The sequence below is a fragment of the Haemaphysalis longicornis genome, unplaced genomic scaffold, assembly GCF_048455015.1.
Source record: "Haemaphysalis longicornis isolate Haplotype H1 unplaced genomic scaffold, Haemaphysalis longicornis Haplotype H1 scaffold_9, whole genome shotgun sequence".
Classification (NCBI taxonomy): domain Eukaryota; kingdom Metazoa; phylum Arthropoda; class Arachnida; order Ixodida; family Ixodidae; genus Haemaphysalis; species Haemaphysalis longicornis.
In genome coordinates, this window is record NW_027526460.1 from 82,024,212 (window position 1) to 82,096,300 (window position 72,089).

At 45.8% G+C, this 72,089-nt stretch overlaps 1 long non-coding RNA gene across 1 annotated transcript; it reads left to right on the forward strand.

Annotated features, from left to right (window-relative positions):
* The first annotated feature begins 576 nt into the window (after nucleotides 1–576).
* Nucleotides 577–59,415, forward strand: LOC144152159 (uncharacterized). Its single transcript, XR_013319077.1, has 5 exons — nucleotides 577–678; nucleotides 9,510–9,670; nucleotides 27,812–27,879; nucleotides 39,753–39,836; nucleotides 59,130–59,415. It is a non-coding gene; the product is annotated as an uncharacterized LOC144152159 (long non-coding RNA).
* The last annotated feature ends 12,674 nt before the right edge of the window (nucleotides 59,416–72,089 follow it).

The following is a 72,089-nucleotide window of genomic DNA, read 5'->3' on the forward strand; positions in this document are numbered from 1 at the left end:
TCTACCTTTCACCCCCTAAAGACTTTCGAGTTTTTTCTGTTTCTTGACCTTTCCGAGCACTTCATACTTTAATTTTTTTAAATCAAACGGGCATCCTCAAAAGAAAGCTGTATCTTGAGCTTAGAATTTGCGAGAAAGTTCCTGCCAAATGAACGCAAGTGTTTTATGCACCGGGTAAACTGTTCAATCTTGTAGAAGACTTGACTGAGTGATGCGTTCCTGGTATATTGGGCGCAGAACGTTCTTGATGGCTTTATAAGGCTGTGCTCTTACGGATTCGCATTACACCTATAGAAGAATGACTTCGACATTCAGAAGAAAATAAATACATAGCTCTAGGGCCGATATTTATTAAAGGCCATGTCTCACAGACATGCAGAAGATTGACGTGATGTGGAACCACTATGTTTGTTTCTCTGTGCGAGGCAAATATTTTGAAATAACATGTCGGCTCTTCCACAGAACTAAGCCCATGTCTAAAAATATCTATAGACAAGAGAACCAGAGCAAGGTACTCTCCTACCTGACCTTTAAAATAAGATATATACGAGGTGTTGTTTTGGAAGTGTTGTTTCAGCACCTTTACTCGCAAGTATGTGGACTGCGCTATTTGCCGGGGTTTTTGGAGCTGTGGTGGTCAGTACCGAGTATACACCAACTCCGACAGATCTATTCCAAGTAAGGAGTCATTGCGGCGCTTTCAAATCTTGATGTTCATATATTCACTGAGTTAGCTTTTATATGAGGACACGCATTTCCAAACTGAAGCCCGACCATGCGGTTTGTGGTGTAAGTGTAATAAATTAGAGATTAGAAGTGCATTGTGTTTCCAATCACTGGACCTACTTTGTATTTCACTACACTCAGAAACATTTGCAAGTTTCTGTAGAAATCGCTTGCCGGAAAGATTTTTGTACCCTCGAATATGCATGACCTTGGTCTTTGGAGTAGTCTTTGCCTGCCAAAACATGAGTTTTATATTTTAAAGTAAACCTTCTTCCTCTGGCAGCCAACGGTATCGTCGTGGCGTGCGCGACAAGAAATGCCCAAACAGGCTAAAAAAACTACTTGCACCGCAGGGGATCGACCATGGGCCCCAAGACAAGCGGAGCGAAAGCCCATCGTCTGAGCGACGAAGCTACGTCCGCACTTTGCATTGTTTTGTTTCCCAAATGATATTTATTGCACTAAACATCAATGTAGGAAGGGATATTTACAACCCATATTTCAATTATGTAGACATACAAATCAGTTGATTACAAGCTGAAAAACTACACTAAACACAGTGAACAATTATGTGCTCATAGTTAAAAACGGGGGCAACATTGAACAACTAACAAGGAGGAGATACCATCAGGGCGAGAATCATTTTGATCATAGACTACTTTAATATTAGTGATCATATCTCAGAGGTGTGCTCTAGAAGAAACCATAGGCACACCGTGCCTATCCAGCATCTGCATTTACTTAAATTATCCATAGTAATTAGGAAAAACAATAATGGCACATCACCATCTGTGGGGGATACAAGATACCGTGTACAATGCGGGGTAAATTCAAAGTCCTTAAGGGGAACTGAGACAAAAATTTTGCATCTTGGTTTTCTTATAGCAATAAGTAGCTAAAACCTACTGATCACGAGTAGAAACCCCATTTGCTTCAGGGTGAAACGGTTGTTTAATTGGAGACGTTTTTATTTCGGCTAGTCGTAGTTTCTGTTTTAGCGGATAATCGAAACGTGAAATTTTGTATAAACAAAGATATCCACGTCACCGTCCGACGGATATCACAGAGCAGAGTGCGTAGCACTGCCAAATCTGCGTTGCCGGAAGTTTCTGCGAATGCCCCACGTACTGATCTCCTGTCCCCCTTAATTAAAAAGTGACCCTGGATGCGACGCAGGCGCTGCGAGGGCAGATTGCTGCTGCGGATAGAGCTCGAGAAAGTGGGTGGGGAGACGCGCACTGGGAGCAGCCGGCCAGTCTGCCTACAGGTGCACCTACGGATGCGCTCGGCTTAACACGGCGCCGGATATTCGATAGCCACTCTCGTAAGCAGTACAGATCGAATATACACCCCCATCGCATCATTAACTCGTTTCTCATATGTGCTGCCATGTTGGGACTGGGGTCCAATTTCGTGCAGCGGAAACAAGCTATCGCTCGAACTACCTGCGCCGGTTTGCGCCACTTCGCGGCCGTGGCCGCCGCCTACGCAGTGACCGTGCGGCTAGCTGAGTGCACTTTTCGTGTCCCCTGTGCGCTCTCACGTCCAGTGTAAGGAAGCGCAATAAAAACAGAGTGTCAGCAATTGCTGTAGAAATAAAGTCGCGGCAAGCTACCCGATGAGCCAACGAAATTACCGCGCTTCCGCCGCCAGCGATTGCATCATTCGTTGCTCGAGGGCACTAGCTAAGACCTCCAATTGCAGCGGTCAGCCGACAAAAAATGCCAGCAGTACGTTATCGGCCAACACAACTTCGTGACGCGTGTGGATGTTAATAATTTACTGAAAACCTTAAAAACGTCGATAGTGCGAAGTCCTCCGCTGGCTGCTCGGTTGTGTTTTCCACACTTTTATATTGATTTTAAATGTGTTCTAGGCAGTATTTCCAGCTTATATTGTGAGGATGATGTATGTGTGTTCACATTATTCTCTCTCCGATGTTACATCACGTTCGAAATTCTTTGTCAGTACCCCTTTAGGAGTTCTTTGGACACATCCCAAAATAGTATGGCATCCTAACAATTTATGAAGCAGTGCTCAATATTTCCCGGTACATCGCACAGGAGACAGCTACTGTGTGAATCTTTGTGCCTTATAACACTAGTCGGGCTGAAAAAACCGTAAAACCAATGGGCAAGAATATACACCTAACCTCACGGCGGAAGTTTAATAGAAAAAAACGTTTATTATAGCGATTCTTTGCCATTTTAGCGAGCGAACAAAAAAGGAAAAAGCGTATAAAATATTGCACTTTAGCGCTAAGACGAAGCTTACGGCCACATCCTAGAATAGCTTATAAACAATGAAGAATTCATAGCGTTGACCACACCTCAGTATGCATAAGTTTCGCCTTAGGCATCGTTTCAGGCATCGAAACTAGCGGCCACTCTGTCGACTTTTTATTGTGGCTAAGCGAAGGAAACTTTCTGACATCATTATTTTGGGATGTTTGCAATCATTTCAGGGCCTTGACGGTGCAATCAACATAATCGTAACAACAGGGTTCGTAGCTCCCGGTGTCCAGCTCGTATTAAGGAATGATGATTAACCGGATTTCGGGTGTGAAAGATAAATTTTGCATTTTCTTCAATTACAACGGTTGTAGCAATCACCTAGCTTATCAGTCTCCAACAACAAACCGTAGCTGTTGCCATCATTTTACAAAAGCTTCAAAGCGACGCATTGCTCACGCGTATATACTTTGCTCCCTGCGTTATGATCGTATAGCCACAATAGAAATATACTACGAACAAAGCGCTTTTTTCAATTCCAAGCTAAGCGGGCACTTTCACTTATGCCTCAGTGCACCTTTTTTTTCTAATATCAAACCACAAAAGGCAAAGACGAGGCTGAAGAAACCCGGTGTCAACATATCCATGGTTATGCTGGGAACCAATATTTGTTGAAAGTAATAAAGAAACTACGTACGTTAATAAACTTCGCTTGGCTACACCAGTCGGAAATTTTGTTTTTGGAGTTATTCCATTTGAACTTCGATCCCTACACTACATAAAATGCAAACATTTGCTACATTACCAAAGGACGGACCACAAAACCGTTTTAACAGAAACGAATGGCAGGAAAAGTGCGATATTTCAGTAACACACTGGAGCCTTACACGTGAAATAGCGCATTTTCACCGAATGACAACGTATAAAGTATAAATTTAGTGTTAGAGACTATGTAGTAAACTTTCGCCCCTCCCTCAGGACGCAGCTTTTGCTAGCTGCTAACAAGGCTAAAATTTTCATTGCCGCTGGGAATAACACCATCTAGACTGGATTAAAGCACCATGCAATAGAATTATAGGTGTTCGCCGGCTCGCATCTAGGCGTAGTGATCGTTTTAAAGGGTATTTTCGTAGTACCCACATGCGTCTGTCTAACTGGTACTTCGACTCTCGTTACGTAGAAGAGATTTTATTCGGGTGCTGCTCTTTTGGAAAGCATTCCGCTTTTCTCTTTATCTAAAAAAAAAAAAATTCATGCTCTGAGTAGTCGGTTAGGACGTATAATATTTCTATTTTCCTCCCCAAAATTGTGGCAAAGACACTCATAACGAAGAAAAAATAGGGAAAGGGTTAGCACCTTAGCCCCTGGAACGCTAAATCTTTACTTACCAAGAATTTTGAATGTGATGGAAAGGACACGCAAGCAAATGCCAACGTCGGAATTCGAAACCAGCGGATAAAGAGTACCTTTCTACAAAGATCTCCTAAAACATTGGCATCTCATCCTGGAAAATCAGCAGGGCCTTCTACCCAGATTTCACCATTGTACCATTCTACTGCCTGTGCCACATGGCACCTAGCAACTGTCAAAAGGCTGGTTACTTACAAGTGTGCGCAAGAGACATTCAGTGCACAAAATATACGCAAAATTGAAGGACGGCTTTAAAATAGCATTCGCAATCCGCCATTTTTTGCTCTAGAACTGGAATTGCTTAGACTATCTCTGAGGTCATGGGCGCGCTAGCTTTCAACCTGGCAGCTAAAGACTACGCTGTCCTACAAGGACTAATGACCGCCCTGCCTTGCCGTTAGTCTCTCTCCTAAAATATCACGTCGTTTTCCGTGTCCTCCTCCCAACGCCAGAGAGTGATTTCGCAGCTGGGCGTTCATTACAGCTGTATCGAAGTCATAGTCTACGAGAAGGTTTCGCAGACCCTCTCAAGCCCGCATATAGTTAGGTGTTTGTAGCATTTAGAGTAGTCTGGTTATGTTGCAGGAAATCAGAGAACGCTTATTATATACTCGACCGATAAAACCACCGCTTCAAATATCTTCTGAATCGTGTGACGGTTGTTTTAAATGTCCTTATGCTCAGTATTGGCCTAGTGGTAACCGCAGCCTATAAACGTTTGTATGAATCAAAAACATTCAAGGGGGGCGAGTTGAGCGCCACCAGATTAGCTTGTCTTTTCGCGTGAAAACCGGTCGCATCCCTTCATGCCTCTTTGATAAAACACGTTCGTAGAGTGATTTCCCCTTGAGTTCTCACAAATCTTGAAGCACTAGCGATCTATGGGGTTGGAGCCTGCTGTTTAGCGGTGTCTTTTCCGTTGCCTTTGTTTCAAGGAACCCAGTTCACCCATCCGTTGTGTTCGCTGTAACTTTCACTTGTAAACCTCGGCCGGCACTTGCTCTTTGGCAGCAGACGAGTTGTCTATATTGTACCTCCCTTTTAGCTGCTTGTGCTAACATGAATGCGGTTTGCGTTGAGGAGCCCTTATATAGAGCACGCATTTATGCCCAGCCCTTAACAATTCACGATTATTTTCCCAGCTCAAGAATAACGAGTCGCCCTTCTAAATATTCATAGAGTGTACAGTATGGGTTCATGCCAGTGAAAATCAATAAACTGGCTCGCCCTCTCGCGGACAGCAATTGCATCGTATTCTCAATAACAAAATATATTCTGGGCCAAAGCCCACATTTTGTTTCCATACAATTAAATATTACACCGATCACACAACGGTAAGAGGGCCCCTCGATTGAAGTGGCACGCATTTCGACTAAGGTGAGAGGTCGTATGCCACCGAAAGTATCAGCGGAGGAATAGGACACCATTGGTGAACTGGAGGATCGGATTGGAGTAATTATATTTGCTAACTCTGGGCGACGGTCGTATGAGTCACTGAGGGCGACCGATTCGGTGGCTGTCGACGTCCTTATCTGGGTGTGCGGAAACATATATAGCTTTTCGTAAGGACAGGCATGCACGGTTGGGGAGCATTGGTCTGACGCAGTTGGGAGGCCGTGTCTTCGGGCTAAGTGTCTTCTCTGTCGTAGAGGTTGAGGTTCCGGTGCGTTTAGGGTGCTTTATAGAACCTATTGCGTGTGAGACAGCCTAATGAAATTACGTCGTTTACGTAGTGATATTATTAAGAGAAGGAAGCCACTCACGGTCAGTCAGTATTCAACTGACCGCAAGATTTATCATCCTCCATCGGAGGAGTCACAGCATGGCATGGTCCCGATTATAAAACCTTGGCTTTTGAGCATGTTACCACTCGCTGGGATAACTTAAAAACCCCGCATCACCGGAGGACACAAAGTCAGAACATTCGTGGTATTTCGCACATTTAGAGCCTGTTCCAAAGCTGTGGGTCATTCGCATTCCACTGCCTGGTTGCGTCTCGCGGTCCCCATGACCTCAACGTTTTCATACCACCAGCCGTCATTGCGAAAGAAATCGGAAACCATCGAGGACTGACTTGCAGGCGGTGGTAATTCCTCAGCTGCCTTTTGGACGAGTGTGACTTGTTTAAAAGCCTAAACAGACAGCTGGTAGGGCATGGAGGCACAGCACGTCCGCCATATATAGGCCCGCAAGAACACTGCTAGGGTCCAAGCGCCGACTGCCTTAAGTTCATGGCCTCAATCAAATTTGTCTGTTCCCACTTCACGCGCTCGCCTTCGCTGCCGTGATGCAATTTATTTCCCTTCGTTGGTCCGATGCCAGTGCTTGCAATACTTCTCCCTCGCAAAAAAGCGGTGCTTGCGTTTCTCGCCATTCTTTTATGTTGCAATAAGGGGCGAGGACAGTGCCGGTAACCTTCAAGTTGCGTTTTTTTTTCTGCTGGTGTCTTGCATCTATTTCTTTACACACGTCGGCTGTACCATTTAGGACATGTATGTAGTATGTAAACAAAGATGAATGCATAAATCACTGGCACATAGTTCACAGCTCAGAAATAAGAAGGAAACACAAAAATCAACATAAACGGACCAGGCGAAATGTGTTTCTTAAGTTGCGATTGTCAGTCAGACAAAGATACCTCAATGTATTATTTCTTACGCACTGACTAGCATTGTCTTAAGAAGTAAAAAACAAATGGTTGCTCTGCCCAATACTTTTATTGCCATAAACCTGATCGCAGACGGTCCTGCATTGCAGTATCGGTAGTGCGATTTTCTATTCGTTTTGCTTTCGCAAGGAAGAATTTAGGACGAACAATGGCTGAAAATAATTTGGTAGTATTTCGCGAATACCGAAGCCGAACGCATTTTACAATCATTTAATAAACACCTAGAATGTTCAAACACAGGATAAAATCTACTAGTGTTTTTGTCGAAAACCGGGGGCTGAAGACCAGGGGAACCAGTGGACGAATGGCGGTTAACATTGGTTTCACGTGGAGCGGAAATTTTTTCTCCAATTATCTAGACTGTCTTTATTATCATGGTTATCTGATTTTCTTACTGCAAAATACCCACTTCCGAGATAGATTCTGTGCTTGTGTAAAAGGCCATCTTTCAGTAATAGAGCACAAAATAGCGAATGTAGTTTTATAGCACGAATCATTGTTCACTTTTTTTATTTTAATGGGGAAACGAAACTTTCAATTCTCTGTCATCACCCTTTTACCGGCATGATAGTATTGCCACCCTCTGGTTAGGTTATATTGAAAAACAGATTTGTAAAAAATATAAGGCTTTGCCAAAACTTCGTTGTGAAAGGACGTGACACGACTTCGGTGTTCTACACATTTAATGGCGAAAGCTTAGTGGGTGATTCAGCGCGAAAGCTTGACTGTGGTGTTTAGAGCAGCAAAGCGCTTCCTAAATTGCAGACGGCGCAGAGAGAATAAAATTGATGAATTGAGTCCAAACGCAAATTCGGTGAATTGGGGTCTTTATTCAGAATTCAAGGCAGGCTTACGAAACATGAGTTGAGCACATATCCGTGACACCGGTTCGACCGTTTGACTGCAGCTTACTAAAAGAATACCTAGTGCTTGCGTTCTGGCATCCGAATTAGAACAAATCTCCGGCCGGTACCCGCAGCTCGATGGTATACAACTACTTTTTATTGTTATGAAACATCAGTAGGCTCCACAAGAAGTAATGCCACATTTGATTTAAATAAAGCATTAAACAGACACTGAACGCAATCTGCAAGTTGGTTTCAAACAAAAGCATCACCTTTCCATAGCCATTTTAGAGTTGATTTGGTGGCAGAATATGCCTACATTTCTGTGAAATCGCTTGTAAAACAATGCCTTTACCTTTCTAATTTTCTCGCCCAGCGACTCTGACGCCAACAGCGGCTGCAGCAGCCCCTGTTTGTGTCACAATAAAACGGAAGCAAGCAAAACACCAGTAATGTATAGAGGTATAGGAGCAACCCAATGCAACGCTACCACGTACCTGGCAGTGTGATCAGTTTCAGTCAAATTAGTTGTGCTTTCCCAAAATTCCACGTCCTTTGCAGCTCCTGACCACTAAGCAAAATGTTTCTTATTAAAGAGACCGGTGATCAGTACTTAACCGTTTGTTCAAGAAAAACAAATTGTCTTTTTTCAGCCGCGGGAATGTTGGCGTCAGACGAACAGCTCCTGCCTAGCTCGCACGCTACTTCGAAAACCGGTACCACCCCCTTAAGTGTGGGCAAGTTGCGCCATCCATCGTAAGCCACGGAAGACGTTGCGCGCGCCAAACGTTTGCCCACTTCCTGTGTTAGTTGAGCGCTATAGCCTAGCGGCGACACGTATCTTCACGTTTTCTCTATTTCCACCTTCTTTTAAAAAGCTACGGTTAAGAGCGGTATACTCCTGTCCTCGGTGAGAAAATCTATAGATCTAGATGAACTTGTTTCCACTTGCGTGTCCCTTTATAACACACTGAGTCAGGTGGATTGGCCAGTAACGATGACCGTGTTATCGGGAGCCAAACGTTTCACCTGTTTACATTAGGCTGAGATGTCAGCACACACACACTGACTGTTCTACATTTACACTAAAGGAACTGAGTAATTCCACGTCCTTTGTAGCTCCGGACAACTAAGCAAAATGTTTCTTATTAAAGAGACCGGTGATCAGTACTTGACCGTTTGTTCAAGAAAAACATATTGTTTTTTTTTTTTAGCCACGGGAATGTTGGCGTCAGACGAACAGCTCCTGCCTAGCTCGCACGCTACTTCTCTAAGGACCTCACAATTCGATTCCAAAATTTTTATTGTGTCGTGCCCTCAACATACGCAGTCGAATAAACACTCTCCGGCGTTATTTAATTTAACCGAGCTTTTTAATTCACATCTTCAAAATGTTAAGGCATCCTCGCAATTCTTTTACCCCGTCGACAATCATACTGTAAAGGAAAGCGATTGCGATTACTTGGCTACGGTTTTGCTTCTGAAACGTTGTAGCGCTAAAGAATGAAACTATTTAATTCTGTAAGACTGCGGTAGTCTGTTTTTAGGGCTGCTAAATGCCCACAATATTATACTTGTGCCTGCCTTCTACTGTTAGTAACAATAGTCATATGCTTCTCCTTTGTGCAGTTTATAAGCACCAACCAATCAATATGGGTTTACTTCCAAAATGACACAACCACCATAGAAACCGAGCCTAGAGAACCGTTCAAATGCTTGAGATACAGACAAACTTTTCTTACGGAAAGTCATTACGACTTCCTCCAATATTGGAAACAAGGAAGAGTAATGTAAGTATTTTCGCCACTTCTTTCGAAGGAAATTTCCCAGAAGCAACGCAAAATGCCTTTACGCCAAAATGCACAATGTCGTCATGACTAAAAACGCTTTTTATTAGGAAAAAAGACAAATATATGCAAGAAACTGTTAGAGATGTGCTAAATTTTCGTAGTTGAGATGTTGTAAGGAATGTCCGAAGCAATGACGGTCAAAAACAGCGACTTTACCATGTCCATGTTAAAATTACAATAGTAAATCAAATTTATTGTCGGAAAACCTATACCTTCGCTTTGAAATAAAATTACCTCAACTACTAATGGCCGTGCAAACTAACTATAAAAACTGGGAGAGCATATTCATATTTCATATGCCAAGTATTGTGATTTCATAGCTTGCTATTAGCGTAATTTGAAAAATTAGTAAAAAAGCATGCATCCTTCGCCTATAGTTTCATGCTTACGCATAGGAATACCACCTTAAATTTTCTAGCTCGGTATGAAAAGAACACACTTTGGATTTCTCTGAAACCGCTCCCGTAAAATTACCTCTGCTTTTTCAGTGGGATATAGTCCCAACTTTACAAAACGCAAATCATTTCAATGTCTCAAACAAAAAAAAACCCGCAGAACCCATATCTTCGCGCATCGACGACCCAAACAAAATGTAGATGTTACTTTCCCGTACTAACCTCCAAGCCTTTTATTTATTTATTTATTTATTTATTTATTTATTTATTTATTTATTTATTTATTTATTTATTTGGTTACCCTGAGGGCCCAAAGGGCGTTAAAGAGGGGACCGGGTTACATCTTGTGTAATATAAAAAAAAAGCAGCATCACAAACACAAGCTGAAACGAGCAACGTAAAGATACGAAATCACCACAACAGGTTGCTTACAGCAGATCTGAACGCAGTCTCATCTGTTATCGCAGCAACAAACGAAGGAAGGTGGTTCCAACTAACGCAAGTGCTGGGGATAAACGAATCATGAAAATGTTTTGTATGGCAGGATGGGACGTTAACTTTGCACAGATGATCAATGCGTGCGAAGTGTAAGATGGAGAAGATAGTAGCTGTTGTTTTAGAATGGGATTTTTTTTATATATTCTGTGAAAAAGACACAACCGAAATAATTTCCTCCGATGGTCGAGCAGTGGTAAAGAAATGCTTAATTTCATGGCCGTAACGGTCGATGTGCGGTGATAATCAGAAAGAATGAATCGCGACGCACGATTTTGGACTTTCTCTATTTCTGCAATAAGTGATTCTTGACCGGGGTCCCACACAGAAGCCGCATACTCTAATTTTGAACAAACGAGACATTTGTAAAGAAGTTTTTTAGGGAACTAGGAGCCATATAAAAATTTCGCCGGAGGTAGCCTAACATATGGGTAGCATTATTGACTACATAATCAATGTGAAGTTTCCACGACAGTTTAGATGTTAAGTGTACAACAAGGTATTTATAAGACTGGACAATTTGGAGAGGGACGTCGTTAAGAAACTAGTTAGGTGCAGCAGAGTTAGTTCGAGAAACGCGCATGCATGTGCATTTATTAATGTTAAGATTCATTTTCCACAACTCACACCATTCCATAACTTGGTTAATATCGGAATGTAAAGTGTTAATATCAGATGTATTAGTTATTTCCAGATAAATTACACAATCATCAGCAAAAAGGCGGACTGATGAACGGTTGTTAGTTGGCAAGTCATTAATGTAGATAAAAAAACTAAGGGCCCCAACACAGAGCCTTGAGGAACACCTGCGCGAACGGCAGATAAAGGAGAATCGGAGTTATTTACAGTAATAAATTGTGAACGGTTAGTTAGGAAGCAGCGTAACCATGCGAGCACGTTAGTATCCGAGTTAAGATTGTTAAGTTTGAAAAATAGAAGTTCATGTGACACAGTATCGAATGCCTTCGCAAAATCAAGAAATATGCAGTCCGTAACCGACTCGCGATCTAAAACGAAGTGAAGGTCATGAGTGAAACATAAAAGCTGCGTTTCACATCAGAATGATTTGGATTTTCTGAACCCGTGCTGTGAGTGACTCAAAAATGAATTGTCTTCTAAAAAATTGGCGACGCAAGAATAGATGAACTGTTCCTTGAGTTTGCATGAAATGGAACTTGATGACACTGGGCAAAAATTGTGCGGTGAATGTCTACCCCCAGACTTATGCAAGGGAACCATCCGCCCAATCTTCCAATCATCCGGAATACAGCCAGTTTCAAGTGATTGCGTGAACAATTTTGTCAAAAACATAGAACAATACAATTTTGTGTTGATAAAAAATTTGGAATTATGTTGTCTACTCCACATGATGACGCAACTTTTTGTTTTTCAATCAAACGCACAATGCCAGAGATGTCGAATATAATTGGTTCCATAGAAAGTACGGCAAGTGGTTGAAATACCGGATAAACGGTGACAGTAGAGGTGGAGAACGCAGAAGTGAACACATGATTAAATACCGCAGCACACTCATCACCACGAACCGTAGCTCCATCTGGGGTTTTAAAAGTAATCGTTGAGTTATCCTTATTTTGGTTTTGATATTCCAGAATTGCATGATTTAAAAACATCACAACAAAAAATCTACAACCCATCTGCCTCACGACAACAATTTGGAACGCGAACCCTCCTAGGATGAAAAATTAAGTAAAAACTGACTCCAAATCGAAGCCCAGTACTGATTCGAAATGATAGTCTGAAATCTCAGTCGAAATTTAAATAGCAATCTATTTAAAACCGAACGACAACTCAACAAAACAACACTGGACTCTTCCGAGCGAGCTGCAATAAACATGGCTCTGAGCGTGACTCATCTGGCCATCTTAACCATGCCTGCAAAGCTATGTCGGCCATGTGACGCCGGCACAGACGCAGGGGAGGCGCTCGTGTTCGTGTATATGTGTGGGTGCCGAGCCTAGAGTTTCTTAGTAAGTATACTAGAGAGGAAACTGCGCCTCGTAAGCCATGTCGACGTGGTGGTTCATAGGAAGACTCACTTTTTGGCTTGGGATTGGCATGACAATTGAATTCTTAAGCGGTTTTGGGGATTTACTTTTCACTATGCATTAATACGTTTACGAGCTACAAAGAAGCCGAAATCCTCCCTGTTCAGGGGTAGCCGTGTTCGGTGAAACAGCAGGCAGTGCGTGATCGCACCTGACGTTTCTCTTGCCGCCGTCGAAGGACGAATGACTGAGCGGGTAATATGCCGCCGCGAAATTTGTAGCCGACGAAAAGAAAAAACAAAACGTACTTCGACGAAGATAAGATACGACCATGGGAATACGACAGATACGGGCGCTTGTATGCGTCCTATCTTGTCATCGTGCACGACTGTTTAACGCACGTTTTCTTTTTTCTTGTTAAACTACTTGGCGCCCGGTGCACCGGTTCACCACGAAGGCAACTTTTTAACAGGCACGCTCAAAAAACTTTCCAAAGCCCTTCAAACAACTTATTATTTGCAATAATGCAAAAATAGTAAAATCAGAGTCTTTAATGAGCTTCCTCCCAAATATTCACATTGTTCGTGACTACAACCTTGGCCTGCGGAATAGCACGTACAACCATTCCCACAAAAATACTCTTTACTTCCTTTTTCTTTAGTTTTAAAACAGCCTGTATTTTCAACTTACATAATTGCACACTATTCTTCGCGTTTTTGTGGCACTTTCTTTAAATTTGCGCTCACTGAAACGTTTCAATCCAAGCCAATGATAAAACTAAGGCGAGCGCGATGTATATTGGCGGTCCATGACGACACAGACAGCCTTGAAGTGAGCCGCATAGACGCTACCGCCAGATTCCTCTCTAGTGTATATTTTAAGAAACTCTATGGTGCCGAGCACGCAGTAACCGTAGTTGCCAACTGCTTCAGGTAGCAGCGCTAACAATTATTTTCAGTGTTTTTGCAGCATTGCAACAAGGCAAACATGCGAGCCTGGGGAGGGCAACATATTGCCATGGGACACACCCTCTAACTTCTGAAATCTTAACTGCTCATGGGGGGTATTTCCCAAAGCCACCACCAGGTCGCAGCATCAGTATATTCAGTGATGCGTTCCCCAGTAGTGTACATTTGGCTTTCCTGCAGTTCGTTTGAACGTACGGATATCATCAGCTAGAAGATGAAAGCTTTTCTTCAAAAAAACAGAAAACGAGTTCTGGCTCAAACCTCGCCCTTGCGCCGGGGAGGCGTTCAGAGGGATTCTAGTGATGGGGACACGTTGCGTTTTCCACCATGCCATATTCGGGAACCGGCCCGAAGACATTGCTTGCCAGCGGCCACATCGCCGTCCGTGGTATCACTCAGCCGCGTCCGCGGGGAGTTATTACTGTTTTAGGACTAAGCGATAAATGTATCAAATGCAAATGTTCACCGTAGGTGTCGCCGCTATCGGCGTCAAAATGAATTGTACCAGAATGGCTGCCCGGTACATAAAAAATACAACAAAACCAATATCTGTTTTTGTGGGATTTGAACCCGGCTCACCACAGCAGCAGCCATATGTGCAGGCATCAGAGCTAACCCGGCACCATACCGGAAAGTAAGAACAAATAGGCTGATGCGTTCCCCGTGACAAGGGACGTGATAGAACACGAGTAGAAAAGGAGCACGCGGCGGAGAGGTATCATGTTGGGAGACGCCACGTGAATTGCTGCCGGTCGGCCTGCAGAATAATTCGTATCAAAAGACAAAGGAACAAAAGCCAAGAACGAGGCCTAAAGACGATTCAGCAGTAGAGAAGTCTTTGATAACGGCTGCCTTTCGCTTTAATATTATATAAAGAGACTCAAATGCCTGTGGATCTTTTTTTCTGTTTAAGTAGGCTTTACTGCGTGACCTACAATGTGGGATAGCGAGCTAAAAACACCCACATTACAGCGGTCTTTAACTTGGCTTTACTTGTAAACACCACATTTTTTCTAGGGGCAATATATGCCCTCTTACATGAATTTATAAAGGGCCGCAAGCCAACAAGAGGCCAAAGTGTGAGTGTGCGCCGAAGGTCGTAAGGGATTATCTTCTTCTCTCGTCGTACGAGATAGCCAAGACCGTAGACAGCTCCGGTGCAAAAACGGTCCCTCACATGCAATGCAACTTGTCGCCTATGTGCTTGCATGAATAATACTCGAATACGTTATCAAATTTGCCGCAGCCGTGAAGATCGTGCGGTGCTGAAAGTAGGTTCGTACTCGTAGTCGAACACACGGGTGTAGCTTATAGATATTTTCGTCTACCAAAATGCTTAATTACCAACTTACGGATACAGGATTCTGCAGTAGAAAATGTACGAACGCATCCAAGTGACGAAAACTACGTTGAGGACATTATTTGTAGTAGGAAAGCAACCAAACTCCGCGGAGGTAAAACTCCGTGAAAACCAGAACTACTGTTACTCACTCGTTTTTTTTTTTTACCGTTGGCGAATGAAAGACCCTTTGATTATATTTTCCCACCGCCAAAAGTTTCTTCTATGCCCTTCCATATACGTGTTCGTGCTCAAAATTCACAGTTTAAATTACCCGTCAGCGATTTCCTCAGCCCAGGAAGTTCGCGCTTGCATCGATCACTTTGGAGTCTATGTGATATGTATGTAGGCAAGCTTGATAGCAAGGCTATCGCCTAGCACAGTGACAGTTTACCCTAAAACAAAACAGGAAACACAGTGTGTACCAATGCCCGGTTTGCTTGCTACTTGCCTACTTGTGTGGTTTAATAAACTTGGTTACTTTTGCTTGTACCGCTTCGTCGGGTATTCGATTAAGAGTTGACAGCAAATTCTGCCTTTTTGCTCAGTCGTATCAGAGGTGAGATATCGCCCATTCACTCACTTGCGAAATTCGGCCTTGCGTCGATCTTGTAGCTATATCTGATCCTCTCTAAGCCCCTTAGCGCTTAGATTTCGGACGGACAGGCGCAGCTATGATTCGCTTCCTAATAAGAGTTGATTTGAAATCGCTTCTCTATTATAGCCGCGGGGCAACCGTAACTGTAGGTTTTTCCTATTTGCCAATATCGTCTAACAGAAAGGCTATGTTTGGTTGTTATGCGAAAGGTTCTTGGTTATAAATACCCATAAACACAATTGGTTAAACATTTCTTCACGAGCCTTTTCCTAACGAGGGTTTCAAACAGGGTTTAAACAAGTGGAAAACATAGCTTGCCCATAAATTTTATATACCAACAACTTGTATTGGTAAGCGGCATTGGTCAGGTGCGACAATATGCAATAAGTAGAAGGCATATTCATACCCAGCTTTCCCGCTCAACATTCTAACCTCGCAGGAACCTAGGAAAATTACTTCAGGAAAGTGATATTTGGCACAAAGCAAGACTTCAACGGGAAGATAGAAACACTAGAATAATTTTTCAGGATTCTGAATAGTTTATGTGTAATTCGCGATCAAATTGTACTCCCCATGCATTTCTATGGGATAGTTTCCATGGCTCAAGAAACTAGCCGCAAAACGTGCAAGACTTGAAACTGTGCGCAAAGCAAGTTTTCATCCCGAATATTAGCAGCGCGAAAGAACTTTACATTACGCTAAATAACTACAGATTAATCGCTGTTGAACGGACTGCCATGAGCGGGAAAGCTGCACATGTGAGTTTGGTGTTGCATTTTATATTCCGTTAGTTCACCTGGGAGTTGCATAGAGTAAAGACTTTCCGCCAGCTAACAGGTCGGCCCCGCCCGGAGGCGAGTGGTTATAGAAAACGGCTGAAACTTGTGTTTTATGGGAATCAACCGCACAGTAATAGGCAAAACTGTGGTGTGCCTAAAAGAGAAATAAAAAGCTTTATTCAGATAAGCTGGCGATCCTAGGCGTAGGCTAAAAGCTCTTGACCTGTAGAAGCGTCCTCGGCCACCTGCATAGCCCGATTTGATCCTTTGTGTCAGAGGTGACCAATACGATCGCTTATTGCTTTACCTCAGTGATTCTGCGACCTTATGTAGCAGCTGCGGGAAAGCCGATAGCATATGTGCTAGGATTTCCCCTGGCTACATTCCTGGCATTTGTCACAACATCGCACTGGGTAGCAGTAGCATACGTTAGCGCAAAAAAACTGCCTACCGACTGGAAGTGCTATTTAGCTATGTGTAAGGGATAACTGTTAGTCACAGTTCGATAACAAATTTCGTGGGCTTTTAAGAGAAGCGTGTGGTTCCAGAAAACGCGGTGCGTTGCATGAACAGTGTGCGTGCCAGCTATGACAACGGGACAAATTCGAAATTGATTGATCACACCTCCACTGTATTTAGGCTGTACACCGGTAATTAGTTTTTTTCCGTTCATTCAGTGACTTGGCCGCAATGTTTAGGCATGATAGTCCTCTTTGGCCTGCATAAACGCGAAGGAGTACCAAAAATTGCAAATAAATATACCTCATGAAACGGTATTTTGAATAAGAAATGCAGGAACGGACAAACACACTTTCTTCCTATCGCCGGGGTAGTTTTGAAAGAAGAGTAAAAAAGACCTGGGAAGTGGAAGGTAAAGACAGGAGGGAGATTTACGTGGCAGGGCGGCGATATTGTCTGCTTAGGAAGCATATACGTGACCGTTTGTCTTCACTTTATCACGTAGGCAGCATAAGTTAAAGCCTAATTCAGCTGTTTCGCCGTAATAATAACGTACTCCCTCAAGTTTCATTCTGTAGGCCTAGTATTTTGTCCTATGTCTGATATCGCAGCTTACCCATTTTGACACCGAATACGTTGTAATTTCGAAAATTCCGCTTCGCGTTCTACATGTTTGTTAGGACAATATTCTCAAATACGATTTTCGGAATTTCTATTGGTAACCCTTGTAAGCAATGACAGTTAAAGTTCAAACATATGGTGAGCACTTCTTGATAAACCCGCATAAACACGTAATTTATCCAAATTCCAATTTACTACTACTAGCTATTTGTTAGGCGAAACCAGTAAAGCAGAGTATTTACACATTCCAAGAAGTTACTTCATCAGCAAAATAATCTAGACATCGAACGGGTGCGCCGTTTACTGAGAAAATGAACAAAAATATTTGCCTTTTTTATTCTTTGGCGGGCACCAATTTTGGGTCATTTAGCGTGCAGTCAAAACTCGACTTAACGTAGCCCAATTTTACGACAGTCCCAATATAACGAAGATATACCAACCGTTTTCAGGCGCTTATACATCCCAATGCTTTGAGACTAAAACTGCACCCGGAGGTAGGATCATATTGACGTATTCAGTTCACATCCCCGTCTGTCACAAACCCCCGTGGCCCCCTCGCGCAAACAACGGAGGAGCGACAACAGTTATTTATATCTGCAGTGTAGCCGGCCCGTGCGAGTGCACGTGTGCCGAAGTTGCAGCAGTGAATGAGAGGGTCACACGGGTACACGAGTACGTTTTAAACTAAATATATTTTAGTGCATGAACAGATCAGATTACATCGGGACAGACAGCGCTTGACTAAAGAAAAAAGAAAAAAAAACACAAAGTGTTACATAGATATCGGTTTTGTGCGTACAGGCACGAAGCTGGGGGCGCTAAGGCATTACTACAGGCGCTAAGCGGGCACTGCGCACCGGCTAACGCACGGCGTTACCTAGACAAGTGGCGATCCCCCCCCACCCCCCCCAAAAAAAACATTACACAATGCCGGAATACGGAGACACCGAGGCTTACATCATACTACTATGCGACATCAACAACGACAAAAGAAACCTTGCAGGTACGAAAGCTCTACGCGATAGAGGCAAAATTAGGAGGAGACATACGTCTTCACCTTAGGCGTGGCTATGAGTAACCGCGAGCGGAAAGTCACCGCGGACGGAAATGACGCGAAGTCACGGCAAAGTCGGGTCAGCTTCGCTTAGCAGGCGCTTACGTTTTTCGGGGATCCGGGGTGCGGATTCAGGACGGCCTTGAGACCCGCGACGACGAGGCGAACTCGGTCCCGTAGATGTGGCCCTGGTCGTTCCCCGCGGGCCTACCAACGGACATCCGCTAATGCCGCGTCACTACCGGACCCTTCCCAGAGTATTGCACGTTCAAAAATTTCCAGCCGATTGCCCCATGGTGCCGCTCGCAGCCCCTTAAATAAACTTCGCCCGAACGCCCGACTACCCCGAACCTTTGTCCCCCTGTCCCGTCCCGCACCTTTGTTTCCGCGACCCCGCTCCTGCCCTCATCGCAGCAGCTACAACGAAAGGCAGAAGAAAGAAAAAAAAAATGCGGAAAAAGTGAAAGGGGTAATTCAGCTACCGAAGAGCGGCAAAAAATGGCCGTCCCCTCCTGGGGAAGCTGTCATGTCGGCCTCCTGAATGAAAAAAGTGACGGCCTGGCCGGCCGTTTGTGACACTGTTCCCCCTTAAGGAATATTCTACCAGAATATTCTACACTACACAAACTACAGGCCACAACACTCACACAGCGCTCTAAACAGGCGAACCACTGAACAGGTAATAAAAAAAGAAACAAAAAGTCCCTACCCGAGTCAGTGTTCCTGTGGTCGCACAGCTCCGATGCATCGTTGCAATGCGCACAAACGGACCCGACCACGGTCCCACCAGAGCACTTTTAGTCGGCTGTACTGGGCATATTCACGCACCATGCACCACCTCGCATACGGAACTGTTCCAGGTTTTCGCGCACCGTTGGTGCTCACCACTGACACACCCTAGGTCCACGTACGCGAAAGCACGCAAAACAAAAAAAGAAACCATCTCCCCACGAGGGGGACTCGAGTAAATGCGTCGCATAGGGGGTGGGTGTATTGCGTTAACGTTTAGTGTTTGGGGAGTAGTTGGTGGTAGTGAATGCGTTGTATCAGCAGCTTCTTGACGTAGTTTGAATGAGTCAAGGATATAAGGCGCGTTCGTAGCCTTCCATTCAGTGTCGGCTTTGTGGCGCAGTGGGAAGAGCACCATGTACCTCGCGTTCCGCCCACAGGTAGTGAATGCGTTGTATCAGCAGCTTCTTGACGTAGTTTGAATGCGTCAAGGATATAAGGCGCGTTCGTAGCCTTCCATTCAGTGTCGGCTTTGTGGCGCAGTGGGTAGAGCACCATGTACCTTGCGTTCCGCCCGCAGGGTCGTGGGATCGAAACCAGGCGCCGGTAAGTATTATTTTTTACATAGTGTAGGGGGAGGGTGCGGACCTGTTGTTGAGAGCGAGGAGGGTAGCGTGATGCGGGAGAGGAGGAGCGGGGGAGAGGGCGCACCTGCGAGCGATGCGGACTACTACGGACGCCTAGAACGGGCGACATCGTGAGTTAAAGAGATGCTCTGCATTTAAAACGTCGCACACTACATTCTCGGAAATATCCAGAAAAAAACGCATCCTTCCCTAAAGCACATTTCACGTGCTTAGAAGACACACGTGCGCTCCACCACTTACGAAAAGAATGGACGCGCACCAAACTCATAAAGTCATCCCCGTACACATCCACAAAAAATGGCCCTACGCTGAAACTCCTTTCGCGTGCTTTGAGGACACAAGCAGCATCACGCTGACAAGGAAAGGACTAAAGGACTAAGGGCCCAACCACACGCACGCGTAAAACCGACGTACTCGCGCAACGATATAAACCGGCGTAAGCGCGTAAGGAACCGGCGTACTCCGGCGTACGCCGAATGCATTGGTACGCGCTTGTTACGCCCAAATCAGAGCCCGCCAGACATCGACGCAAACTTTCGGGCGCACGGTGTTGACGTACACCTCTGGCGGTGATGTTATCGGCGGTCAGGTCGCATAACAAGACAGTGAATTGATAAATAAGCTAACTTCACTATTCATTATGCGTTAAAACGAAGTAATTTGTAAAATACGTTGACCAAACAACCGGATAAAACACGCGAAGCAACGAGCAACTATGGGAGCAAGGCAGTTTTACCAGTTTTACGCCAAATGTAGTGGAAGGGTTTTGTGCCTGCCAAGTATGCATACTAATCCTTAACGTTTTGTAATGTTGCCAGAACTGTTTTAGTTGTTTCCGTATTAAATATACGTAGTTTTGTGAAAATAGGCATTATTTGCTTTATTTGAGTTAAAATGTAGTTCAACTGGTCGCCAGAAAGCTGAGTACAAAGTCGTCGAGCCACACTGCGTGGCGCATTGGTTTGGGCGCGCGTTGCGGCGATATGTGGTTACTCGCCCTTTCCGACGTCGTCGGCCGGCGTAAAGGCAGCGGCGTATGCGTACGTCGTTGCGCGAGTACGTCGGTTTTACGCGTGCATGTGGTTGGGCCTTAAAGCATACCCAAACAGGCAAAATGTGTTCGACTATCGAAACCCTCAAGCTGCAGCGCGCTGTCTCTGCATGCTCGGTCATAGCACAATTCTCGGTCCACGGTTCGCGTGACCAGTCCCCCGAAGGGATACAAAGCCCAGATGACTCGTAAACAACGGCCTGCTTGCAGCGGTTCACGATATGGCGCCATGTAGCAGCGGGTAGGATGCAACCGTGCACTGGCAGTCGCCAACAAGCAGAAGGTGGCGGGTGTTCTCAGAGCGGAGCAAGCCAACTTTGTGCGGCTCCACGAGTCAGCAGTCGCGCCTCGGCTCCAGGAATCCCAAGGCGCCAGGTAGACCCCTCTTGAGCTTGGGTCCCGAAAACCCGACGCGCTTCGAGTCTTCACCTGGACATTGCACTCCTCGAACCTGCTCCATCCACTCCTCCCCGCAATCTTCTTTGTTCTCGCCTGGCCTCCCTAGCTCTTAGCTTGTGGGCAGCTCCCATTGGCCCACGTCAGCCCCACGTGTGGCTTGCCACTTGTTTGTTGTTTGTTTTTGGTTTTTCGGTGACACGTATATTGTCGCGACTACAACTTCTTCGTTAATGTAAAAGAACTGTATTTACATTTGATTACAGGCAGAACACAACCGGTCACCACCATTCTTACTCACGTCCTAATTTACCATTATCAGCACTAACTTTTCTGTCCTCTACAGAATAACGTTGTACTGTGTATGAGGCACATTTTTTTTTATTTTGCCAAATTAATTTCGTGAAAAATTTGTTTTTTTCTATTTTTATTGTTTTTTGCTTTTTCAACATCGAATCCGGCAAGTTGTCTGCATTTACGCTAATCAAACGATTAAAGGTGTAACTCTCGCAATAGGTGCATTTTTTCGGTAATTCAGGGCCCTACACGGTTCGCCATTTGCGTGATTGTGTTATTCGTATTTAAAAAATATTTTTGGCGGACTCATTTTGTTTCTCTTCGGTTTTAGCGGGAGGTGTATAAGATGCGGATTTTTTGTTTTACTTGATTGTTACTTTCTTTCTTATTTTTAGTTTTTCTTAACTCTGTCTAAGAAATTTTCTTCATTTACGCTACTATAACGATTACAGGTGGTTCTTCTCCAAATGTTCATTTTTGTAGTAATGCAGCGCGTTCAAGTTTCTCCATTTTTGCTATTTGTTATTGGAATCTTAAAAGTTTGTTTTCGCGTCTTTTCGGTTATTCTTCATTTTTTTTGGGATGGGGAACACGAATGAGGCTAATATTTTTCGTTTTTAGATCAATTCTGCAAAAATTTGATTCTTCCTTTTTTCACACTTGGTTTTTCGAAATTCTGTTCGACAAGTTATCTCCAGTCACGCTATTATAATGATTACAGGTGTTACGTCCGCCTAATGTGTATTTTTGTGAGAGTGCGGGGTACCCAAATGGCCATATTAGCGATTGCTTATTGGTATTTTGAATGGTGTTTTTTGCCGACTTTTTCGTTTTTTCTTAGGTTTCGCGGAGATTTATACGGTACTTATTTTGGATTTTGTCAGATCATTTTACTGAAAAAGTATTTCTTTTTTATTTTTGCTGTTTTAATAGTCTGTCAGACCAATTAGGTGTGTTTAAGCCACTATAAGGAATAAAGATGTTACTGCCGCAAAATCTGCATTTTTGTCAGAATACAGAGGGTTACACTTTCCTGGCTACGGTGCCACTTGGAAAAGAACGCTACGCAATAAAATAGAACAAGAAAAATCGCATATATCCAATGCAAACACTTGTCATCTCCTATGTCGAAGCAATGTGTCTGAGGGAATGCAATAAGTAGTGCACGGTGTACTGTGGCCTAATAAGGCGACTAAGTCCGCTGCCTTCGGAAGCGAACGTCCCGGTGGGGGCGCCATTAGAATACGGTCACCACCAAGTTATAGTGCTGTTCAGTTTCAGTTTCAGTGTTAGTTTACGGTTGCTGTAGAAATGTTAGAGCATTATATCTCAAGGAGGTCCCATATTGATGGACTGGGAAGGGTATTCCCAACCAACTATTAAGTTCGGGATCCTCATTTATTTAAAGAAAGCCGCCGGTGGCTCATGTATCGGCGTTGCATCCGCTTGTAGATGCTATGCTGTGTTCCTTTCATGCAGCCGCAGCGATGCGAAGTTCGGGGCCGCCGAGTGCATGCTGTGTCTTCCTTCCTTTTCTGTGCCGAAAGATGGGGGTGCTTAGCCCGACTACGTTTGTTGCATTGGTATGCGGGCAGCTCGACCGGGAGGTCTCAGTGAACAGCGGATGGGTGCGCAGCAGTGAACACAGTTTCGGCGCGGGGTTCCCTCGGACAGCGCGCATGCCGCTATTTTTCCTCGCCGAGATTAGCCCCGTTTACATTCACCCGACCAGGCCGCGTTGAGTTGAAATAAACAGGTTTTTTGGACTCGACGCACTCGTGTATAAGTGGACGCGGTGAGTCGAAAAGCCGTCGGGGCGAGTCCGTTCGACTCGCAGGCAGGGGGTGGATTGACGCGCTCGTCGGGCTGAGTCGGCGGGCGGTGCGGAGCTGAATACCGTATTTGCACAATTACAACGCGCCACCGATTGTACCGCGCGGGTAGGTTCGCGCAGGAAAACCCGCAAAAATATTTGGACGTCGGCTTTACCGCGCAGGTGTAAAATACATTACAATACTTACCTAGAAGGAGATTTTATTTTGCGCGTGCAACTGTGGCAGCCAAAAATAAATTGTGCTTCGTAAACTTGCTTATCCAGCTCCTGCAGTAAATAAAACTATAGCGGGGGACACTGAAGCTGTTTGCGATTTCAAGTGTCTTGAAGTTCATAATTCTACGTTTGACGGGCTAATTGCAGTAGTAGAAAAATGTTTAACAGCTGACCAAGATGTGTCTTTGAGGAATTAGTGCGCCGAAATGCAGTCACATGATATTGACGGATTTTTGTATTGGATTAAGTTGGAGTTTGGGAGGACCTCGTGCCTATGGCAACATTGCTGGCCGATTTAAAACCTTTTTCGGTTTTGAGCCCGATGGTAACACGCGCACAAACTTTAATGCTAGCTTTTATCAAAAGAAGGAGCACGCTAGAATCGTAAAAATACGGTAGCTCCTTCTCCGGCAATCTCCCGGCCCCCTCGCCTCGACTCTTCGAATGGAGCTCATGTATACGCGTGAGGGGTCAAGGTAGCTGAACCCGCCAGTCGACTCGACCCTCCCTCGTCGGGTCCATGTATCCGGGGTTATTGGGAAGTGGCTCGGTCGTTCGTCGTGACAAGCTGACGGGAAGGGAAAGGATGGTGTCTCTTTGTGTTGAAAAGGTGCGCGGTACAGTTTTTGAGGATTTGCGAAGCTGGCGTCGGTGCTGTTTGTTTATGGAGATTGGCCTCGGGAATACTCGCCTGGGGTTAAAGGAGCTCTTCCCGCGAGTCAGGCGGCGCTCAGCGGCGTCCCTTATGTGTGGGGAAACGATTACCTTACGACTCTGTTTGTGCCGGCCCGCGCGCGGAAAAATGCGAGTCGGCAAGGTGAGGACGCTGTAATATGTTAGCCGCGCGAAGACCGCTCTACGCATTCGGCTTTGGCTTTGAGCAAGCGCCGCCCGCTTAACGTAATGGTTCGAGCACTCCGCGCGGTCAGCGACATTGGGTTGCAGATGTCTCGTCTTTGCCTGTCCGTTGCAATAACGTACGCGGGAAACGTACTAGGAGTTGCATGAGAGAGAGTATTGGTTCATGTGACGGCAGGTGGGAACATGTTTAAGGTTGGTTGGTTCTTGTGGCCAATCTGTGCTTTATTTAAATTATGTTACAAAGGGTTTTCGCTTTCTTGAACGCCCCTTTTTGGAGGTGTGGTTTTTCGAATCAAAACCAGAGTGTTGGCAAGATGTAATTAAAAAATCCCACCCTCTCCACGAATTGATTGATGATGAGAGGGGCGAAGCAAAATGCTTATCGGTAAAATCGTAAAAATTTCGCCCGCACATCATATAAAGACTCAACACGTCAAGCTTACCAACGCTCAGTTGACAAGCCCGCCGACAACGTCGATGTTTGTGGTGATTATGTAGGGCTTGTTTGGGACGACGAGAATATCCATGGGTAAGTTGGCGAATTCGGTGTGTGACATTTTAGCCACCTTGGCCGTCGCCTTCTGCCGAGCGTCTTGTGTCGCGTACCCCCGGTACGCGTCTTGAGCTCGGAGGCGACGAATGACAACCTCTTCTTCTTCCCCTCCTCCTTGTTGGGTAGCAACGAACGCGTTGAACGTTTCGACTCCTCGGCCTATCTTTGGTTGGCCAATCCCTAGAGGAACCTGCCACAATCATCAATAATGTGCCGGATACAGCAGCAACGAGGGACGGGACAGGGCCCGAGCAAGAGGAGCTTCGCCCCTAAAAATGCGCATGTAGGGACGGGACAAGCGAAGGGAGACAACACACAGCGCATACTAACGACTGGGTTTATTTCCGCGCGCATATATACTTCATCTAACGGCATGTGGGAACAAACAGAAAAAAAAGAAAAAGGAACAAAGAAACAGAAAAATAAAGACAACAAAGTATCTAAAACCGACGAAACACATATTAACTTTACACGCAAGCAGCCACTGACCGGTCAATTGTCATGTAGAAATGCGATCTCTGTAGAAAATAAAGATATTGATGCAATGCTAATACACTCGTCACCCGCACGTGCAATTTCCCTTGCCTAGATTATTTCCAGGGTGAGGAGGTCATGGCTCCTATCAAGCAATTTCGTTTTTTTTTTAAAGGAAAAACATCCACAACCACGGCAAAGTATGTCAAGACGCCTCGAAGAATTAAGGACATTGTTCCTGTGCTCCCTATGCCTATAGTTAATACATCGGTCGGTCTCGCCGATGTACACTTTTTTGCACTTCAAAGGAATGTTATAAACCACTCCTTCTGTACAGGCAACGAACCTGTTCTGATGTTTGGTTTTTCACCCACTTTGTTTTTTGTTTTTGTGCCGTTGACCTGCCGACCGAGCTTGGATAGTTTATTAGGAGCGGAGAATGCAACATCGGCGCCTGCTCGATTGGCGATGTGATTTAAGTTACGGCTGCGCCGGTGAATGTACGGGATCACTGCAACTTTTTGGTTGCGAGTGGAATTCACCGCACCCGACAAGCTCACCGAACCTCGTGCTGACAGCTTATCCTCTTTCAGCACTTTTTAGGCAACCGATACAACAAGGTGTGAAGGGTATCCAGGCTTGGATAACCGCTCCGCCTGCTGCGTGAGGCTTGTTGTCATCGAGTGCGGGCAGGATTTCGCCAAGGCATTCTTAAAGCATAGCGAGGGAAGGACCCTCTTGACCAGCTTTGAGTGGGCGGACCCAAACGGCACAAGTAGTACGGTTGTCCCATTCTTACATGTGGATTTTTATTACATCAAGTCAACACAACAACTAGCCCCTCAGATCGCTTTGTCAAAGTATTGGGTTTTGTCTGGGGTCGGTTGGTCGAGAGGGATCTAGTTCTGTATAGACCTTTGCCGAACAGGATGCTGCCGGAAGAGTGGCAATGTAACCGTCGTTCTGTCCTGATGCAAATACTTGGAGTAATGTCAACATTGTACGTAAACCTAATATCCATCAAAAAAGGCCGTCCTCACGCCTCACCTGCTCCAAGTATCGCACATAGGTCTTCGTAGCGAGTAGAAATCGTCCTCTCGGCTCGAGCATCAAAAGAACCTCGTTATTTCGTCTTCGCCATTCACAAAGAAGATGGAGAGGCTAAATGTAACTCCAAAAAATACAAACAAAAAGTACACTCAATGTGATCACAGCAGTAATATTTGTAAAATATAGAAAAGAACATGTTCACACAAACCAGTTAAGTATAGTTAATCACAATCAAAATCATTACACAAAAAGGTGTATAAAGGGGTATTCACCTACATACCGCACATACACGTATATAAAACACTCATTATGCCAAAAATTGTACAGCGAAGCTGCTTCAGATTATTTAATGGTTGAGGGTATTGAATTTCAGAATGATGTCCCAAGAAATCCGCAGTTCGCCGTAGTCAGTCCTAGGTTTTGTAAAGGATAGTTATTGTAGTATGATAACCGAGGTGCAGGGAAATGCGTGGTTTGGTCTTTCGATAGTATCTAAATACGTGAATTCCTTGAAAGATTCTATATGACAGGACGCAAAGAGAATATTTATTTAATTCACCGTTTAACAAAATGTTACACCTGCGGAGTAACGTCAATGCGTTACACGAAAAATGGCTCTAAGTGATTAGTCTTAAAGATTGGTTTTGTGTATGCGGTAAATGTGTGAAGTGAGTTTTATATTTGTTGCCCGCCGAAGAAATGCATAGTTTTGATCTGAAGCATTTGGTATCCTCACTTAGGGATTATCGCGGACAACGCTGGAAAAAAATTTACTTGAACCTTTTAACTAAATTTTGTGTATCCTGTACATCTCGTGCTAGAAAAATAGCCTTTTATTGGCTGCCCCGACGATTGTATAATAATAAAGTAACCCCATTCAAATGAAATCATCCGAGGATCATTTTGTAGTGCATTACAAAATGTGGTGCGTACCTACCTTGCCGGGTCGTCGCCCTAGCAACAACTCAGTTTTTAAATATTTGTGACCACACAAACCCAAGGGCACAGATAGAGCGTTCAACTTGGAGCTAGTTTAAAAACTTTTATTTTCAATTCACCGCAATACGGAATAAGAAATATTTTTGTGCAGCGACTCCAGTTGCACTTACTTGGATAGTTCGTGGCAAGATGAGCACACACTACACAGCTGCTTTAAAAAATGGGTTTGCTACATTGTGTATGTTGTTTCGCCCGATTCATGCACATTTCCTCCTGTGTGTCATTTTAAAGACTTTAAAAAGTTTTGAAACTTTTTTCAGATACAAGGAGTACCTTTATGGAAAATTGCTGAGTTTTGATCCGGAAATTGTAGCCTCCAAAAAACCAGGTGAGAACAGCCTTTAATTGGCGTGTATCGCACTCAGTACCCATAACGACACCTTGTTTTTACATTACCCGCCTGCATACAAAAATACTGACAGCTTTGCTCGCGTATGAGCGCGTATTAGGTGGAAAATGTTTTTACTTTCCACGTATTGTTACACGGAGAACAGCTGTAACGCTAGCTGCATTTTTTTTCAAACTCTCTGGATCTAAACAGTTCGTGAAAAAAAAAGTGAAAAGAAGTGACCTAAACAGTTCGTGAAAAAAGAACCTCCCAATTTTCCAGAATTAATATTTCTATCAGAGAAAAATTCATAACGTATACCCAATGATTGCGAGGTACCCCATTTTCGGGGACATATCGCATACTTTTGCTATCCGTTCAATGACCATCTTTCAAATACGAAGTAAACGTTCCCATACACGCAGTGGTGTGTTGGCAAAAACGCTTCCGAGATTTCCCCACCCCCCGTTACGCGACCGTTTCGCGTAGGGCGATTTTAACGGGCATTCACAGGCATACGTAGGATGCGTTTGATATTGTTCATCAGGTCGATAGGCCCAAAACTAGCGGTATTTCCCTTTAAGCCAAACAAGGGCTATTGTATGCACGGGTACCACCAGTAACAATTGTAACGCGGGAGCTTCGGCGCAATCGTATCGCTGCCCCGCACAGCTGCACTGGCGGTAACTGAATGAATAAGAACACGCATGCGCGCATGCCATCGGCGACAGCATGTCTATACCTCTGAACCAACTTCTGTTAACCTGGCTACGGGCATTGCTTGCAGCATACTGGCCACACGCTTGACGCAGATAGAAGAGCCACTTGCAACAGCGGCTCTCTCAAGCATTTAGCGTCCGCGAGATGCCGGAGAAGCGGCGCTGTCACACGAATCTGAGGCAACCATTTCTCCATATTTTTTGTGTTTCTTACTGCAGTCAAAATAACAATAAGTGTAGGCATGGCCATATATGCGATGTTGTCGAATATTCGATCGCATTGCTGACTATTTGCTATTAGCTTTGATCCGAATCGGAGTATTCGATATTTTCGAATTATTCGACGCTCCCCAATAGGCAGCCAAAAAAGCCAAGCTTTTCAGTCAAGCCTTCCGAGATGTCATCCAATGTTAGCCACAACACCCCTCCAACGCAGAAATTCCCATCATCAGTTGCAAGTTCTTGCCTGGCCTAGATGTTCGACAAGCTCACAACTGTAATCACACTTTCTGTTCAAAGGGGGAACTGAAAACACCGCTGCGGTCATAGCACCTGAAATACGGTGTAGTTGTATTGTCGATTCGACGGAATTATCGGAACACTGTTCAAAAATCACAATGGTATCCTGTAGCTTGCGCTTTGGTTAGGGACGGCCGTTCATACTAGTGGCTAGCATGCCCTTCTTTTAGCGGACGTTCTAGGTGGCGCAAAGTATTCTGGAGGTAACTTCGTGTCAGTTTTGAATATGATTGGATATGTCTTCTAGTCTAAGTGGAACCATGATTTTCGTATTTACAAATGTTTCAGTATCTGCTTAGAATTTAACAAATGAGAATTTAGTAATTATGGCTACTGACATCATAGGCTGTGACATACAAATGACAGGCTACTTGAGCGATCCTGTATTGCCACAGTCTCAAAGCCCTCCGGAGTGGTAGTGGAACCATATCAGCCGACTATAGCTAACGCTCGGCAAGGTAGCACAGAAGAACCTTGAATTCCTGCCGCGCAAACACGTATTGAGGCCGTTCTCGGCAGCAGAAAATCTTGTCAGCAGCCGGCGGGAGCTGCTTCTCCTGGAGCTTGTGGAACAACTAATATTTTTACACGATAACTTCTGAAAACAGTAAAGTAAAGCTGTGCATGTAACTTCTGGATGAATACTCAACTGGTAATAGTTTCACAAAATGTTCTGCCTACGTGAGTTCTATTTCCTAGTCGGGTAACTATTTCCCCACTTTTCTTTGTAATTTGTGGTGTGTAACACTCTTCGAATATTTCGATTCAAAATCATACAATCAAATCACCATTCGCTTCGATTACGAATTGAACCTAAAATTCAATATTATCCCATCCCTAAATAAAAGTTTTTTAGAGCACGTCGAGGTCCATAAAGAAAGAGGGGGAGCAATACATATATTAGAAGGGAAGGCTGCAGGCACATATGGAGGTAGGGGTTGTAGTGTGAAAATTCGGTTCTCTGGGAGGGGGGTACAAAGAGAACAAGTTGTATTTATGTCTTCGAATATGTCGCCATAATGATTCAATATAAGTACAATCAGTTCAAAAAGAGAGGATCTCAACAGAAAACATTGGCCGGCGTTTGGAGCTGGCATGCACCTCCAGAATACTCATGCAAGCCCGGTGGTCAACCCGATTGGTGCAGAGTATGGAGGTGCGGGACTTTCAGTCTGAAGGATTATAAAATTGAGGCGTCGTTTGTAGAAGGTGTGAATATGTGATGATGTGTGAATTTGGAACCGCACCACATGAGGTGGTGAAGATCGAATCCCGCAGCGTTGAAACAGTCAGGCCATTTTGGTGTTTACAGGGTGGCGTGCGATCTTCTGAAAGTTGCAGGGTTTACGTGTATTGGTGCCATAATCATTGCTACATATTTCGGCATATTGGGGAGTTCGGGAAAAGACGCAAGGAATCAGTTTGCGGCAAGGTTTTCAAGGTAGTTCCTGTCCCGTTTGTATCTAATGATTTGAATTGCTGGTGACAAAAAGGCTACAGGGGGCGTAGCGTAAGAGCGTAGCGTACCGCAAATTTGTGTCCTCAAAATTTCCTGTTCATCGACGTGAGCTGCTTCACTACCCGTTCAGGACTCCCAATCGCCAGGCAACCAGTTGATTCGAATGCAACTATTGTTGCGACTCGAGTTGGTCATCTGGTAAAGTATTTTATGAATGAGTGGTTGGTGGTGGTCGGGGTTTTGACAATTTTGAGTTTGTTGAAACAGTCGGTAAGATTATGCATTCTGGGCCGGATCGTTAAGGAAGCCAACGGCATACATGGTGACGCAGAGTTCGGCTTCGAGAGGAGCAGCATGTGGCAAGTGCAGGGTGCGAAAGCAATGTATAGTGGGGGGTACGGGGTCGTTCACCACTAGACATTCACACGCACAGCGAAGGAGTTTGAATAGCAGGAGACAGAAGTAGACATGAGTGAAATAACTTAGTGAGTGAATGGTTTAGTTGATGTGCTCAGGATGATTGTCTGGCTCACTCTTAAGTAATAGCATCCACGGATAAGAGACAGAGACATTGGCGTCAAGTTCAACAAGTCGGAGTATTTGGGTAGCCCGCGAAAGGTCCGTTGAGTTGCTTGATGTAACCTATGAAGTGTGCGAAAATCTGTGCGGTAGCGTTTGCAGTATAGAGCACTGTAGGCAATGGTAATTATAAGATGGCGCGTGCCAACATTTGGATGCAATTTGAATGGCCGCAAAAACTTTTTCGGTGTGGCAGTGCAATAGACGTTGTGTCAGATTCCATTCATTTTTGAGCTGGTTAAACTAGAGTGCTGAGTATTTTTGTAGTGCCGTAATCGAAGGCTGAGAAGGTGATTATGGTCTATCCAGAGGGTGGTAGGAGTGCCATAAGAGAAATAAAGTAGAGAGTACATAATACTGTGGTGGTTTGAGGCCGAATACGGGAAGGAGTTTTGTTTCTCTTGGATAAATTACATGACCGCAGGAGGTTAGCTAGTCCTCTTAAAAAAATGTTAGTGGCTTATATTTTGGTTTGCATTGCATCGAGCCAAGGAAAGTAAATCGACTCGATTCATTATCGTGATCTCGTTGGCGTTAAAACACATGCGCATAGTTGCACAACAAGACTGACAACGCTTCTCACATCAGTGCCTGTCAGGTCACACAGGCATGATTGGAAATGTCACCTCAGATGCAGCTGCGCAACACGCAAACAGACTACGCGTGTATGTTGTAATTTATATTGAAGACAAGCCTGGAGCTCGGGTATTTCTGTTTTGGTGTGAATAATGCAGCTGTCATCTAGGGAGAACACTCGTATGCGACCCTTGCCTCTGCATCTGACTGACTTGTGCAAATTTCAGCTTTTTCGTAGCCTACCAAAACAAACTGAGGGTGTCCTTCACCGATTACACCTAAGCGTTGCCTTTAATTGCAGTATTGTTTAAGGCAGGTTGGTCGGACTTGCCTTATGTTCGATAGTCCTTGCAACTGAACATAAGATATCTCTTTTGCTAGTGCAAGAAGTATATAACAAAATGTGAAAATGATGAAAAGAACACTTATACGACAACGACTAGGAAACATTTTCGAACTGGGTAACTTCCTTTAACGTCTGCGTAATCACGATGACACGGCCTTGGGGACAGAGGCTTTGTTGAATTTTCTGACTCCGTAATGTCCGAGGTTCTCAACCCTTGCGGCCCAGGATTAGTGATTTTCGGCACGCCCCTCCAATTTTGTTTAAACTTGCCCTTCCCCTTAATAATTAGTTTCACATTATTTCACCTTTTCTTTTTTCGCCTCAGAGTATTCAGCCATGGCGTAAGTGGGGATTACCTCTTCAGTATTCGTTTAACCTAGCTACCTCTCGTTCTTTTTCTGTCTCTGTCCGTCCCTCTGTACGGGATTCCAGAAGTTGGAAATTGGTGGTTCGAGTGGCGGTGTGTCTGATAGGAAAATGATTTGTTGAAGGGGTCATTTAGCAGAGGAGCACAAAAGTAGGGCTAAATCATCGAATAATTATGGTAGTCCATATCGAATTAGATTATCTGCTATAAAGCTGTCCTGTTCAGTTTCATTACTGCCTATGGAGAGATACGTTTTTTTGGGATTGAAAGCGGTAGGAGGGGAAAACGCCCACTAATAGAGGTGTAGGTAAAGCCCTCAAGTTTGGGTTCAGGCAAGGAGGTGCCCATGTGAGAAAAGGCATAGTGTTTTGCTAAGCCTACTGAACGCCGACTCCTTTGTTTTGAACTGGTTGGAATAGGCTCGAGCGGAAATTATGAAAGTGAATGATATTGGCAATAGATGTGCATCCAGTTGTTGCTTTGGGGTTGAGGATTGGAGATGAGGATATTCAAATCGAATCCAGCAAGTATCGGGGTGTTCGGATGCCGGATGAAGACGACTAGAATATAAACGAAACAATCCTGTTGGATTGGCATTTAAGAAATGTGTAATAAGCACGCAAAATGATGTGTTCGTGGCCAGTTGTAAGGTGTGTGACAACAGCATCGACTTCGTTATTCAACTTCGTTACTAACACAGTTTCACAACTGTTGGCCGTTTACAGGGCTGAGAGAGCGAGCTGGAGGTGACGTATTTCAAGACAGGGGGAAATGCAAGGGTAGGAGAAACGAGTTTTATATTGTGGTAGGTCTTGTGTAAGCCTAAATGTCCGGCCATGGCGCCGTTATAAAAAACTTCCAAAATGTGCTGTTTAAGAAAATGCGAAACGCGATAAACCCACTGGCACCGGCAGCGCCGTGGTTTTAAAGGTATTGAACATCATCAAAAAGTCAAAACTTTTGCAGCAAGAGAGAGAAAACCTTTAATGAAAGCGGAAGAGATCAGCCCAACTAACGGTATAGCCTGCTACTCCAGATCGGGCTGTATACAGAGAAATGACCGGGGAAACTTGATAGGTAGAAAAAGAAAATAAAAAGGAGGGGAGGGTAGATGTACAGTTATATAGAATATATATGTGAAGTAGTTTTATAGGACCTCATTTAGCCCTGTTTGTGCAAGAAAAGTACGCAGAGATTTTGTTCCTAGCTCTCCTTTGTTATGATTTCGCCAGGGTCCCAGGATGTGTGAGAATTTTACAGCACCTTCACGTCGGAGTCGAACAAGTTCTTTCTATGATGTTGCCTGTTGAGTAGCATATCGCAGACAGTGGCTTAAATTGTGCCGAATGTTGTCAGTAGTAGAGCACACTGTACACAATGGCGACTCTACCCAGTCCAGCCTTAACAAGAAGCTTCGGGTGTATGCAACGTTAAGTCGCAACCGGTGAAGCACAACTTTACTGCGCTTGGCCAGACGCCATGGATGCCATAAATCGCAATTAGGGTGTATAACATGGAGAGACGCATGCTTCGCAGAGTATCCTGCCAAGCTGGCAGCTAAAGTTTCCATCCTAGGTAAAATGCACCTGCTTTGCTATCCTCGTCTGAAAACAGGACTACAGCGGTGTACTTCAGGTCGTAAGCTTCACTGCCGGGCCAATCAGAGGCGATGTTACCCGTTATACCAGAATGAACTGGTATCCACTGAAGGCAAATTTCGTGTCCTTCATGCACTCCACTTGGGTATATTTCCTTCATATCCCAGAAAAGTTGGTTGATACAATCTGGCCGCAAATTTATTGGTTGTAAGGCTGCCCAGGAATCGGAAAGAATTACCCACCACCGGGCAGGCCTTCCCCTTATCTAAAGGAGTGCTGCTCTGACAGCTGCTGTGTCAGTGGGGGCGGAGGGTGTTCTGTGGTTTAGCTTTTTTTAACGGGCCATCCCGCTTATAGACTCTATACGCCGATTGCCGAAGAGGCCGAAGTCACAGTTCTATCCGTGTACACTTGGATGTGGTCTGGATAACGGGTGTGGATATGATCCAGGACAAAATATGTGAATATGCTCTAGGAAAAACATGTCAAGACCGCTCCGGGCATAGACAACATTTTGTCTATCGAGGCACAGTGGTGCACACGGCCCAAGCTGCGTGCAACCACGGTGGAGCAGCAGGCAGCTTTGCTCGAAGGTAACTAGGCGGCAAGATGTGCTCCATACAAGATGCAGACACAGCAGCCAGTGGATGAGCAAAGCATCGGGAAGCATTTCGAAGGCCAGTACGGAGCAATTCTTGTGAACGGAGAGTGGTTGAAGAAAGGCACCTTGCCTCACATAAGGTTCCTATGGTGGGGGGGCATTGCGGAAGGCCCAGGCATGTTCAAAGTGTTTAAGCTTGCAAGCTTTTCAGAACCGTGAAGTCTGTCCAGGAAAGAGCGTGTGAAGAGGAAGGCTGTATTGAAAGAGTCCTACAAAGAGCGCTTTCTAGAGCCGCAAGAGTGTTGACACTGCCCTGACACAGGAGGTGCTTGCTGTTATCATCCGCAAAACATAATAGAACGAAAGGAATTGCTGTTTCAGTCGTCTTATTAAGGACCCCAGGTTAGCGAATGGTAAATCGTAATCCCTAAGAATTTGCGATTGCGGCATTTATTTCCAGTAGGTATCTAGATGCATCACGTTTGGTGAATGCCATGGCAGTGCACTTCTCAGAAGACAAAATCAGCGCGCAGTTACTGAAGTATTTTTCTATGCCACACAGAGCCTGCTGTACTTTTGCTCGTATCTTTATCCGGTTCTTACCTGAAGCCCTGATGCAGATATCGTCAGCTTCAGGTGTGTTTCATTCGGTAATTGTATGTCACGCTGAAATCTTGTATGTCACACTAAAATGGCAAAGTCCAGCGACGAAACCGTTCATTTAGGTTCTTGAGTGATGAGCGCCAGCAGAAGGCATGATGATCAGTGACCACCGTAAAGAGGCGTCCACACAGACATGGGAAAATGTCTGCACTGACCAGAGAACCGCAAACACTCTTGCATAGTTATTGACTAGTTTGGTTTCACAGGTGACAATGAACCACTTCCGTAAGCCGCAGCGTCTTCCAGAGAGTACTGTACTGTGACAGCACGGCACCAATACCTCGACGATTGGCGTCCGTGTGTAGCGTAGTGGCTGCCGTTTTGTGAAACGTTGAGTGCTGGCACAGATGTGAGGGTGTGCTTGAGCACTGGGAAGGCTGCTTCGCAATCCTCACAGCTTTTAAATGTGCAGCGGTGGGAAGATTTTGTGCTGGGCCGCAACAAGAACAGCAAAATTGTGAACAAAACCCCCGAAATAGGAAGCGAACCCGATAAGGCTGCCGAAGCCTAATACCGAGCTATTGGAGGAAAGCACTTTACAGCATTATTTTCTTGTATTGGTAAATTCTCTCTGTGCTTTAAATATGTCGAATCACCTTGATAGATTTTCACACGAATCAGAATTGTTATGGATCAGCGTTTTTTAGATGCGGAGCGTCTTATGCTCGGGGGTATGTCCCGCGGCGTCGGCGGTGGTCTGGCGTCCGCACACCACCGTTTCTTGACCTATCTCCCACGTCTTATACTCGGGGGTATGTTCCGCGGCGTGGGCGGTGGTCCGGCGTCCACACACACCGTTTCTTGGCCAATCCCCCACTTGGGTACGTGCCATAGAAGAGGAACTACAACAACAACAACAACTCCGGTTGTGCTTGCGCTTGACTCCGTGATTCTTCCGATGAAGTAGGATGGAAGCGACAGCCCCGTCAGTGAGTGTGCTGAGGCAATTAAGGGAGAGCATCAGCGCAAACACTAACAGCAATTACACCCAATTACAATCCACGGAACGTGTATCGATCTCGTCTTTACCAACTGCAACGGCGACGACTACATACAACCGCTGCTACGACATCCACTGGCTGTGCACTTCAGCGACCATATGGCCGTCATACTCAAAGTAAGAAGATGTGCAAACCTAAACAAAGATTTTTAGATACCACTTCAATCTCGTATCACTCGCGTATATACGCATACAATAAGAAAAATTACACCCATCTCCCTGAAGGGAACCATGAGTAGGATATATGAGCATTACGGGGTTCACTACATTTCCACCAAATTTGGCTAACAAACATAATGGAAACGCAAACGGAACTCCCATGACGCTCCGCATCGTACTCATGGTTCCCTTCGGGGAGATTGGTGTAATTTTTTTTTTACCATTATGCGTAAATTTGAGTGTCCTTCGGCGTGAATATTGCTATATTCACGCAGACGGACATGGAACGCAGGTGTTATGTTGACAGACTTTACTCGTGGTCTAATACGCCAGAAACAGTGAGGAAAAACGGTTCGCACCAGATGGGCACGAGCAGCGAGGGCCAGTAACTAGCGTGCAATTAGTTATGATGAAGACGATTATTTCGCTGTTTTGGGGATGAATTTCGGGATACGCTGATTTGTCGTTATCATCTTGGCGCCATGATCACAAGTCAAAACTTCATTCACTCGCTTGTCGTCGTTGTCAACAATATTCGTAAACAGCGGGTAAACAGAAAGGAGAGAGCTCAAGCCTGGAACCTCAACTTCAGGGCGCCAGACGCAGCAGCTCCTTATTGTGCCCCCCTAATTAGCTCATGATGATCATTAGGTGAGGAGTTGGTCAAAGATTTGTGTGATGTTGCCACCGAAGAGATTCGACCACATACATTTGTAGATAATTGTGTTGCTTTGTCCTCTACAGAGTTTACCACTCATTGACTTTAAGATTCCTAGTGGCCCGGGGAAGGAGCATGTTCCTAGGCATAGGGCGAGGAGGCGTTCTGAAAGTTTTTTTGGATGGAGATCCGTGCGGTAGCCCTAGCTGAGAGGAGCAGGGTACGTGAGTTCGGGTGCCTCTTGGTCGTTGTGTGGTTCCCTTCCAGGCCCTTCTGTTCGGACGTTCTAGTTAACCTTAACTTTCTTCGTTGTGGACGAAAGCACTTTACAGACTCGTGTAGGCATTCTCTGTGCAGCCAACAGCTTAATGCCCTTTGAGTGTCTGCACAGTAATTCCGTACACGCTATTTCCCGCTATTATCACTAATCGGATTGCCAGCAGGGGACTCACAATTCCACTTTTTCCATCCTGCATATGTTTAATATGCATTTATTTATTTGTTTTTCTTTTAAATACTTTACAAGACCCTATTGCAGGGCATGGAGTAAGGGTGGTAACATAGAGTAGGTGTCGAGACAGAATTGTCAGATAACATCAAATATTTAATGCACAAAAAGGGGACCAAGATGTAACGCGTTAAATGTCAGTAACGAGAAAAAGAAAATAACGTACCCAAAAGGAAAGTTGAAGTAGCAAATGGGAACATGGCAGGTGGTAACAAATACAGGTATACGGAATGTAACTCAGTATAAAACGTCTTGTACACACGCAGCCAAAATTAATCTATAGGAGAGCATACAAAGCAATTGTTCCCATTTCGAAAGCTCAGCCGACAAAAAATAGAGTGTAATTACGCACCTAGAAGGACGTTATACGGCACAAAAATGCAAGAGGTCACAATGTGTGAAGCTTTAAAAAAAGAGCGCGGTCTGCGTGACCAAACGACACATGACCCTAATGTGCAAGCGTAAGGAAATAGAATAATAACAAATGATTATAAACACTTTGGAACGGTACAGGAGGTGGCACAAAAAGTTGTAAAAAACCAGTCTTGAGTTTCTATGAAAAAAGAAACAGTGGAGAAGTTCTCAGACTTTTTCGGGGTCTGATTGAGATGCAATGTCATTCGGGAGGTCGTTCCACAAGCGTATGACACGAGGAAGATCCGATGAGTTGAAGGCGGCAGTTGACCTATATATAATCCCGTGAAAAATAAGTTATCACGGAGACTCCGAGATGTAACGGAAGGTATATCGAATTGAAGTGACAATTGTTTATTTGTGTAGGCATACTTATGGAAGAGCGATGCAGCGATGGCGTAGAGGTAGAACACGCGCCTCGCGTGCAGAAGGACCGTGGTTCGAATCCCAGTGCCGGACAATTCCCACCGGATTAAAAAAAAATCCGCGTATTGATGGAATTGCACAAATGGGCTTGGGGTGCGGCCTGACCCCGGCGACCATTGCCGGCAATGCACTCCCTCACCAGAGCAGGATTGGCCACCCTGGTGTAGTAACGGCCACAACCTCCCATGAATACGCCAATTAACCCTCGGCCCTCAGTCCCCAGCGGCTGAGAAGCAACTGACCACGGCGGCGGTCAGACCTGTGACGCAGCAGAGGGTGCTAAGAGTCAATCAGGGCACCGCTTTTTTATTTGGGTGCATAGCGCTGGCGTTGGCTTTGGACTTTGGCTGATTTGAAGTGGATTTTGTTTTCCGACTTGGGAATTGGCAATCTTGAACTTTAGCAGGGTGGTCGTGGACTCAGAGAGGTGTATGTGTACACATTCGTACTGCGCTTCTATTTTTAATGACGTTGTTTCTCTTGAAAAATTTGTACATTTTCGCTAACATAAATATTACCCACGTTAACGTCGCCAATTTTGAATTGGTAGGCGTATTCAGGGCATCACCCACTTGGTGCTAGCCTATATTCTTTCCTGTCGCTGATTGTTTTGTCAGGGTTATAAACTTGTTTTCTATTGTATGATGCCGGGATACTTTTCATATAATTACTTCATTTTCATCTCAAGTACATGTATGTGGGTGGTGTGATAGTTTTTACCGGTAATATTTATTACACTACCTTACGGGAAAAAATTGTACCTGCGCCAATTATCTATTTTCTAAGGTATACGATATTACATGCCTCGTGCTCTGGGAACTGCCCAAAGAATCCATTCGAAAATAAATAGAAAACTTTCTTGTATGATCCTAATGAGCAGTTACTATTGAAACTTATCGGTGCAGGCAATAAAGACCAAACCAGCTATCAACTGTGAACATAAGTTTACACATTTGTAAAAATATATGCCTCCTTAATTTTAAGCGTCTTTTAGACGCCACAGACTTTGTTTTGATAATAGCTAAACAATTTATTTGGAGTACTTAATGAACATTAGGATCACCTAGACAAACTCGCAAAAAAATACACAGGTAAGCATGCCATTGCTCCGGACCTATTTTCGTATTTCTTCTTCCCGCCTGCTGTCCAAGCCTTGGCTCTAAAAACTAACATTCGTGCAGCCTTCAAACCAAAAACTATCTGTAGCCTAAACATTTTTTCCTGAATGAAGAAAAGTTCTTATATGAGTGCTATAATTTTCGATGTACCGCTATTTTACAGCAAGTGCAGGCATCCACTATACTCTACTTTACTCGAACCAACATAGCGGCTGTGCTATTTTCGTTATTTCACCGCGAATGTCACGTAAGTACCAATTTTTATGCTTCCGCGCAGTTTCTGGGCTTAATTCTCCTGCAGATCCCTCAAAAAGACCAACTGTTTCATTCAGTATCATTGTATTGACGTCAACTTTCCAAGCAAACTATACTACTTCAAGTTATCTCCTAGTTTAGGAAAGAAGTTTTAAAAAGTCGATCTTCCCAACATTTGACTGTATATTTTGTGAGATTTTACAACCTTATGGGTGTTCTTCCGCTGAGTGTATACTGTTTATTGACATGGAACCTTCAATGATAAAATCAATGCGAATAGCGCCGCGGTGGCTCAGTGGCTACGCTGTTCTCCTGCTGAGACTAAGGGCACGATTTGGTACCGGCCAGGGTGGCTACTTCTCTTGTGAAGGCGCAAAACGAAAGCGCCCTTGTGTCGACATTTACACGCACGTTCAAAATCCGCTCGTAAAGATTAGTCCAGAGCCTTGTTAGGAATTTCATCGCACTAGAAAACATTAGCATGGCGCCAGAGATAACTAAGAAAAGAAACACCCGCTAAACGTTCAGCTCAGTGGATGTCACAGAAGCACCAAAGATGACTTTCTGCACTACCATGAAACATTGAAACACGAACAACGGAGCGCGTTGCTGTCAGTACATGCCGCGTATCTAGGCCATGGGCCGCGTATCAGCAGTAGAATCAGTTACGAGTGCGTGAGCGGGTGCCCGACGCGGCGAGAAGACAAACGAAACTGCTCGAATTAAAGTCTTCCTATACAAATGCTGGACACGAACTGTCGTAACTTGTTCGCACTGGGCATACCTGGCTCGTCTCCAGAGTGCGGGGAATGTAATCAAAGCCACGCGCCGCGTTGTTTGTATTTTAATGTATCACGGTAAGCCATGATGCATGAAAAAATACTCATAGAAAAAAAACAGTAAAAAGTCAATAAAACAGTGCCGCGAACGCCACACTTGCTCATAACAATACACGCCCAGCACACTGACGTTGCAAATGAGCACTTGTGACCTTTGCGGTACTGTTTTTCTTGTTTTTAACTTTGTTGTTACGATTATATTCTGGTGTATCATGTGCGTTTAGGCGTTTTTTGTGTTTCTGTGGCATAAACAGAGTCGTAGTTCACACCTGTGTTTTCTCTCTTCAGTAGCTCTCTCCCTGTGCTGATGTTCTATACTACGATGGATTTCATAGTGGCAAACCAACTAGCCGAAATTTGCTCTTTATTTGTCCAGATCCTCTTCGCACAGCGCACCTCATAGATAAAGTGTAGCTTCAATGTCCACAATCCACAATCCATCAACAATCAATGTGACAACCGAACATTCCGCCAAATACTTTAAAAATTTTTTTTGTAGTCGGAGTTCATTTGCGCAACATATTTTGTTTAACATGTTTTCGTCCAAAATGCGTATACGAATTTCTTTTGATTACATTATTTTGCAAAAAATAATTCATCATTATGACAAAATCCTCAGAAGGTGTGCCAGAATTCTTTTGATTGGACAAGGCATGATAAAGTAAACATTGGCAAAGAAAGAAAGTGCTGTGAAAAGAAGGGCAAGCGAGTAGAAAAACACTACATTCATTTCCAGCAGTTGTATCTGAAAATCTGAAAACTACACATACGTACACACACACACCAATATACAGTAGAATCTCGATAAACGGAAATCACTTAAACGAAATTGCCGCTTAAACGGAACAGTTGCCTGGAATTTGGTTGGTTTTGTATTCAGATAACGTAAAAAAATTCCCCGCATTTCCCCGAGGGGAAGAATGTGAAAGTGCGAATGCACGAGTTGAATTTGCGCGGTTCGTTAATGTTCGCGATCACACACACACACACAACTACAAAGAAAGAAAGATGCATTTATTCACAGACACCTATTTGTGTTGTCGTTGTACTTGATTGCTAGAGCGGATCTCAGCTTTGAAATTTCGTGTCAGTACTCCTTTAAGCGGGTGCATTAGCCCTTCTCACGCCCGATTCCTGGCCAATCCCCCACGTGGGTATGTGCCATGTCAGCGGCCAGGCAGCGCGCGCCCATCTCCCCCCGTTGCCAAGGAAGAAGAGGAGATTCCTGGCCAATCCCCCACGTGGGTATGTGCCATGTCAGCGGCCAGGCAGCGCGCGCCCATCTCCCCCCGTTGCCAAGGAAGACGAGGAGTGCGCGCACCCGCAGCTGTTGCTATGCGGACGGCGGCGGACGGTTCAGTCTCGCTTGAGAGGTGCAGTCGCACTTAAAAAACTCCCGGTAATCGGAACTAAAATTTCCGCATCACCGTGTAAACGGAACCAGAAATAGAACTTCTTGTGAAATCCACTGGCATGAGAATCAGCTTTTTACGGTTCCGGCTGTTTTCTTCTTGTTTTTTTTCTTCCTCCATGCTTTTTTAGCCTTGTTGGCCTCGTAAGCCTCGTCTCGTAAGTGGTTAGCCGTGTTAGCGCAACGAATGCAACATCGCAGTTCTTGTTCCAGTCGTTCGGTCTCGATTCTAGACGCCGAGGCTACAGGGCTTACCTTCTGTCGCCTTGTTCGTGCCATCGTTGTGGTATTCGTCCTTCATTACCACGTTGCCGTCTTCTAAATTCGGGGGCTCGTAAGCACTCGCGAAGTTGAGGCCTCTAGTCTCCGTGAAGATGCAGTTGCAAGGACTGAAACAAAAATGATTGACGCTTTTTGTAGTGCACAGCGACTCATTGTTGCCAAATCAACTTTGTGAATGCTGTGCCTACGCTTCTTGTAGTTTCTTGCTTTCTGAAAACTATCAGCTACAGTCTCTTTCTAGTGGTTAGGGTTCCATGAAATGCCCTTAGAAGTGTGTACGCACATAAATTCGCACTTTAGAACATCTCTCTCAGCAAAAGGAACTCCTGCTAAACGAAACTAATTTTTCCGGTCCCTTGAAGTTCCGTTTATCGAGAGTGTACGGTATATGTAAATATATATATAGGTAAGAGAAAAGGGTCCTGGCTGTGAGGTTAGCTGTAGGATAGAGAAGTCAAACTGAAAAACAGAACAACATTTATTCTAAGCTTTTGACCGGGGACGGGTCCTTTTCAAAGATACAAATAGTGCAGATCAGTTGGGTTGAAATACATGTCAGGTGTGGGCGGGGCAAGAAGATGTATCAAGCAAAACGTAGGCTCTACGCGACACAGAAATATGCGAAGCCCCAGAACGCAAGGCGGGGGGAAGCGTTGGAGTGGTGCCGGAGAACAAAGGGGAAATGGTGGCGTAATCAAGGCAGGCGAGGCTATAGGATAAGAGGAAGGCATTCCATGGCACTGGAGTCACCACGGCAAAGCAAGAAAGTGAGGGACTAAGGAGGGGCTCGTTTCCTGCCCGTTTCTTACGTGGAAAATGATGGGTAAGGAGAAAAGGGTGGGGGAGACCAGAGTAATTACGGACACCTAGTGAAAGCGTGAACACACACTCACAGGAGGAAGAGGAGGAGGAATAAACGTTTATTGATTCCTATAAAAGGAAGATTGAGAGCTGGATGATATTCAGTGTAGTAGCGTTGACCATCCATGGTGGGTGGCGTCCCTAGTCCAGGATGTCATGGCCCTCAGCTGCTTGTCTGGCCCGGATCACCAGGCCGCGCTGGTCATCCAGGACCTCGCTGGACAGCAGGGCCTCCCACTGCTCCGTCCATGGCGCCAGGACCTCTGGGAGCTCCTTCACACCCTTGAACTCCCACACCATGTGGTAGAGAGTGTTGGGGGTGCCGGAGAATTGGCAGTAGTAACTGTACAGGCTGGCATGAATATATGTGCAACTGTGAGGCGTGCGGGAAAGAGTTGGTTCGGAGTCTTCTTAACTGCGTCGCTTCTTCTTTGGTGAGTTGTGGATGAGGAGGTGGATGTTTGCGTCTGCTCTATCTGTAATGTTCCAATATGTCCCTGGTGCGTCGTGGGATAGGTGGGAACTTCGGCGGGGGAGTAGCTTGAGCTTCTGTGATGGGGGTTGTTGCCCGGTGGGAATGATCTCGGGCAGCGGCATCAGCCGCCATATTACCCTCTAGAAACTCGTGCCCCGGTGTCGACATGATGTATATGTCCGGTACATCATCTTCTTTTTGATGCTTTAGCTTCAGGAGTATATTAAGCGCTATAGTGTGGAGATGAGACACTTCTGAAAATTTCTGCAGGATGTATGGGAATCTGTGATTATGATCATCCGAGCTTGGCCTTGCTTGTTCGTCGTAGTAGCGAGAGCAATCGCTGCTTCTTCTGCGGAGTCAATGTTTTCAGTCGGGATAGTTGCCGAGCTTAGTTCCTTTCTTTTGTTGTCGGTCACGGTTATCGCGTGTGCTGCACTGTACAAACGGCTTTCTTGTGTATTCTTAACAATTTTTCTATATTGCTTTTCGTTGTACCCCAAACCAAATATGAGTACAATAGGCATGGTAAGAAAGGGAGTTATAAAGTAACAGTTTTATTTTTTGAGGTTAGATAAAATCTGAATTTTCACATGATACCTACTGCTTTAGACAGTTTGTTCAAAACAGCTTCTAGTTGATCATTCCAAGACATGTGCTTTTCTAGAAGTACCCCAAGACTTTTTGTTACCCAAACAAACTCAACCATTTTTGACCTAAGTCTCTGCTCGACATCTATCTCAGCAGGTTTTCTCATGGCACGGAACAGAACAGCCTTCGTTTTCTTTTCATTTATGGTCAAGGAATTGGCTTTACTCCAAGCATCCAATTTATTTAGCAGCGCATTACCGGTTTCTATAAGGTTGCAAAGGGGTTTTCCTGTAAGAAAGAGGCTTATGTCCGCATAAATGATAAATTTGGTTTTTACATCAGTAATAACAACATCGTTGATATAAAAATAAAAAGCAATGGACCCAATATACTGCCCTGCGGCACTGCTGTGTTTACAGGCGTTAATCCAGAAGCAACAACGTTATTGTCACCTGTTGACAGCGATGCGCAAAGTAAGATTCAATTAGTTTTTGAAATATTCCTCTGAAACCGTAGCACTCCAACTTTTCAAGTAAAACCGTGTGCTTAACGCAATCTAAAGCTTTACAATAGTAGACAAATACACCTAATGTGTAATATTCTTTTTCAAATGATTCCAAAATATAGTCTTTCTGAGTCAACAGTGCTGTCTCTGTTCAACATCCCTTTCTAAAACCAAATTGGCACTCTGTAATGAGGTTGTGTTTATCTGAAAAATTGGTGTTGCGGATGAGTATAAGCTTCTCAACACACTTAAAAAAAACGGTAGAATGGCAATAGGATGGTAGTTTGTGAAACTGTTAGTGTCGCCATCCTTAAATATTACGGCAACTTTGCCTAATTGCAGTTTCTTACGAAAACCGACTTCTGCAAAAATGCGGTTCGCTATAGGTTTAAGACTTGGAGAGATTATATTTATGACATATTTAACTGGCTGAATTTGTATGCCGCTAATGTCAGAACATTTGCCATTTTTAGTAGACATAAAAATCCTTCCATCTCCACGAGGTGAATGATGATGAGGGGGGCGAAGCTAAAATGCTTATCGGGGAAACCGTGAAACATTGTTATAGGTATCTTGACGGCGCGCACCATCTAAATGAGTGAAGGACATAAGGCGCTATCGTAGCCATGCTCGCGTCTCGGTTTTTAGCGCAGTGGGAAGAGCGCCACGTACCCCCTGTCACGGCCAGAGAGTCGTGGGATCGAAACAGGGCGCCGCCGCGTCAAGACCACCACTCATCACTCGCAAAGCTTGAGACTTCCCACTGCTCCGTTGACAAGCCCGTCCAGAGAGAGAGAGAGAACAAGACTTTATTGAGAATATCCGGCGTGCGGGTGCGGATCAGGCCACGCAGGGCTTCTCCGCACCCTATCTAGCTCGTGGCTATGTAGACCTCGAGGGTGGGCCTGCGTCGCGACGTCGGCTACTAGGTGAGTCCTCTCCCGCGGGAGGGTCCCCCGTTCGCTCTTGCCGGGCCAGGGCGTCCTCGAGCCGCTGGATGGCGAGCAGCTGCGCCGCAGAGTCGGGCGAGCTGATGTAGTCCACAATGTCTGGCGGTAGTGAGTCTGGCTCGGCACCGTCTTGCTGCACTTCACAGCCCCACATGATGTGGGCTAGAGTTGCTGGTTCACGCGCACAAACACTGCACTGCACTTGCACATAGTATCCGGGGCACACGTGTCGGGCGAGGGCCGGCGTGAGCACCGTGCGGGTCTGTAGTTGTCGGAGAAGGACGCCTTCGCGTCTGCCCAGCCTCGGGTGAGGCGGAGGCAGCGCTCGGCGCCCCTCTCGGTACCACGACAGGATGTCGCCGTATGCGGTCAGCGGTTCCGCTTGGAGGCCGACGTCTCCCGCGGTCGAGGCGCAGGGGGGCGCCGCACGGTGCGCGAGCTCGCGTGCGACGGCGTCTGCTGTCTCGTTGCGGTTGGCCGCTCCTCCGGCGATGGGTCCGACGTGTGCCGGGAACCATCTGATGTTGGTTGTGGTCGACTTGCGCGTGGGGAGCAGGCGGGCTGCCGTTTCCCCGATGCTGCTTCTGGCGAAGTTGGTGATGGCCGAGCGGGAGTCGCTCAGGATGGTTGTGGTGTCGGGGTCGCTTCGTAGCGCCAGTGCGATGGCAGCCTCTTCTGCTTGCTCGGCGCCGGGGGAGCGGAAGCTGCAGGCGTTCAGGATGCTTCCGTCCGTGGCGCGGATCACTACGGCCACGAAGGTGTGGGGTCTGTCCGGGAGTTGGGCGACGTCCACGTATACCGCCGTGTTGTCTGTAGCGTACGTCTCCGCGAGTGCGCGGGCTCTGGTTCGCCTTCGCTCCTTGTTGCGGTCCGGGTGGACGTTGCGCGGGAGCGGTGCGACGACCAGTTGTCTGGCAATGTCGTTGGGTATCTTCCTGTGTTCGTGGGTGTCTTCCGAGAGCGGCTCCGTCCGTAGCGGGCGGAGGCCGGCCCGTTGCAGGATCAGGCGACCCGTTTTGGTAGTACCGAGACGGGCGAGCTGCGCGGAGCGCTGGGCTTCGCACACCTCTTCCAGTGTGTTGTGTACGCCGAGGGACGCAAGGGCCCGGTTGCTTGTGCTGTGGAGAAGTCCCAGTGCCGTCTTGTGGGACTTGCGGATGGCTGCGTTGATCTTGTCCCGCTCGTGCTGCAGCCATCGGTGAAACGCGCCGACGTACGAGACGTGGCTCATCACGAAAGACTGCAGCAGTCGCAGGAGGTTGGGCTCTCGCATGCCATCGCGGCGTGTGGAAATCCTCCTGATGAGACGGGTCGCGATGCCCATCCTCGTGAGTAATTTGTCCAGGGCCGTGTGGTTGGTGTTGCCCGAGTCGATGTGGAGGCCGAGCACTCTGAGGCTGCGGACGTGCGGTATGGTCGTGCCGTTCTCGGTGCGGAGGGTGATGTTGCCGGCTTCGCGTTCGGCTTCCTTCCTGCGGTGGCCGGGGGGTGGCAGTATAAGCAGCTTCGACTTTTGCGGGGAGCACCGGAGGCCCGTGTTCTTCAGGCAGGCCTCGATTTCACAGATCGCCTCTTGCAGCGATTCCTCGATGTGGCCGTTGGTGCCGCGCGACACCCAGAGCGTGATGTCGTCGGCGTAGATCGTGTGGTGGACGTGCGGCAGGCGGGCGAGGCGCTCGGCCACCGGGATCATGACGATGTTGAACAGGAAGGGAGAGATTACGGACCCTTGCGGTGTGCCGACGCTGCCCAGCTCCCTTTCGTCTAGTTGTAGGTGACCGACGTGGATGCATGCCGTCCTGTGGGACAGGAACGCTCGAATGTAGTTGTACGTTCGTTCTCCCAGCCCCAGTCGGTTGACTTGTGCCAGGATGGCGGAGTGGAGCACGTTGTCAAATGCGCTCTTGAGGTCGAGGCCGAGCACTGCCCTGCAGTCGGTTCTGCTGGGGGACTCGACCACGACGTCGATGTTTGTGGTGATTATGTAGGGCTTGTCTGGGACGATGAGGATCTCCATGGGTAAGTTGGCGAATTCGGTGTGTGACATTTTAGCCACCTTGGCCGTCACCTTCTGCACAGCATCTTGTTTTGCGTACCCCCGGTACGTGTCTTGAGCTCGCAGGCGAAGAACAACAACCTCTTCTTCTTCCTCTCCTCCTTGTTGGGTAGCAACGAACGCGTTGAACGTATTCACCTCTTCGGCCATTTTTTGGTTGGCCAATCCCTAGGGGGATCCTGCCACAATCATCATCGTGGTGCAGTGTACACCAGCAACGAGGGATGGGACAGGGCCCGAGTAAGATGAGCTTCGCCCCTAATAATGCTTGATATTTCATGCGCAGAAGTGGGTGTTATCAATGGGTTTAAATACTCAGCAGACCTGGGGTTATAATTACTGTTTGCTACTGAAACAGAACACTACTGAAGGCATCAGCTAATTCTTTCCCTTCTAGGTCGACACCATTAGAAGTAATTACGGATACTGATTCATTAGGCGCCGTTCGGCCAAGTATAGCGTTTAACCTTTTCCATACGAGATCAGTCCTTTTCAGTACTTCAGAATTTAAGAGATCATACAGATATCGTTGTTCGGCATCACGAAGGATGCTATTTAACTTGTTTCGACGTTGTTTAAATCTCTGTAAATCGGGTGGATATTTTGTTTAAACAAATCTTTGAAAAAGTTTTTTTTTCAAATTTCTTTTCAACACTCTTTCCATTATTCATGGTTTTCGCGCTTTTCGATCTTGTTTTCTTACTTTTGGGGGGAAGCATTTAAGATACAGTCGAACACGGATATATCGAACTCCAAGGGGATCGCAAAATAGTTCGATATATGAAAAATTCGATATAAAAATATGGGCTCTGAGACCTCACCTATGGCGGACGATCACTTACCGATCGCCACATTCAAGAATAACAACTAATTCCGCACTCATGACGCAACAGGACGCTTTAATTCCGTGAAAAAAAAATCGCTTATCTTGGCCTGCTTCTTCGTCCTGGAAATGAAATTAAAGACGCTGGTCTCGATCTTCTCGAGGCTGCACAACTAGAAAATTCCAGCAGTACGCTGCGCCTTCGCCCACCATGCACAACACGCACGCAAAAGAAGAGCAGCGCGCACGTACCACAATAACTTTGAAGGTAACAATTCCAAGGCTCTCTGAACGGACTCCAACAAAGCGCTCGCGATGGTCATCTCCGAGAGAAACAGTGATCTCTGAAAGGTGCGGGGCAACTCGCCAAACAGCAGCAACAGCAGCAAAATGCAAAAGAAGGAGGAGCCCGTCAGCGCCTTCGTTCCCTCTTCCCTTTCCCGAGACGATATCGGGGGAGGACAGACCCAGAGAGAGAGAAAAAAAAAACTATTTTTTGGCAAGCCAGGGAACGTACGCAGCTGAAAAAAAAAGAACGTGCGCAGTCGGGGCATCCCTACCTCGCACTGTCACATTTTTCGAGCGTTCGGGATTGTGTGCCTAGAGAGATTTAGCATACCGGGCTCCGCCCGCTAACGCTACGGCGGCCGGTAGCGGGGCCCGACTGGGCAAGCGCAAATTCATTCCGGTAGGGGGGATTAGTTCCGCGAGCCAGTCTTCGCCATGCCCGCGCATTCCTCCACGTCCTCCTCAACCTCAATCGGGGGTGCAGCGACCGCCGAAGAGCACCTTCCAGCTCACGCGGCGTTCGATATACCCAATGTCGGAAAAAATACGGTTCGATATAAACGAACGAATTCCTATACTTTTACACAGAATTTTCAAGGGGATAATTTACGAGTTCGATATAGACAATAATTCGATATACCCGTGTTCTATATATCCGTGTTCGACTGTATATTGTTTTGAAGGTTTCTAGAAAACTGTTATAAGCCTCTTCTGTATTCAAGGCTCGGAAAACCTCTGTCCAATCAACTCGCATTAGTTCTGTGCTGAAACACTCTAGTGTAATAGGATTATTATCACGTGACGTTACATCTGGTGCAGGCTTCTTAAAAGAATAAGTGGGCTTTAGGTTATCTAGCACGAGGACGATAGGGAGGTGATCACTCACGTGGTAATCAATAACACCGGCACTATGTTTTCTCTTTCCGAATTCGTAATAAAGACATCGATTAAGGTCTCCGTTCTAGATGAAACACGTGTCGCTAGGTGAATTGCATTGATACAACTATTTGCCGCAATAATTCCATTAACTTCTGCTTGAACCGACGAGTACTTTAAGAAGTCAATGTTAAGGTTGCCCCGTAGGGTTACAGAGTAATTGTTTTCGTTTATCCAGTTCAAATATGTTTCGAAAAACGCAAGGAAGTCCGAAAGTGCCCCTTTAGGAGGGCGATACATCACACTAAAAATGTTAGTGTCGCTTTTCAGTGTTAAGATTTCGTAGTCGGGGGCTGATACTGAAAAGCTTGTGACTATGAAGCAAGAAAAAATGTCCTTCGTCAGCATTGCAACGCCACCTTCTTGTTTAGAGCTATGATTAAAAAAATAAGACGTATACGCTTTTAGGTTAAACAATTCTTGTTTGGTTCGCTACCATGTCTCCGTTAACATGATAGCATCAAACGTAGGTGTTATGCCAAGTAACAGCTTCAATTCTTCTTTATTTCTAGCCGACTGAGCATTTAGGTGAAGAAATGAAACAGATGGTTTTTTCTCATCTGCAAAACAAAAAAATTCTTCTATTGAAAAGTGGTGGTGGTTCATAGTATATTAGGGTCGAACTTTGGATAAGAGTTTACTCTCTTATCAAGGTCGTCGGGGGAACTGATCTGAAGAGCACGCGTCGATTCAGCCTCCCTTACAAAAATTTTTCCGTTTTTCGTCCAGCTGAAACGCCATTTATGTTCCTTTTTTTGCAATTCCGAGCTGTTTTATCAACGACCGGCGAAGATGCTCGTTTACATATATGGGCAGTGCAGTCACTTCTCCAACATCAGCAGTAGAAAGTCCCTTTTTCTTCGCCTTTTCTAGGAAGGCATCACGCTTAGAACGGGAAAGAAACAGCATGACAATGTTCTCACGTGAGCTTTCCTTCGTAGGTATGCGGTCATATGTCTCAAGGTCATCGTCTGTCACGTGCTCATTGATAACATTTCCAATGGTAGCAATGAGTTCTGACAACTTCTCTCCAGGGACAACAGGGACACCTTTGATTTCTATGTTCTTATTTCCGCTGTATTGTTCCAGCTGTATTATTCGGTGCTCATATTGAACAACTTGCTTTTTTAACATTCCGCACTCAGTTTCGAGGGAGCGGTTTGCTGCCTTTAGCTGTGCATTTTGATCTTCAGTTTCCTTGAACCGCTCTGTCTTTTCTTGGAATGACTTGTTTAAGCTATCCAGAGTTGTCTTTATTTTACGATTTTCTTTCCGAAGCTCCCTCTCAAGTGATTTGGGCATGTCAGTCATCTCTTGCTGAAATTATTTTAACAGCGTGTCTAGTTCACCGCGAAGCAAATCATGGTAGAAATGTGGCAGCACCAACAGCAGAACGGGAGTTCAAAAATACGTGCACAAGCCGCAAGTTCCGACAAAAATGCCAACCTGCGCAGAAGTAGCGAGCTCGTCAGTCAACCAGCATGCCTGCTGCCGCTGCTGCCAAGTGAGGATTGATGCTTCGATGCCTCGCTGATATAGGCTGATCCTGCTTTGGGGCGTCGTTCCTACGCCGGTGTGACGTAGGTGCTGCGTCAGTAGCTGGCCATCGGCTGGATCAGCGGCAATCGCAGACGGTTCCTTTTGCAGAGGGAAGCGATGAAATTTTACCTGCGAAGAAGTAGCGGAGCTCGTCAGTCAACCAGCACGCCTGCTGCCTGCTGCCGCTGCTGCCAATTTAGGTGGATTGTTAACAACTATGTACTGTACAGTGCACGACACGCATGTTTTGGGAACGCAGGAGTCGCGGACGAAAAGCTCATTGCTCCGTTCATATAGGGACCGGGCTTGTAGATTGATTGATTGTAGGGTTTAACGCGCCGATGCAACGCAGGCGATGAGGCGCGCCGTAGTGGAGGGCTCCGGATTAATTTTGACCACCTGGGGATCTTTATCGTGCGCCGAAATCTCGTACACACGGGCGTTTTCGCTTTTCGCCTCCATCAGAAAAGCGGCCGCCGCGGCCGGGAATCGAACCCGCGACCTCGTGCTCAGCAGCGCATCGCCTTAGCCACTGAGCCACCGCGGCGGGTGGCTTGTAGACGGGATGCCCCTCGGCGCTCCTCTAGCTACTGCCATGGGCCACCGCATCGTCAGAGTGTGCAGCATTACGTCGTTTTTGTCGTGTTTGCGTCGTCGCTCTGATGTTGGGGCGCTATTTGAAGTGGATAGTAACAGTGAAAGGCCATCTATGCAGATGTGTTGGGTTGTCGGATGCACTAACAGCTACAGAAACTCGTGGGAGGCTACTAAGGTCGGCGGCGCCAGCAGCATTGGTATGGGCAGTTCTTCCTTTTAGTGCCCTCTATGCATGGGTCCAGCCGCCCTGAGCACGAATATTTTATTATGAACATTTATTTCCACCGGTCCGAATCACGAAACGTTCGGCACAAGAGACCTAAATCCGTCCCAGCCAGAACAGTGCGATGCCTGGATATGGTTTGCTTAAAGAAAAGCGGCACTTACGTACGAGTTCGAGGCGAAAAGCAAAAACGCCCGTGTGTACCAGATTTCAGCACACGTTAAAAATCCCCAGTTGGTGAAACTTAATATGGGGCCCTCCACTACGGCGGGCCTCATCGCCTGCGTTGCGTCCGCGCGTAAAACCTCACAATCAATAAACGTACCAGTTCGATTACTTCCATGTGCATGCGAAAACGCTCTGGCGGTTTACAAGAAATGTAACGAAACGAAACACAATTTGACGATTTTGAATATTTATAGCCAAGTACGGCAACCATTCTTAGTTGCAAGAAATAAAAGTACGTATAAAAATGTTGAAACCTATATACCAAAATCAAAAAGTTATGCCTAATCATGCGTCTTCGTGCGTTGACAAAAACAAAAAGATAAGAACTCAGAATTAACCACGAGCGGCTTTACAGAGAGCGACCTGTCCATGCTCGGCAATTCCGCGTGCCGAATTTATTATTACTTGTTTGCATTTTTAGCTCTTTTAGACGTCAATGCACCGGCTTTTGTTACATTCGATCCCCAATTCTCATAGCCTTTCTTAGTACGTATACTAGGAAAGAAACTGCGCTTAGGAATCCATGTCGGAGGGGGGGGGGGGGGGGGGGTAGGGATATGAAACAATAGTGCTGCTGGTTACCCTGTCTATGGAATTCTTAAGCGTGTTATTGGGTCTGCTGTCTAAACTGTGCATTTCCTCGTCTACGAGGTAGCCAAAATGGTCGGATCCCGCTTTTCTTCGGTCGCTTTCCTTGGAAATTGGAAATTCGTTATATTCGTTTATGCTAGGACAGCCGGATTCAGTATAGTCAAGTGCAAGTTCTAGTGCCGGCGAGCGAGCATCGCTCGTATTTACATAAGCAGAAAACCAAAATGCAGGCACGCTACAGTTCGTGTTAAGGAAAGTTTGTTTCTTGGTGCTTTTTTGCGGTAGGAGTACGTATGTTAACAGCGCCCGGACATCTTCACTAAGCGGGTAGTTAGTCTCTGCGGAAATTGTAGTAGACAGACTGTACATCGTGTCGACGTGAAGGCGATATTTTTGCAGGTACGCGCATAAAACATTTCTCAGATTCACAAGCAATTTATTATTGAAATATTGGCAAAATGACAGTCTTTATTATTTCTAGCGAACTGTTACATTGTTGTTAACTACCTCCTTGGTCTCCCGCGTAGTAGGGACAATGGTTCCAGCAGACGCTCCGTAAAAGTAATGCGCTTTATAGTTTCAATTCCCACTCCCACTCTCCTTTGCGTTCTTTTGACACTGTATGTGAATTTACGGGCGCTAATTAAGATGCGTCAATCAAAACCAATGCTGGAACTACGGCAAGAATACGGTTATATGGCGGCTCATAACGACACAGAGAAGCTTGGTGTTAGACGCATGACACTAGCACCAGATTCCTCTCTAATTTATATGTAAGAAAGTCTATGTCATCACTCCGCTGCATATGCATTTGCTCGACACGCCGTTCTTATTTCATCTTTTTCTTGGTCTGTTTCCGATTCACCATAAGCTAAGTGCACACCTCTGGTTCGGTCGACGGAGTGCCTAAATAAGTGCGGTTTAACAGAACATTGTTGGTTGACTAGGTCGGTGAAAGCACTCCACCAGCTGTCCTCCAGCGAACTCGCAGCCATCCAGATATCGTTCACAAAAAGCGTTCAAAGATAATGACGCTTTGCTGACGCGACTCATAGCTCTCCCCGTGTTTCACAGTGTGCGTACATCTCATACAACAAAAGAGAAAAAAAACATTCAGCGTGTCTTGTTCCATAGCGGTAAACATGAAAATAAACACGGCGAAGCACTTTACGCCCAATGTTTCCTAAGGTGTAGAGAAAAAAAACGAAGAAACACTCGCGCCCGGTCGATTCCCATTCGTTAGGGTGCGCTGTATGTATCGTACGCGATGCCATTTGTTGCGTAGACATGAGCAATACCGGCCGCCGCACGGTACAGGCAATTTCTTTTCACTAGGTACTATCGCATCCATACACGGGCATTGGTTCAAAAACATATACCGATGATTACGGCAGTTTCCACCGCAGGCATTGACCGGGGGCCGCTGTCATAACCGACTTAGCAACTTGGGAATTGTAACTCTCTTAGAAGCGCTTTCAATCGTGGTTCCGCTAATGATGAAAACGCCGCAACATTGAAGAGGTTGTGTGGATTGGTGTTGCCTTTGCTGGAAAAAACATTGTTTCTCCAGGAAGAATTGCGGTACTCCAACACACAGAACGTTCCCATTTCATGGAGCTGCTTTATGCAAATTCCACCATTCCCTGTTACATTTTGCATTGGCATAGAAGATATTAACGCCACAAACACCTTTGCGACATAAATACAGTCTCTTGTGTCTCCAAATGTTGATTGAATGGAAATGCATAATAACAAAGAAGTCCAGTCGAGCAGGCAGATATGGTAGCCGTGTGGTATACTAGTGTACGTTGAAGTTTGCATAGCTATAAAGCGGATCTTAACTGAAGAGTAAATTTTTCATGCTGCCGGTATTCTAGGTACGTATCGGTACAATAGCTATTTATTTGAAAGACTGCCTCATTTATGCGAACAGTCGCAGGTCGAACTATGAGCGCAGCGAAGCTGGCGATGTTGGAGATTTTGCACAACCAGACAGAGTGCGTCTTCCATGCTACGTAATTTTTCGGCGCGCTTCCTTCCATTGTTGCCGGATGCGATGGCCGGCCAGCTCATTCTCCGACCTATACAGCCGGTGGTAGAATGAGCTGACGAAATTGCTAAGTCAAGAAATCAAGAAAGAAAACAATGAACGTCCCTGTTTGTGTTGACGTGTTTGATTTTACCAAGAAAACGCCACGTCAGTGAAATGCAGAAGCGCCGTAAGACGTTTTATGCATGAATTCACCATTCTCATACCTTCCGCTGCTTTTCTGTAATTTCGATCGCCCCGCTTAAACCGAGAATATGTAACACCGGTTTCTATGTAGTTCATGCGGCTCAGTGTGCTTTGTCAAACGTAGGTGGCAGAAATATTCAACAACAAAAAAAAAATAAACCGCGTCCACAGCATTCGTATGGGAAGTTAGAGGCATCTTTTTGGTATCCTTTGTCTCTCTACTCCTTTAGCCACGCATTACATTTTTGAGATAATAAACCAAATAGCCAGCAACCACTTATTACAGGCATCAGCAGTGATTTCCATTTGGAGCAATAAAGTTTTACAAGTCATTCGGCGTTTATTCCGCGAACGCATCGAGGTGGCTATTGAAAACGTACTGCCGTTTAATTTACTACGGTTTTAGAATAATTAGTAAGATTGGGCGCCATCGCTCCTTGAACACCACATTTTTCTTTTGTGGTAAATTTTAAAAGGCGCCCCTCAACTCTGTCTTTTCTACGTGGACGCCATGCCAGCGTCGCAGCATGCTGCAATCGGCCGTTTACGGCTGCTTTGCTGGAGCAATTTGGTTCAATATGTTCATTTATTTGCAAATCTGCACGCTTGGAACACTGCGGCATAAAAATTTGCTTTACATATTACAGCGGTTACTTGAACGGAATAGACTTGCACTTCCATCTCGACATTGTAGTTTGGCACATTGATCATCATCAACTGTTTGCATGCAGTATGTGCGCAACTCGTACACGGGGCATGCCTAGTAAAGGTCGTCTTTCCTTTCAATATTCCCCAAGCTCAAAAAGTCCTAGTGGTTATTTAAGCTTTGCAAGACGCACTTCAGAACGACTGAAAATCATGCACAAATACGCCGTGCTGGCCGCCACGGGTATACAACTGACGAGTTGCCCGCCATGGGCGGCGTAGTTTGATGAAGCGACGGTGGTGTTATAAAACGACTGCCTGGTTCCTATAGACCATTTTCCTACGCCTATTGGCGAATTCGCCAATGAGCATAGGCAAACAACACTGTGCTAACGTAAATTTAATGCCCCGCAATCAGTCCCGAATGAGCGGGCGACTACATTTCTAGAGGAAGTTAGCTTTTGAACAATAAATTCATGATGAACACGTGTTGCCAACTTACAGAGCAGCACATTTTCGACTTTTTCTAAAATGACTGCGGACGCAGCATCACCTATAAAACCACAATGAAGGGGAGGGAGCGTGTTCCTGTGCACGCGGGAGCGGTGCTCGAGATTATTCCAGCCCGGGAACGTCGCTCAATCACAACATGTATCCTGATTAGTAGATCAGCCTAACCGGCACCCGTAATAAAGAGCTTCGCTATCTAACCAAAACCACGGCCATCTTAACTTTTACGGATGTGCTGATGTGGAATTAACTAGAAAAATATTACGGTGTATGGATATTCTGTAGAAATTTCTCACAGTAGACTCCCGGTTCGTCCTGTTAAGTCGAACTCAAGGGGACAGTAAAAATTTGTTCGTATTATAAGTTCGTCTTAAGCACAGATGTGTTTTATTGCGGAAGTTGCAGGAGAACAAAAATTTTCTTAGTACAAACCATAGTTATCGCATTAATCGAGTTCTTCTTACCGGGAGTCCACTGTATATGCAATATATATCGACCGCGAATACGGTAAGATTGATAGTACATAGCTACTTCCGGTCGTCGTAAACAGGATGCCAAGATCCTACAACAGTGTGTGTTCGGGTGTAGGCCCGTTCGTCACATGGCGTTTCGTCATAGGCCGGTTCGTAATAGGCCGTTTGGTCACATAGGATCATTCGTCATAGGCCGGTTCGTAATAGGCCGTTTGGTCACATAGGATAATTCGTCATAGGCCAGTTTGTCACTTAGGAAGGTTTGTCACAGGAACGTAAAAACCAAATTCGTGGCGTTTTTTAGACGTAAGTGGTGATAAGGCATGATTATAACTTCTTTGCGCACCTTTTCGCAGTACCCGTATTCTTGGCGGCCGCCACGGCGATCCTAAATTGGCAGTAAGGCACGCCCAAAAAAATGTTTGGCTTTCGGGGAACTCGTGCACGAATTATCCTGGTCGTGCAGTTCATACCGCTCCAACCCGCCCCCCTTGCCTTTCACATGAATGTCACAGCAGCAGGCGCACGCTCGCGTTACTAATTTGCAGTGGCCGTAGCACTCCTTTTTCTTCACTTTTTGAAATTTTCGTTGCTCCCTCACTGGTAGCCAAGTGCTCACAGCGTGGTCATTTTTGCCCCTTTCCTTGGAAAGCCTTTTTTGTGTGCACATAAGAACTCAGTCGAACTGTCCGAAAAGGGGATATAAAAACGTGCAGGCCTTTAGGAGGCATATCCGCTCCCCAAGCAGCTAGCTGAGGGTGCGCCCTTTTGTTTATTTTGCCCGAGAGCTACTGCCAAGAATGGCGGACCGGCGCCCCACGCATGCGCAGATGGCTACTGGAGAAAGGTCCACCAAAAGCCCGTCTTCCAAGAACTTTGTTGGGCTACTTCCCTGTCTCACTTTTCTGTCTTGGGTTGTTGAACTCGTATCTATAATCTTGTCCGAATACGTCCCCCTATATATATATATACTTGCCCACTCTGCCTTGCATTTTTTCTTAAGCTTTGCTAGATGTACGGCCCAAAGTAAAAAAAAAAAAAACGAACTAAATCTGTGCCTCGCTTCTCGCTTTCGAGTCGAAAAAAAAAACAGGCGGACATTCATTTTGTGCACCTGTGACGAACTTTCCTAAGTGACAAACTGGCCTATGACGAATTATCCTATGTGACCAAACGGCCTATTACGAACCGGCCTATGACGAATGATCCTATGTGACCAAATGGCCTATTACGAACCGGCCTATGACGAAACGCCATGTGACGAACGGGCCGTATCCCGTGTGTTCATATATACCTGTGCATTTTTTGAACCAGCTACGCAATATTGATTACGCCGTATACAAGTAAGCAATCACCATTAATATATTTTATTCGACCGGCATTCGCATTTATAACTTTGAAAGGGGGAAAAGTGGTTTTTGAACTAGTAGGAGTTTTAAATACGTTTGTTGAACAATGTTTGTATGTGTCCCTTTTTTACAGTCGCCGAATTGTTAAATAACATCTCGGGAGTGTCGACCGGCGAGTGGGTCGGCGCCTTATCACGTCGAAAGCGGAGCGAGAGTAGTTCTCACGTGCAAAAATAACCCGCCACTCCCTCCGTCATCTCCTAAGCTGTGCGTGAAAAAACGATACAACTCCTTCCTTTTATAACCAGCCGGCTATGTTCATTTCTGGTCGATGGCAGCAATTTCCCATACACCTTGTTCACGGCAAACCGGCTGATAACCAGCGGAAAGGGCGTGTGTAGTGGTTTCGGGAACACCGCAGCAGGCGACGGTTGCACTGGATGGTTAGTTCTCCGCAAGCGAACTGTGCGAACTACCGTAGCTTGTTTCGCTGCAGTCTAGGTGTAGCCGCTTTCTACTGTGATAAGGTGCTAACCCAGTCGACGCTCCAGCGATATTATTAAACATTCGGCGGCGCTGCAACAGCTTTAACTGTAGTTTAGTGAGAAAACAAAAAAAAAAACTTCTGGGGACCATGTTAATTCGGGCTGAATTTTGTCATTTAACGTCACCGATAATCTAGCCCAGTAACAATTCGTTTCACTTAAGGCTACAGAAAAGAAGTTTATCCAGGAAATTTGAAGTTTTTATAAAATATCGAGAAACTGTGTCCTATCGAAATAAAGTAAAAAAGCAATAGTCTTTATTCACATAACTCATGTTTTTCTCTGGTCTGTAATGATATGGCAATTTATTTTGCATCTTTGATATTTTTCAGGTCATCGGATTTGTAGATTACACGTGTTGGACTCATACATCGAAGGCAATTTAAATAGTTGCAAGCTGCAATACAAACATTATTGTGGCCACAGCACGCACCGAATATATGGGCGGTCCTGCAAAATCAGGCGTCCTGAAAAGTGGACCGCAGGGCACAACAACTACTAGTTCTCGCTTAGCAGCGAGTGATGAGGTTGATACTAAAATTAGAAGAGTTAGAATTTGTTGAGAGAACTTTATGTAAATAAGGTTGGAAATAAAAATCAATATGGCAAAGCAACAAATTGTAGTTTAAATTATTTAGAAGCTCATTCTCGAACTGACACGCCTTTATTGTTAAAATATCTCAAGCTGTTTTTACCACGCTGGTCCTAGAAACATCAAGTCATTTCGCACCAAATTCTTTATGGAGCTTCTGAGTTTGATCAAGTTAATGCCAACCGGATAACCTGTCGACCTCACCATAGCGACAGTTGCAGAAAAGAAATAAATATTTCAGTAGTCACAAAATTACAATCCAAATAACTAAAGGAAAGGGCGGCACACTTCATTTGGTAGAAAGATTAAGATCCATTCGGCAGGCTACTTGTTATACCCGCTCTGCGAATTGTTCACCATTTATGTCTGTTTGGCTTCCGTTCGGTCCTCCATCCTGCTGACTCTGCCAAAAATTTTGGTACAGCGGGGCTCACCTCATCAAGCAGTTTTCCTGGTGCAGTGAGCAGACACTGGCACAGCGGGGTGCCGCCATCGTCTGCGCTCTATGGCGCTACAATGGAAAACCCTAACCGAAGCACCCCGCACCAGTCTCCAGCTGGTATGCCAGGCAACATTTCTGCCGGCCAATAGTGCCCGACAGCCACGAAAAAGCCATCGGAAAAAGACCAGGTACTATGCACTCCTGTCGCGTACAAAAACAACCAACCGTCAGAATGCCGGTGGTAATTTACCAAACAGTAGCACGATCCTCATTCTAGAGAGTTAACCCCAGCATTTTTGCTGCGCAAGTCGTGGGAACCGCACTTTAGGCCGTATAACGCATCGGCTTAACAAGGGCAGCAGTCTAATGTTCACCGCATCGTGTCTTTGTAGTGTGGGACGTATTCTCATGATCTCTAACCTCAGTCGTAAAAAACTCAAAGCTCGTTTACTCAACTAAAAACTGGCGGCTGGGAGGATCTAGGCCGTGCCTCTGGAGCACAAGAACGGGCTATTGGAAACTACCTGAGCAGTCAATGTAAAATACTTAAGGCAGATTTTCTACTTCCTGATGCCGATAGCGTCGTGAGTGAATCGTGCCGAAAATCGGTGGTCTTAGAGGTTTCGGCCCACCCCTGTGAGAGCGAGGTTCTCGGCTTCTGCAGTTTTCCGGCGGCGGAAAACATGGACCAGTGCATTATAAAATGTACGCTGGGGCTTATTCGAACACAATGATTGTAACTCTAGGACCCAGCCTCGATACCCGAACTGCAGAGGCCCGCATCTCGCATCGTCGGGAGCTTGCCCGAAGAAAAAGGCCGCTAAAGTTGCTCGCAGTGTCGCGAAAATACAGAGAAAAGCCCCAATCGACGTGAACCTCCGCCAAACCCTGAGATTTCGTTTACATTGGCGGCGTCCTCATTAAATGACCCTCCACTTAAAAATACACTACCATCGAACAAATTCCATGAGGGAGCAGTCCAAAAAGGGACGCAACCTAAAACGTTTCAAGTCAGGCGAGATGCTGGAATGATAACCGTGCGTGCGTGCGTGTGCGTGCGTGCGCGCGTTTGTGTGAGTGTGTATGTGCGTGTGCATGTGCGTGTGGGTGTGCGTGTGCATGCGCGTGCGTGTGTGCATGTGTGAATGCGTGCGTGCGTGCATGTGTGCGTGCGCGTGCGCGCACTTGTGTGTGTGTGTGTGTGCGTGTGCGTGCGTGTGCGTGTGTGCGTGGACACCACATGACCAGACATTTCCTTTCGGGACGACGAAAGTTGCGTCCACTTAAAAATTGATCCTGCGTGTGGCCGCTTTAATGCCTCCTTGGAAACGGGCCTACGCCGCGACTCGGGGAAGAGAGTGGACGCAGCAGACTCACCTCTGTCGTAGAATCAGAAAACATACGAGGAGTTTCAGTGTGTTTCAAGTACAGTGACGACCGAACGATGACCGGTCCGGACCGACCGGCAAGGAACGACCGCTGCTAGAACTGTTGTGCTGCACCGACGGGAGGTGCAGCGCGAGGTTGAGCAGGGGAATTCTATCCCATTGAACTGTTGTCTTATCACATCTCTCGTATTCAGTTGTCGCTCTCAAACCCAAGGGGGACCCGTTAATGTACAACGGCTTGCTCACTAGGAAGACCATCAACATACCATCACATCACCGCCCACTGCTCCGCGACTCCAAGCGCCATCCCTCAGGCAACGACGTCCCCTTGTGCTGCGGGTGGTGGCCGGCCGGCTGGCGACCGGGGCGAAGGGAGCGATCTGGTAACCTGGGGCGCCGAGGCGTTCCCCACATATTCCCCCCCCCCTTCCTGAAACATGGGGCACAGGTTCATCAATTCATTGGCGGTTTGGGGCGAGGGAACAGGGAAGGGAGGGCATTATACATGTGGCGCTATATATGATGACAAACTCTTTTCTAAAAAGCCCAGCAATATTCAACTTCATCCATTAAAAAAAAAAGACAGGGTAGGGAGTTGTTCAAAAACACTTTTCATACGAATTACACGAATAAATGAATGGTGCAGGGAACGTCTCGACATACGAAATGCAAAGTACACGAACAACAAATAAATACAGAACGGAAGCCGCCGGTGACACATCCATTCCTGAAAATACCAATTACCCGCGGCGTGGGGAATGTCAGGGCACTTTACAAGTTCACAGAAGTCACAGAAGAGCGCACGTGCCAGCAACGCAACCAATCATTTAGCCAGGTAGGAAGTATCTAGGTGTGTCCTGCGTGGAAGCAACTATTGAATCGGTCGCCAGTAAGGGTCAACAAGTTTCTGTGTATACAATAAAAGCATGTCAGAGCATGATGGAGGCATGCAAAGAAGGAGTAATGATTGACAGTCCAAGAAGCGGAGGGGTGGGGGAACCGCGCAACATCGAAGAAAATGGTGAGTGACCGCGCGGACGGCGCGTTCGCGATAACAAATTTAACCCCCCAAAGGTGGCTGCGAACCGCGGGAGAGGAGGCGTACTGGGAATGAAGCTACTATTCCACGTAAAAAAGGGGGAGACAAACAACGGTGGGGAGGGGGGGGAAACGTGTGGTGGCTGACAGTTTCGGTAGGGCGAATGAAACAAAAAAACGAAAAAAAAAAAATAAAATATAAAGAAAAAATAAAAAAAATTTAACAAGTAAAGACAGGAAACCGGTGAAAATGGCTTAGGTACCCACCAAAGACGATAATTTTCCCAAACTCTCATTAATGCCTGGGGATGCGGATTTGAATTTGTAAATGAGATGCGATTCGCGGATTAGTCGATCATGGTGAGAGCGAAACCCAGATTCTAATATCGTGGCTCTGAGGTGGTCAAAAGAGTGCCCAGGAAGGTTAACGTGTTTTGACAACGGGAGAGATGGCAGAGTTTTGGAATGTGACTTGTGATTATTAAACCTAGTTCTGAACGACTTTTGTGTTTGCCCGATGTATTGTAGGTGGTTCCCAGATAGTTTATCGAACGCCGTTTTATCAAACGCCGTTTTATCGAAAAAATGCCCGTTTTATCGAACGCCGTTTTATCGAATGCCGTTTTATCGAACCACCTACGTCCGTTTTATCGAAAGTGCGGTTTTGTGGCTTGCATTGTAATTTTCGGGGTTTATTTTGTTTAACTGGCCATCGCATTAACCTAACCTGCAGTAACCTTCCTCCTACATTCTCTCTGACGTGCATTACATAAAAAACCTATCTATATATGTTGACGCGCCTTTACAGTGTTTTCGATAACCTTTGTTTTATTAAATTATTTTTATTTTTCGAGTCTTTATTGATTTCACTCAAGCATGTATGACCCCCTTGTTTATATTACAGAATTTGCCCCTATAGTACCAACCCGAACCCCGTGCGCAATATTCCTTAGATGTGTATCGGCGTGTTTAGGTTAGTGTTGAAAAATATATCCCTTGCGCCATGGTTCATCATTACGTGATCCAGAGTCTTGTACCCCACAATTGTTCTAGTCACGTGGTTTACCCGCGACTCCTACTCGGACCTTGGGGTCACACTGTTTGCATCTGGAGAAATGTTGGGCCAAGAACTTCTGAAAGATTAGTGCTATGTGACTGGAACAGGGGGGTTCCGACAGTGATAGTGAGACCCCAACAGAGGTGGTGGAGTCTAGGAGAATCGTCACAAGGGAACCTGTCACAGCCAACTCGTCATAGGTGAACTCGTCAAGTAGGACAAGTCGTCAGAGGTCATCTCGCACTAGGGAAACTCGTAAGCTAGTACAGCTGGACAATTGCCCATCCCATCACAATTTACGTTTTTTGTTAATCATGCTCAAATAAAAAAAAATACAGGATTTCGTATAATTTTCTACTTTTGCGTCAACACTCTTGATTCACCAACCTTACGTTTTCGTGGTGGCCTTGGAGGAACACACCCGACCAGGCAGCGCATTTTGTTGGTTTTTTGTGTGCCTTGTTCAGGTATAATCGCACGGGCCATAGTATTGCTCGTTCTCATTTTTTTAATTTTTCCATTTTTATTTAGAGGTAATCGGGTCACGACGCTGTATTTTGAGTAGACCTTCATGATTTCTCCATTTTCGGTGTTTACTATTTTGATCGTACTGTTTTTATGCCTTCTGATAAAAAGGCAAGAGCATGCACCCCAGCAGACATGCTGGGGTGCAACCAGAGGGAGATGAAAACGAACCAACCTGCAGTACGGTGACAATTTTGTACCTAGCGTTTTTCTCGTTAGTTCATGCAAGGCAACGAGAACAGTAGTACAAGGCTTGGTAACCTCTTAGCAACTGAACTCAGATCCCATTAAGAATTAGGAATGCAGAAATCGGGAGAGACTTTTGCTAGCGTTCCAGTTAGGTTTTTGACATTGGACCCTCAAGCGCCAAGAAGTGCCTGAATTATGTACAACATACGCGGCGAAATAATTAGATTATGTGTCGACACAAAAGCGGTTTATACAAAAAGGTACGAAGCATATCGAGGCATTTTAATCAATACGCCACAATGCCGTGATATGCTTCGGATCAGAGGGGATAGAGACACAAGGAGATTCGTTATGGCAGTACCAGTTGCGCAATGAACACAGCAAAAAATTCTGGTGACATATTTTGCGCATCACAAAAACAAACAAAAAAAAACACGCAGGAAATAAAAGTCAACTAGAAGACAGACTATAAATGTTTTTAAATAGGCCTGCTGTGGAGACAAGATATGCAAATTACATAGCGAGGAGTAAATTTAAAAAACGTACTGCAAATTGTGTTACTCGAAAAGGCCGAGAAAAACACTTTCGATAAAACGGCTTCGATAAAACGTCCGTCGATAAAACGGCGTTCGATAAAACGGCGTTCGATAAAACGGCTTCGATAAAACGGCGTTCGATAAAACGGCGTTCGATAAACTGTCCGGATCCCATTGTAGGTGGCACACCGTACACTCGAGCAAATATACCATATTGGAACTATCACAGTTGAGGTTTCCTTTGATTTTTAGACGAAAGTCAGAGGCTGAACTGACCGCGGTATCCGTTGTGGACATGTGCGTGCATATTTGACATCGAGGCTTCCCGCAAGGACTGCATCCGCCGGTCGTTTGAGTCCTTATTTTGGATGAGGTCAGGACATCCCTAATGTTTTTGTTTCTCCTGTACACAACCCGTGGGGGTTCGGGAAAAATATGTTTTAGGCGCTCACCTTGGGTAAGAATGTTATAGTGTTTTTAGTATAGACGAGACTTTGGGAACAGATGCAGAATGTGTCAAGCCCAAGTTCGTTTGCGGGGTGTCGTGGGAGGTTTTGGTGCCTCTGAGAATGTCTGAGCGATTCAGGTTTCGTGCTCTGTCTATATATTATCGGCGTTGTCAATTATTTCAACGGGATATTTTTGTTTCAAAAGTGCACTGCGTAGCTCCTTACAATTATCATTGAAGTCCTCTTCCATTGAGCAAATTCGACGAAAACGATGAGCTTGGCTATAGGGAATTTCGGTTTTGCAATGTTTGACGGGACTGCTTTGAAAATGTAGGTACTGTTGCTTGTCGGTCGGTTTTCGGTACTGTTTAGTGATCAGTTTGCCCTCTGAGACGGTGACGTTTACGTCAAGAAAATTAACAGTAGACGGGGAGTATTGGTAAGAAAAAGAAATGGAGGGATGCGCAGAGTTGAACGCGTCTATGAAGGTTATCAGGTTCGTCTGCCTGTGGGTCCAAATCAGGAATACATCATCAATGAAACGCTTATAATAGAGTGGCTTTAAGCTCTAGCTATTCAGAAATTCACCCTCTAGGACGCCCATAAATATATTGGCATAGTTTGGCCCTACGCGTATTCCCATAGATGTGCCACTTATTTGGACGTAGTGTTTTCGATCGAACTCAAAATTGTTAAGGTCTAGAATTAGCCGAAGAAGAGTGCTTAGTGTAGAGCCATCCACAAGTTTGTCAAAGGTTGCTTCCCTGTAAGCGTGAGTTACTGCTCGGATTCCATCGTCGTGCAGAATATTTGTGTAGTGTGACGCAACATTCATTGTAACCAGGAGGGAATTGCTGGGAATATCCAAATCTAAAACGTCCGAAAGGAAGGGGTTAGTATCTTTAATGTAGGACTGAAAACTAGGCGGTATGATGCTAATTATCGAGTCCACGTACCGCGAAAGGTGGTCCGTGACGGTGCCTATCCCCGCGACGATTGGGCGGCCAGGATTATCTTTTTTGTGGATTTTTGGCAGCAAGTAAAACCTGCCAGCTACAGGATTAAGCGGAACAACTGAATGGGCGGTTCTTTCTGCCATTACTCCATCCTTCATCAATTCAGTGAGATATTCTGTAACGGTTTCTTTAAAGTCGGCTGTAGGATCATTTTCGAGTGGTTTGTAGAATGACGAGTCTGATAGCTGCCTTTGTGCTTCTTTAACGTAGTCAAGCTGGTTAAGTATTACTATTGCACCACCTTTCTCAGCTGGTTTAATTACAATATCAGTGCGGTGAGAGAGGGTTTCTAATGATTTTTTTTCACTGATGGAGAGGTTATGGCGGAAGGTAGACTGCTTTTTGTAAGCTTCAATGATGTCTTGTTGCACAGCTTTGATATACATATCTAAGCACTCGTCCCGCTGGGAGGGTGGGGTCCAGTGTTGAGGGCTTGGAAGCAACCTAGCAGTGTCACTGCATGTTTCTCGGTCATGAAAGTATTCCTTCAACCTCATGGTACGGGCAAAATTTTCCAGATCTTTAAAAAGCAGGAATTCGGAAAAACCACCTGTTGTTTGGCAAAAACTCAAACCCCTACAAAGTATGCTCAAATCGGCGTTGGACAAAACCGCATCTGAAAAGTTGACTATGTTACTGCTCTCGACATCCTCTTGCTGTGTGACTGGTAAGGTGCTAACAGGTGACCCGTCTGGTTTAGGGATAACATTATCACGCGAGAATTTTTTGGCCTTGACATGAGACAGCTTATCTCTAACCTTTAATTCGTGCGAGGCCAATGACTCGATCTCATGCTTGTTGAGATGGGTAAAGAGAAGTTTTTCGTTCCTTACCAAAAGTTGAAAATTTGTCTGGTAGTGATCGATAATTATGCGTATCAAGTCCAATGAAGCGGATTTGAGCACACTGTCCCACTTTTCCTTATTCGCAGGCGACAACTCAGATGTGGCTGGTTTTAATTCTATTGCAAGACCTTTGGGCACAATGGAGGAATTGAGGTACTGTTTAAGAGTGGAGGCATGCACCTCATATCGGACACGTTTGTCGGCTAATTTTCTGGCATCTAAAAATTTCGTAGAGACATTATGGTTGGTTGCATTACCGGCATCAGTAGGGCACAGTCAATCCTGGCGGCCGCGGGGCAGGAACTTTGAAGTGTTCGGACGGAGGTTGTACTGCCGGCTAGAAGAAGCTGCAGTGGAAGGCACCGCAGGGGCAGCGGCCGAGGCGGCGTAGCTGCGCGGCGGTGATGTTGAGGCCTGAAGGGACGGCTCCGCCGGCGCGGAGTTGGTCGGCCAGGTCGAAGACCAGGTTGTAGACGGGCCCCTCCTGCTGAGGCACATGCCATGGAAGTGGCTGGCCATGAGAGCGACGCCTTCGAAGCTGGGGTGAAGGCCGTCTGCTGCAAGAACTCGTCCCGCAGGATGGAACTGCAGCTCGTGGTCAGCTGCAGCTCGTGCAGCTCGTGGTCCCTGCCACCACGGTGGTTATCGGCGACTCCCAGACCAAGCATCTCTACCAGCACTTTGACCCCAACCGACCAGGTATGCCTGCTTTTATCACCCAGCCCGGAGCATGCATCGGCGACGTGCAGTCCCTCCTAGACTTCGTTCCGGATACTGCAAAAACGATCATCCTGCACGTCGGAACAAACAACCTGGCCACCGTCAATGGATCCACGACATTCGAAAGATACAAGGCTCTCCTGGACCTGATTGTACAAGAATGTGCGAAGGTGTCTCGTGTGTACGCGACCCTGGTGCTGCCAAGAAGCACGAACCGCCGCCTCAGGTTCCGAAATTACTGGTTTGTTGGATGGTGCAACCGAGAGGTGTAGTTCTTCAATCGGCTTCTCCGGAACTACTGCCGACGATCAAGAACGCTGTTTTACCTTGACCAAGAGCTGCAGTTCCATCCTGCGGCACGAGTTCTTGCAGCAGACGGCCTTCACCCCAGCTTCGAAGGCGTCGCTCTCATGGCCAGCCACCTCCATGGCATGTGGCTCAGCAAGAGGGGCCCGTCTACAACCTGGTCTTCGACCTGGCCGAACAACTGCGCGCTGGCGGAGCCGTCCCTTCAGGCCTCAACATCACCGCCGCGCAGCTACGCCGCCTCGGCCGCTGCCCCTGCGGTGCCTTCCACTGCAGCTTCTTCGAGCCGGCAGTACAACCTCCGTTCGAACACTTCAAAGTTCCTGCCCCGCGGCCGCCAGGATTGACTGTGCCCTACTGATGCCGGTAACGCAACCAACCATAATGTCTCTAGGAAATTTTTAGATGCCAGAAAACTAACCGACAAACGTGTCCGATATGAGATGCATGCCTCCTCTCTTAAACAGTACCTCAACTCCTCCATTGTTCCCAAAGGTCTTGAAATAGAATTAAAACCAGCCACATCTGAGTTGTCGCCTGCGTATAAGGAAAAGTGGGACAGTGTGCTCAAATCCGCTTCATTGGTCTTGTTACGCATATTATCGATCACTACCAGACAAATTTTCAACTTTTGGTAAGGAACGAAAAACTTCTCTTTCCCCATCTCAACAAGCATGAGATCGAGTCATTGGCCTCGCACGAATTAAAGGTTCGAGATAAGCGGTCTCATGTCAAGGCCGAAAAATTCTCGCGTGATATTGTTATCCCTAAACCAGACGGGTCCCCTGTTAGCATCTTACCAGTCACACAGCAAGAAGATGTCGAGAGCAGTAACATAGTCAACTTCTCAGATGCGGGTTTGTCCAACGCCGATTTGAGCATACTTTCTAGGGGTTTGAGTTTTTGCCCAACAACAGGGTTTTTTTCCGAATTCTTGCTTTTTAAAGATCTGGAAATATTTGCCCGTACCATGAGGTTGAAGGAATACTTTCATGACCGCGAAACACGCACTGACACTGCTAAATTGCTTCCAAGCCCTCAACACTGGACACCACCCCTCCAGCGGGACGGGTGCCTAGATATGTATATCAAAGCTGTGCAACAAGACATCATTGAAGCTTACAAAAAGCAGTCTACCGTCCGCCATAACCTCTCCATCAGTGAAAAAAATCATCGGAAACCCTCTCTCACCGCACTGATATTGTAATTAAACAAGCTGACAAAGGTGGTGCAATAGTAATACTTAACCAGCTTGACTACGTTAAAGAAGCACAAAGGCAGCTATCAGACTCGTCATTCTACAAACCACTCGAAAATGATCCTACAGCCAACTTTCAAGAAACCGTTACAGAACATCTCACTCAATTGGTGAAGGATGGAGTAATGGTAGAAAGAACCGGCCATTCAGTTGTTCCGCTTAATCCTGTAGTTGGCAGGTTTTACTTGCTGCCAAAAATCCACAAAAAAGATAATCCCGGCCGCCCAATCGTCGCGGGGATAGGCACCATCACGGAACACCTTTCGCGGTACGTGGACTCGATAATCCCAGCAAACCACTAACATCTCTGCGACGTCCCAAAAAGATCCGAACGTCTATGTCCCACCAGTATCTCTGTTAGACATCCGTACAACGTCCAATATTTTAATGAAAATTTTTGGATGTTGACATAACGTTGCTGGTACCTTAATGTCGGACGTTCTTTCAACTTTGCTAAAGACGTACTCTCGATGTTGCTGCTGCTTCATTTGGGGACGGTATTTAGATATATTTTGCTGACGTTGTTCAGATGTTTCAGGTATGTCCGTTTTTTACTTCGAACATGTCTATCGCAGTTAAATTATTTTAGCTATACATCTGCTACACTTTATTTTCAAACTTTCCATAGCCGTACTGTACTGAAGTTACCGAGGGGTTTCTAATGTGTTTTTAAGGGTTTTGTACCGAGGGGTTTTGTGCAAGTATTGTAATCCACCACTATTGCTTTTAACCTTTGACCTTCAAAACATTTGCCCAATACCGAACCTCACGGAGAGAGGCAGGGACTTAGTGCAGAATTCGTTTAGAAGCGACGTTGCCAACGAGCCTTGTAAGGTTTTTTTCGAGGGGTGGAGGGGGGGAGGAGGGGCGGGGGTCATTGCCGTCAAATATGAACAAAATAAGATAGGATGATGAACGAAGACTCAATTAGCACAACTTGACTTGCTACTTCATTTAACCTTGATGTTACGTACCGACTGCAGCTTCATGCATTCAAATTGTGAGCAAAGCAGATTTCGGGGCTGCCTTGATACTGAGCTTACTGTCAAACGTCACTTGTAGGTTAAACGGCAAGGTACACTGCCTTTTTTGCCTTAAAAAAAAGTCGATGACACCCTCATTGCAAAAAAAAAACTAAAAATATCCGTGAGACTTTGCTAAGATTCGAACCATAGACTTTCAAAACAACACAAGCACCTAAGCTCCAATCCACTCGACCACGGCAGGAAACAATGGGTGTACCCAAGAATTTGGTACCTTAACAGAGGCTGCCAACGAATATTGTCGGGTGATTCGTTTTGGTCGTATTTGACAAATTTCGGCAGTGCTAACGCTTGTTTCTTCCGCACCGATCTTGGAGGCGAGGTCAATTATGCTAATACTGCAAGTGATGTAACCAAAGCTCCCTTATTTAAGCCAAGAAAAGCTATCGCGCTTCAACCTTCCCCCTATGCAGGCTACGGTAGCCGCGAATGAAATTGAATGCACCGCTAGATTTCTGGCGTTGATAAACTTTGTTCGTTACGCACCGATCTTGCAGACAAGCCCTCCATGCTAACACTACAAGTGATGTAGCGAGAGCTCCCGTATTTAACTGGCAAAAAGCTGTCTCAATCCCCCGATCTCCCCGATGAAAGCCAAGCTAGCCACATAGGATTGCGCAGTTTCGACCAGAAATAGCTTGTAATTTGCCTGAAGGCACCAAATTACCGCACGTTAAAAAAATGAGTGTTTTCTGCGAACGTAATGACCCCAAACTAGGAGATGAACATGGAATCCGGACGATGTCGCGTGCTTTCAGATGCTTTCTGGCGCTGCGTCGACGCTGATATCTGGCGAGCAGCATAGACATCAGCGTAGCTACATAGGAGCAGTCGGAGAGTGAACTTGCCAGCTCGGAAGCAGCTTTAACTCGCTGAAAGGGCGAAGACGGCAGGCCGCACCAACGGAGTGCTGGACTGAGGACCCCGCCCACTTCTAAGCTGGATCTACCTGTTCGTTCAAAGTTTTCTTCCCCTCCTCCTCCTCCCGCGTCAGCTCACGGCGCCGTGCATTTTGCCGACGCCGTCAACGCGGGGCGATGTCGACGCTCGAAAGCGCAGAAAATACTCTGCAAGTGGTTGCAGCCTCAGAACAAACCGTAAAATTACGGCGCCCACAACCACACGGCAGCTGCATTACCACCGCATACCCTGAAATTGCCTTATGCCGTAATCCAGATTGTAGGTACAATTACTATTTTCTTTAAAAAATACTCACGCCCAAGCTTTTCTTGTACATAAATGGCAACTAATATCTTTATTTACCAATAACTTGGCCATATATTTCGCAACGCGTTTTTATCAAGGTGGGTGTCTTTCAGGAACTAGTTTTTCTCTCATACGAACACAGACAGGAAGTCGCTGCGCGCAAAGTCCGATCGTCCGACAGTGTATTAACTGCACTCCGTAGCGATACGCGTGCTACAGGGCGGTGACGGCACGGGCGTGCACGCCTTCAACTTTCGTTATTTCGGTGACTTGACTACCATGGATTTATCTACCGGACGAAGAAATACTGCCAAGTAGTGGAGGTAAGCGAGTACTAGTGAACCTTGTTTTCTTGTCATATGTATTTAACGTAGCAGAGTTGCTATCGAACTTCGGTACGCGTAAGCGGTTAGCCCTAACGAATTGAGGGACTCGCTTTGTGCGTTGCGGAGATTTGTCGGTAGACCTTTGTACCTGGCTGCTGCGTTTGTAAACAGAATCAGTTCTCGCGAAGTTTCTAGCCCTGTGTTTGGGGAAGTGTTTGTGTTCTGTCCTGTTTTGCTACGCGAATGTTTTGATATGAAATGAAATAAGGGAAGCCGGAGAGTGCATATATATGTGCGTGTGCGAATGCGTTACACGCACATCGTGTACTTTTAGCGTGATGTTGGTTTTTGTTTCG